Here is a 72,089-nt window from a genome sequence, read left to right on the forward strand (position 1 = left end):
TATGCAGGAGATGCTAGGTTTCGACAATGCATTCCTTATTTGTTTCATCTCCTGTTTGAAAGCGATCTGTCTGGACTGTCATATGCAGTGAACCACATCTTGAAAAGTGGTATACACATGCAAAACATCTCGGCAAGTGACTTTATGGATAAAGTCAATGTCCAAGACAGTATTTTGGATTCTCACCTGATTAATCTCATGGCGTGTCAGCGTGGTACTAATGAGTACTGGTACCGTCGTCATGGTGATTTAAAATGTATGCTGAGGAACTTAGGAACTCCCACATGGTTCCTCACTCTGAGCTGTGCCGAGTATGGCTGGGAAGACTTACTTGAATTTCTACGAGAGGCAAATGCTAACGTAGAAAACATCGAATTCAAGACACCCGGAGAACTGTGCTCTTTGGATCCAGTCAATGTATGTAGGTACTTCAATCATAGATTTGAAGCTATGATGTCTTTCATCATGAATAAGAAGAATCCACCTCTTGGAGAGGTGTTGGATTTCTTCTGGAGAAAGGAGTACCAAGCAAGAGGTGCTCCTCATATACATATGTTGCTGTGGATCAAGGATGCACCTAAATTTGGAACGGATCCAGAAGACTCAGTGATGAGTTTCATCCAACAGTATTCTAGGTGTGCTGTTCCAAACGCAAAGGACAAGAAAAGCCTAAGAGAAAAAGTTCTACGTTTCCAAAGCCATCGATGTGGAAAGTACTGTCGTCGTAAATTCCGAAACAAAGACAAGTTCTACACCAAATGTCGTTTCGGCTTTCCGCGACCGGTGATTTCTAAAGGAAGAGTGAACAGTTTGATGTCTTCGCTGCGACATAATGTGATGAAGAAATCACCTAAAAACACATACAATTTGAAGAGGAACGAAGAGTCTAAGTACATCAACGACTACAACCCGGTGATTTTGTCCATGTGGAATGCTAACATGGATATACAGTTTGTGGCTGATAACTGTATGGCTGTGGCTCGGTATGTGACATCTTACATCACCAAAAAAGAGAAGACAGAATTGAAGGATATGTGGGAGGACATTTCCCATGAAAAGAGCCTCAGCAAGAAGTTGTACAGTTTCAGTCTGAAGATGTTGTCGCATCGAGAAATCGGAGCTTACGAATGTTCTGACCGGTTGTCTTCAGCAAGTCTCTATGCCAAGTCCAGGAGTATCGTTTGGGCGAGTCTTGGTCTTGCTGCAACGCGTAATCGAGTTCTCAAACCTGTGCAGGAAATTGAGTATTTGGCGGAAAAGGAGCCAAACAGTACCGACATTTTGAAGACAAACATGTTGGATACATATTATCCAAATCGAAGCAGTCACCTCGAGAATGTTTGTCTGTATGAGGTTCTTCAAAATTACATATTCAAGAGGAACATCAAAGAAGATACTGAGAAAGGAGTGTATGCTGTAATAGGAAGTGAGGGATGTCTGGTCAAGCAAAGAAAATGCCACTTGATAAACCATCGAAAATTGAGTGGCGAATCTCCTGAAAAAAAGGAGTTTTTCTATTTAGCACTTTTGCAACTTTTCAAGCCTTGGCGTGCAGAAGAGGAACTGCTTGGAGATTTCCTCTGTTACGAAGACTCTTTCAATGCCGCCAAGGAGACCATAGAATGTCCTGCTTTTCCCACATATGTAGAAATGTTGAATGTGGAAATTGAGCAGGAAGCAACGATTGCAGCCGAGATTGCCAGAGACAGTTCTCAGGACAGTCAGAGTTCTGCTTCATTGAGTCAGGATCCACTAGGAGGACCTGTTATCGAAAATGAAGCTGCCACTGCTATGAATGAAGTGGAAAGAGCCATGGCACATGCTCAGGAGGATGCGGTTAACTTAGAAGAGTTGGAAAGACAACTCAACGTTGAGCAGAGGAAAATATATGACGAAGTTACCATGCAAATTGATCATGGATTAAGTCATGACAAGAAAGAGTGCTCATGTACGTCGTTGAAGCCTGTCCGACTGTACGTGAGTGGAGAAGCGGGAACTGGAAAAAGTTTCCTTATTAAAGCAATTTCATGTTATTTGCAGGAAAGGACAGAGTCATCGCTGTCTTGTGTTGTCACCGCTCCAACTGGACTGGCAGCACATAACATTAAAGGGATTACTTTACATCGTTTACTGATGCTGCCAGTGGAGCATGACAACAAATTACAATATCACAAGCTATCTGGAGATGCTTGTTGTGAAGTTTCAAGAGTCTTGAGGAAAATGAAACTTCTTATCATTGACGAAGTAAGCATGGTTTCCAATGTCATGCTTGCTTTTGTGCATTTGAGAATGCAAGAAGTTCTCAAAACAGAGTATGATGTGTTATTTGGTGGCAAACACATCATTGTTTTCGGAGATCTTCTGCAGCTGACACCAGTGAAAGGGCAACCTGTGTTCAAAATGCTCACGCATGAAGATACCAGGAAGTGCCTAGGGAGCATTGGCAACGTCAATATTTGGTTAAACTTCAATTATGCTGAACTGCATGAAAATATGCGTCAGGCGAAGGATGAAGTTTACAAGACTATTCTACAAGATGTTAGAATTGGAAAAGTGACCGAGCATGGGAAAGAAGCTTTACATGCACGATTACTGTCAAATTTATATCCAGAACAAGATGTTGTGCCTGAGAATATTTTTCAGAAAATTACTGAGAACAAATCTGGAATATGTTTGATGCCAACTCTTGCAGAATGTGCCAAATTCAACAACAAAATGTTGCATTTAGAAAAGCAAGAGATTGTGAAACTGGAAGCTATTGACAGAGTAGAGCATATGGGATCAACAATTAGTTTGTCTGAGAATTTGAAAACAAAATTGGATGCTTTGTGATTTTGTACGGTCATTTAATAAGAAAAGTTTGAAGCAGAAAATGAAGTTGTTGCAAGAATTAGATCCTTGCAGAGTGAGAGAAGTGACAGGTTTGCATGGTCATTCACTGGCTTGTCTTTCCAGGAGAGTATGCCAGAGTGTTTTTCATCATTTCAGGATGCTAGCAGTGCATCATAATAAAGTGAGGAAATTAGTTAGAATGTTGTATTATGCTAAGAGTCCAGCAATTATGCTTAAACAATTATGCACTGCTCTTTTGCATGGTTCTGAAATAGATGTGAAGAATATATGTGAAGAAATTGAGTTTTGTTACTTTGGAAGTAAAGAGGAGAATGTTGAAATTGACCAAGAAGAAGCGGGTAATGTGGAAGATAGTGTACAGGTTTCCAGTACAGATAATTTCCAGAGGGAAATTGCGACGTTTCAGGTCAAATCAAGTGAGAGGCCAAATTTCACTTGTGTGTGTTGTCGACGCACTTATTATAAGAATCAGACTAAGTTAGTGGATTTATATGCAAAAAGTGAAAGGGAAAATAATAGTGAATGGAAGGATTTCGCAACATACTTGATGGTAGAAAATTGTTTTGATTTGGGATTGGATCAACGTGTGTGTACTTATTGTTGTAATAAATTAAATCAAAACCAGATGCCTGCTAGAGCAGTTCATAATAATCTGGAATTGGTTGAGATTCCTTCTGAATTGAAGGATTTAAATACTTATGAATCTATTTTGATTCAAAGTATCCATCCCTTTCAGGCTATTGTAAGAATGGAGCCAAAGACAGGGAAATTGCCTCCATCAGATTTACAGAGAGGATTAAAGGGAAGAGTTGTTTATTTGCCTCTAGATTTGAAGAAAAACATTAACACAATTGGAGTAGAAAAAGTGGAAGAGGAACCTCTGGTTATCTTAGTTAATGGGGTTCCGACAAAGAATAAGAAAATATGGCAAGATTTAGTGGATGTTAGGAAAGTTAAAAAGGCAACATTGTATTTGAAAAAAAATAATAAATACTATAAGAATGTATATGTTGCAGAAGAGGAAGTAAGTGAGGAAGAGGATAGTGATCTGTGTGCTGGTCAAATTGAGAAAGTAGAACCCTCTACTAGTGAAGAAATATATGAACATTATAGTGTTCATCCTTTGCATTCCAAGGAAGTCATGGGGAATGCTATTGAGTTGTTTCAAATGAAACAAGCCAAAGGGAGTCCCATTAGTGTTTGGGAGGAAAGTTTGGAAGCTCGGTGTTTCCCACAGCTTTTTCCAACAGGTCAGGGAGGAAGATATGATGAGCGACCTCATCAAATTCCTGCTTCTGAATACCGGACTTTGCGATTGTATGCAGGAGATGCTAGGTTTCGACAATGCATTCCTTATTTGTTTCATCTCCTGTTTGAAAGCGATCTGTCTGGACTGTCATATGCAGTGAACCACATCTTGAAAAGTGGTATACACATGCAAAACATCTCGGCAAGTGACTTTATGGATAAAGTCAATGTCCAAGACAGTATTTTGGATTCTCACCTGATTAATCTCATGGCGTGTCAGCGTGGTACTAATGAGTACTGGTACCGTCGTCATGGTGATTTAAAATGTATGCTGAGGAACTTAGGAACTCCCACATGGTTCCTCACTCTGAGCTGTGCCGAGTATGGCTGGGAAGACTTACTTGAATTTCTACGAGAGGCAAATGCTAACGTAGAAAACATCGAATTCAAGACACCCGGAGAACTGTGCTCTTTGGATCCAGTCAATGTATGTAGGTACTTCAATCATAGATTTGAAGCTATGATGTCTTTCATCATGAATAAGAAGAATCCACCTCTTGGAGAGGTGTTGGATTTCTTCTGGAGAAAGGAGTACCAAGCAAGAGGTGCTCCTCATATACATATGTTGCTGTGGATCAAGGATGCACCTAAATTTGGAACGGATCCAGAAGACTCAGTGATGAGTTTCATCCAACAGTATTCTAGGTGTGCTGTTCCAAACGCAAAGGACAAGAAAAGCCTAAGAGAAAAAGTTCTACGTTTCCAAAGCCATCGATGTGGAAAGTACTGTCGTCGTAAATTCCGAAACAAAGACAAGTTCTACACCAAATGTCGTTTCGGCTTTCCGCGACCGGTGATTTCTAAAGGAAGAGTGAACAGTTTGATGTCTTCGCTGCGACATAATGTGATGAAGAAATCACCTAAAAACACATACAATTTGAAGAGGAACGAAGAGTCTAAGTACATCAACGACTACAACCCGGTGATTTTGTCCATGTGGAATGCTAACATGGATATACAGTTTGTGGCTGATAACTGTATGGCTGTGGCTCGGTATGTGACATCTTACATCACCAAAAAAGAGAAGACAGAATTGAAGGATATGTGGGAGGACATTTCCCATGAAAAGAGCCTCAGCAAGAAGTTGTACAGTTTCAGTCTGAAGATGTTGTCGCATCGAGAAATCGGAGCTTACGAATGTTCTGACCGGTTGTCTTCAGCAAGTCTCTATGCCAAGTCCAGGAGTATCGTTTGGGCGAGTCTTGGTCTTGCTGCAACGCGTAATCGAGTTCTCAAACCTGTGCAGGAAATTGAGTATTTGGCGGAAAAGGAGCCAAACAGTACCGACATTTTGAAGACAAACATGTTGGATACATATTATCCAAATCGAAGCAGTCACCTCGAGAATGTTTGTCTGTATGAGGTTCTTCAAAATTACATATTCAAGAGGAACATCAAAGAAGATACTGAGAAAGGAGTGTATGCTGTAATAGGAAGTGAGGGATGTCTGGTCAAGCAAAGAAAATGCCACTTGATAAACCATCGAAAATTGAGTGGCGAATCTCCTGAAAAAAAGGAGTTTTTCTATTTAGCACTTTTGCAACTTTTCAAGCCTTGGCGTGCAGAAGAGGAACTGCTTGGAGATTTCCTCTGTTACGAAGACTCTTTCAATGCCGCCAAGGAGACCATAGAATGTCCTGCTTTTCCCACATATGTAGAAATGTTGAATGTGGAAATTGAGCAGGAAGCAACGATTGCAGCCGAGATTGCCAGAGACAGTTCTCAGGACAGTCAGAGTTCTGCTTCATTGAGTCAGGATCCACTAGGAGGACCTGTTATCGAAAATGAAGCTGCCACTGCTATGAATGAAGTGGAAAGAGCCATGGCACATGCTCAGGAGGATGCGGTTAACTTAGAAGAGTTGGAAAGACAACTCAACGTTGAGCAGAGGAAAATATATGACGAAGTTACCATGCAAATTGATCATGGATTAAGTCATGACAAGAAAGAGTGCTCATGTACGTCGTTGAAGCCTGTCCGACTGTACGTGAGTGGAGAAGCGGGAACTGGAAAAAGTTTCCTTATTAAAGCAATTTCATGTTATTTGCAGGAAAGGACAGAGTCATCGCTGTCTTGTGTTGTCACCGCTCCAACTGGACTGGCAGCACATAACATTAAAGGGATTACTTTACATCGTTTACTGATGCTGCCAGTGGAGCATGACAACAAATTACAATATCACAAGCTATCTGGAGATGCTTGTTGTGAAGTTTCAAGAGTCTTGAGGAAAATGAAACTTCTTATCATTGACGAAGTAAGCATGGTTTCCAATGTCATGCTTGCTTTTGTGCATTTGAGAATGCAAGAAGTTCTCAAAACAGAGTATGATGTGTTATTTGGTGGCAAACACATCATTGTTTTCGGAGATCTTCTGCAGCTGACACCAGTGAAAGGGCAACCTGTGTTCAAAATGCTCACGCATGAAGATACCAGGAAGTGCCTAGGGAGCATTGGCAACGTCAATATTTGGTTAAACTTCAATTATGCTGAACTGCATGAAAATATGCGTCAGGCGAAGGATGAAGTTTACAAGACTATTCTACAAGATGTTAGAATTGGAAAAGTGACCGAGCATGGGAAAGAAGCTTTACATGCACGATTACTGTCAAATTTATATCCAGAACAAGATGTTGTGCCTGAGAATATTTTTCAGAAAATTACTGAGAACAAATCTGGAATATGTTTGATGCCAACTCTTGCAGAATGTGCCAAATTCAACAACAAAATGTTGCATTTAGAAAAGCAAGAGATTGTGAAACTGGAAGCTATTGACAGAGTAGAGCATATGGGATCAACAATTATTTTGTCTGAGAATTTGAAAACAAAATTGGATTCATTAGAGAAGAGTATATCTAAAACTGCAGGTTTTGAAAAGACTCTGAATGCGTGCTTGAACTGCCGTATAATTTTAAGAAGGAATTTACATGTTGAAAGAGGTCTGGTAAATGGATCAATGGGTAATGTTGTTGATTTTGTAAAATACAGAAATAGAGATGGAATTGAATTTTTAAAAATTAAATTTGATGGCATTGAGGAAGTACAGCTAATTGGTCGTTGTTCTGCTAGATTTTTGCTTGTAAAAGACTTATATGTTCGCCGTAAGCAGTTTCCTGTTTGCTTGGCATATGCGGTGACAATCCATAAATCGCAAGGTTTATGTGTAGACAGTGCATTGGTGAATATTGGCAGTTCTGTGTTCAAGGAGGGTATGGCATATGTGGCATTGTCACGAGTTAGAACTTTATTGGGATTGTACTTGATTGAGTGTGATGTCACAAACATTTGTGCGGATCTAGATTGTGTTAAGGAATACAATAGGTTAAGAAGAGAGTATGCGCCACATTTGCCTCAATATCCTTTGTTTGAGAAACATGTGGTAGGCCGGAAACGAAGAAATGTGACCAATACTGGGGAGGTTGTAGCAAAAAGACGAAAAGTCGATGAACCTGAAATTATAAGCAGAAACAAAAATGATTCTGTTGAAGATGTTGTTGGTTTTCAATTTGAAAACAGTTCTGGTGTCAACTGCTATGCTAATGTAGTGGTTAATGTTTTGTTTTCTCTAGAAAATGTAAAAGAAGAGATTGTGGTCAATTCTGATCAAAGATTTTGCAGTTTGTTAAATTCTGTCTTAGAAAAATGTAGCACTGATAGAACAAACATAGAAAGTGTGTCTGAAATTCGAAATCTGTTAGACAGATGTTCAGGCCAAACACAATTCTCTCAAAATATTCAGCAAGATTGTCAGGAGTTTTTAATGTATATGCTTGATGTATTGCATGCTGAAGGTGTAGATGTAGATCAGCTGTTTGGGCTTTCTTATCAATGGCAGCATGACTGCGAGAACTGTAGGGTATCAAGTACTACTAGTGTAGACTCAGAAAGATTTATATATTTAACTTTGCCAGACAGTAAATCAGTCTCCTTTAATAAGCTAGTAAAAGCAGCTGATCACAACATGGAGTGTAGCCAATGTAAATCTGAAATGATGTCCACATTATTTATACGAACATATGGCCAGTATGTCATTTTAATGTTCCAACGATGTAGGCCTGATGGAACAAAATTGACAACTTTAATTAAAAAGTTTGTGGCTTCACAGTTGTCAATATCAGGAAGGACTTTTGTAACTGCAGCAATTATATATCATGATGGTCCTTCAATAACATCAGGACATTACACAGCTTATTTAAAGTCTAGAAATGGCTGGTCATTCTGCAATGATTCTGTTTTAATTTTCAAAAAAAAATTGCCGTATGACCTTAAAAACTCTTACCTGGTGTTTTTAAAACCAAAATTTTAGGGAAAGAATCTCGGGATGTGCTCTGAGGAATTTCAAGAAGTTCTAATGGCTCCTACACGATTTGGCCTTGAGGATAAGTGTAGTTCAGAGACATAACTTCTAACCATAAGACTGGACGTCATGGAGAAATAAGTGCACTTTGAATGAGTTCAGAAAAACTGTTTCTTTTTATAAGCTAATTGAAGCAGCCAATCAAAACATAGAGTAGAGGGAATGTAAGTCTGCAATGCTGTCTACTGTTTTACATTGCTTTGTGATTAAAAGTGATGTAGAGAATTAAATAATTGTAGTAGTCATAGAGGTAGTGTAAGTCTGCTTCATAGTAAGCAGTATCAGTGTCATAGGAAATGTAGAACATGACTGAGCAAGAAGGGGAAGATATTACTAGTCCAGGATTGTGAAAATGATCTTCAACATTTTAATTGTGAAAGTTGCGGAAATACAACATGACGGGATTGGCTTACAAGAATTCCAAGAGTTATAAATGGCTCTGACACGATTTGGCCTTGTGGAAACGTGTGGTAGAGAGCGAGAAGTCATTTATTGTATGTAACATGTTTTTCAAAACGATGGAGGTTTTCTTTCAGAAAGTGGCGGTCTGAAAGTAATAACAGCACAACAGAGTGTAAGCTGTTCATAGGACATCCTTCGACGTCATGGAAAGTAAGTTAACTTTAAGGAGTTCTGAATTCTGATTTGTTATGTTGTATGGGTTTTTTAAACACAATCATTTTGATTGTGTTTTTTTTTCCCCGCTGTCATATGATGAATACCTTCAAGTCACTGTTTTTAGTGAAATTTGATACATTCTGAGAACAGCAAAAATAAACCATTTAACATGTATAATTAATTCTGTACTGTTTGCATTTATGATGTACATGTAGAACTGTGTAGGAGGCATGGAGAAGGTGAGGCTTCTGTAAGTGTCAAAGTTGTTGCATACAGTGTTCATATTCTACGTAGTCTTTCATATGATAGACTACATTTCCACAATGAGATACCTAAGCAAAGGAAACACAGGTGATATGATTGTGGAATGAGCAAAATAAATTGCACGTTTTTCAATTATATTACCTGTGTTTCCTAACATTACACATCACATTGTGTAGGTGAGGTTTAGGCCTGTTCCTGGAGACAGAGGAGGTCTGACATTTGTTCAAGAGTGCAGTGGACATGACTCACTTCGTTGGTAGGCCTCCACATGTATTATCTCCTCTGTATTCTTCAACAAACCTAAATTCCATCTGCAACCCTGAGTAGGACTTACCTGAAACAAATCTGTGCATAGGTTACACCTTATTGGCATCTTGAAACAATCATTTAAAATGTTAGGGTCAGATTTATGGTGGCCGTGCGCCTCTTTTGCTCCATTGTGGGTCACTTTTGTGTAAAAGATGCACCATGTTGCAAGATAGGTTTCAGTTCATCTCCAGCAAGATACCATCAGTTTAAAATGTATATAATTAGCAGTGTGTAGGGGGCATGCAGAAGCTGAAGCTTTTGTAAGTGTCAAAGTTGTTGCATGCAGTGGTGGACTTCTGGGTACTGTTTAATATGCTGCACTACATCTGCACTATGAGATACCTAAGCAAAGGCAACACAGGTGATGTGATTGTGAAATGAGGAAAAGAAACTCCACATTTTTCAATTACATCACCTGTGTTTCCTAAGTTTACGAATGACATTGTGCAGATGAAGTTTAGGTCTGTCCACTGACACAGAAGAGGTCTGGCCTTTGTTCAAGAGTGAAGTGGACATGACTTACTTCATTGGTAGGCCTTCACATGTATTATCTCTTCTGTATTCTTCAACAACTCGAAATTTCATTTGGAACCCTGAGTAGGCCTCACCTCAAACAAACCTCTGGATAGGACACATCTTATTGGCATCCTGAAACAAACATTTAAAATGATAGTGTCTTGCGACACTTTTGTGAAACAACAGCAGTGCAAAAGATGCACCATTTTTTAAGATAGGTCTCACTTCATCTGCATCAAGATACTGTTAGTTTAACATGTATATCTTTAGGACTGTGTACGGGGCCTGGAGAAGCAGAAGCTTCTGTAAGTGTCAAAGTTGTTGAAAAACTGTTTGTCCTTCAATCTTTTCCCTTGTCTTTTCTAATTTTTAAATACATGTTTTAATATTTTTCAAATGTTTGTTCTCTCTTTCACAGATTGAAAGTATAAAAACAAAAAGTGAGTAAGTTAATGACAATTATAAGGTAAATGTTTTGTACTCTTTTCGTTACATTTCTATCACATTCACCTACTAGTAGTTTGACAGCTTCATTTCTTTAACCCTCAGTTTCCTGCCTTTGCTACTTCCCTCATTCCTTTCTCTATTACCTACTTACTCTACTCCTTCCACTCCTTTTCTCAGTCCCTCTCTTCTCATAGTTCCTCACTCTTGTTCACTCACTCCGTCTCTATTACTCTTAGTGTCTTTGACTGATCACTCTTTCACTACTTGTTCATTATGCTTCTTCTGTGTAGTTGAAGCACACTAAGGGGCATATTATCAACACAGCCAATAAAATTATTGCTGTTTTTATCGGCAGAAAAGTGTTGCAAAAGTTGTTTTAGCGGCAGTTTTCCGCCGCAAAAGCGGCTTTAGCGACACATTTCTGCCGATAAAAGCTGCAAAACTTTTATTGCCTATGTTGATGATATGGCTTTATGTTATTTACATTTCTTTGCTGTTTCAATTAATCTTTTTCTGTTATTTTTTCTTTTTTGTTTTCTGTTTTTTCTCTCTGTTATTCCACATGTTTTAATCTTATTTTGAACATTCACTCATATTCTCTAAGAAACTCTTCTTTGTTATTCTTCTACTGTCCTTTTTTTCTTTCACTTCCTTATCTATTTTGTTTTTCACAATTATACCCTCTTAAATCTTTTCTTCGGTAAATAGATCTATTAAACAGTATCTCTGGTTTACTCCCTATAGCTGTCTTTCTTTTAACATCACTCTCTGTTTACTTTCCTTATACTTACTCTTCTTTTTTTTTTTTTTTGAAATTTTTGGTTCGCTCCCGGTTCGCGAACCGGGAAGCGAACTGGGAAGCGAACTAAAAGAAATAGAGCTTGCCAGAGTGCTAAACATTCTAGCAATTTTTTTTGAAAGGGGAGGTAGTTCTGAAAAGAACTTTTTTTTAATGTTTTTGTTGTTTTATATATATTTTTTTTTTTGGAACATTTTTTGTTTTTTTTGTATTTTTTGAACAATTTTATATATTTTTTGTTTTTTTTGGGGGGGAAACAACAAAAAACAGGCATTGAAAAGGGCTCAACAGGAGCAAAAAAAAAATTATTTTTTGGGGCGTTTAGGGCAATTATGATTTTCATAAGCTACATTTATTAATGTTATGCTCATGTTTCCACAGGAAATCAATGCTCCACAATACAAACAGGTGAACTTGAAGTGTGCAAAGTTCTCTTGAATGTTTGGCACGGTTTCCCGTGCCTCTGCTCCTGACAACGATATTTGAGAAGTTGACCTGGCCACAGGAGTTGTTGTTGGGTTCTCCTGCTGGTCACGTATCTCTGCCCGGCTGTAATTCAATGGATGCCACCTGTTCATGTGCCGATGCATGGTATAGTTCCCATAGCTATACTTTTTATCAGTCCCTCTTGATAATTTCTCTTTGCAAATGAGGCAGGTGACATACCTCGCATTTACTTTCTTCTGCCCTGGAGGGATTGAAAAAAACTGCCAAATGAAACTGGCTTTCCTATGGGCAACCCGGGGCACCTCTTCCAAGAACTGTGGTCCTTCTCTCTCCTCTTCCTCTAGTTCTTCCTCTTCCTCCTCTGTGTTGGTGATGACCTGGGGAGGTGGTCCTCTCTTCCCATGAGGAGGTGGAGGTGGTGGTGGGGGTGCACCAGCTGAAGCAACTACTGAAGCCATTGCTCAAGTATGAAATAAGGTCTTCCTCTCACAAAGATGAAAGTCAGAGTGAGGAAAGAAGGAGGGGTTTTCATCATTTGGGAAAAACAATAGTTCTAAACCAATGAAAAGTGTTATTTTTAGATCACCTGACCTAGCCTTACATCATTATGAAATCAAAAGTGAAATGAACCAATGAAAAGTTTTATTAACAAGTCACATGACCTGTTACGCTTATGTTACGCGCTGCGGAACGCGCCCCGGATCGCTTCCGGGTCGCTGCGCTTCGCGCCTCGGTTCGCGCTCCGGAGCACTTCCGGGTGCGCTAACGCGGCGCGTCATAAGACGCATTACGCGGCAACGCGATACGTCGCGCTTTCGCGACGCGCCCCGGATCGCTTCCGGGGAGCTGCGCTTCGCGTCTCAGTTCGCGTACCGGAGCACTTCCGGGTGCGCTAACGCGGCGCGTCATAAGACGCATTACGCGACAACGTGATATGTCGCGCTTCCGTGACGCATCACGATGTTCATTTCTAACGCGGCAGTTCCACAAACGGAACGTTTACCGGTTCGCGGACTGGGTCGCGGCATCAAGGTGAGCTAACGGGAAGCTTCCCGGTTCGCGAACCGGGAGCGAAGAAAAAAAAATATTAATTTTTTTTTTATTAATAAACATATAAAATATATTTTTGGATTTAAAGAAGAATACATTTTACAGCTACAGATATTAGCTTTTAAAAAACCAATGAAATTCACTGAAAAAACCATAGGTTATAGACCATATATAGTTAGGAATTTGCATTTACAAAACCTTGAAACTTCTAAGAAAAAAACCATAGGTTATAGACCATATATAGTTAGGAATTAGCATTTAAAAAACCTTATTTTACTCACACAAAACCATTGAAATTCCATATATAGTTAGTTGTACTAACTATATATCGCGCACCCGCAATCCACTGCTGATCATGTCACATATTACATCATTCATGACATGGTCAGTGACATCACTGATGACATCACTGATGACATCTCAAATGACATCACTGATGACATCACTGATGACATCTCAAATGACATCACTGATGACATCACTGATGACATCTCAAATGACATCACTGATAACATCTCAAATGACATCACTGATGACATCTCATTTGACATTACTGATCACATCACTGATGACATCATTCATGTGATAATACAATTAACCTCTTCAGACTCTAATATAACCTTAGATACACTCAGTGTAAACAGACACTCACAGACTGTCACTCATCCATGGAGTTACTCACACACCTAGTCAGTCATGCAAAAATCAATCATACCTCCATTTTCTCAACTATACAGTTATACACACCTTACTTATTCAAACATATACTAAAACATATTTACTCTCTTATACAATCCCTGATACAAGTTCACAATGATCCATACAGCCACTCACACATTCACTGGCTCTTATGCACAGTTATTTATATATGTCAACTCTCACATGTACTGTGTTTTACATATGTACTTACTTTGACATGTAACACTGAGATATCCATTCACTCACCAATACACTCATGCACACAGTCAACCGCCCATACAGCTGTTTCCACATGCACTTTTGAACCCATACATCTAGTGAATCAACTGCTCACACATCTATGCACAGAGTCATACACCTCCCAGCCACCCACACACACACTCAGTCGCCCATACAAATACGTGGGCAACCAATCAATAACCCATATAGTTACTCATATAGCTACTGATCAACACATGCAGCAGTTTACAGAACAACAGACATAATGATGCACAAATTAAGACAGTTTAGTCACTAACCCATGCACTCAGTGAGACACATTTAATCACTCACTCATACAGTCAGTCATGCACCTACTAAATCCTTCATCCAGACACTTATACATCCAATCAAGACATATTTTAACTTTACAGAAAAATACAGTCACTGGATGTTGTCATCAGTGATGTCATCAGTGATGTCATTTGAGATGTCATCAGTGATGTCATCAGTGATGTCACTGACCATGTCATGAATGATGTAATATGTGACATGATCAGCAGTGGATTGCGGGTGCGCGATATATAGTTAGTACAACTAACTATATATGGAATTTCAATGGTTTTGTGTGAGTAAAATAAGGTTTTTTAAATGCTAATTCCTAACTATATATGGTCTATAACCTATGGTTTTTTCATTGAATTTTCAAGGTTTTGTAAATGCAAATTCCTAACTATATATGGTCTATAACCTATGGTTTTTTCAGTGAATATATATATATATATATATATATATATATATATATATATATATATATATATATATACATATATATATACATATATATATATATATATATATATATATATATATTCACTGAAAAAACCATAGGTTATAGACCATATATAGTTAGGGCTTAGCATTTAAAAAACCTTATTTTACTCACACAAAACCATTGAAATTCCATATATAGTTAGTTGCACTAACTATATATCGTGCACCCGCAATCCACTGCTGATCATGTCACATATTACATCATTCATGACATGGTCAGTGACATCACAGATGACATCACTGATGACATCTCAAATGACATCACTGATGACATCACTGATGACAACATCCAGTGTCTGTATGTTTCTGTAAACTTTAAATATGTCTTACATATTGAAGAATGAGTGGATGAATAAGTGTCTGGATGAAGGATTCAGTAGGTGCATGACTGACTGTATGAGTGAGTGATTAAATGTGTCTCACTGAGTGCATGGGTTAGTGACTAAACTGTCTTAATTTGTGCATCATTATTTGTATTGTTCTGTAAACTGCTGCATGTGTTGATCAGTAGCTATATGAGTAACTATATGGGTTATTGATTGGTTGCCCAATTATTTGTATGGGAGACTGAGTGTGTGTGTGGCTGGCTGGGAGGTGTGTGACTCTGTGCAGATCAATGTGTACTTGTATCAATGATTGTATAAGAGAGTAAGTATGTGTTAGTATATGTTTGAAAATGTTATGTGCTCTATGTTTAACTGTATAGATTAGAAAATGGAAGTGTGATTGATTCTTTACAGGACTGACTAGGTGTGTAAGTAACTCCATGGGTGAGTGGCAGAGTGTGATTGTCTGTATAGGTGTATGAGTGCATATGATAGTGTTGTAAAGATGAGTCATTGTATGTATGAATGATTGTATGGGTGAATGAGTGAATGTGTGTGTAGAAGTAGGAATCAGTGAGTGCGTATGTAGTAACTAGTATTGGTGTGTCAATGGTTTCAAAAATTATACTCATATTTAACACTGGGTGTAACAGAGGTTATATTAAAGTGTGAGGAGATGCATTTTATTGTCACATGAATGATATCATAAGTGATGTGATCATTGATGTCAAATGAGATGTCATCAGTGATGTCATCAGTGATGTCATTTGAGATGTCATCAGTGATGTCATCAGTGATGTCACTGACCATGTCATGAATGATGTAATATGTGACATCATCAGCAGTGGATTGCGGGTGCGCGATATATAGTTAGTGCAACTAACTATATATGGAATTTCAATGGTTTTGTGTGAGTAAAATAAGGTTTTTTAAATGCTAAGCCCTAACTATATATGGTCTATAACCTATGTTTTTTTCAGTGAATTTTCAAGGTTTTTTAAATGCTAATTCCTAACTATATATGGTCTCTAACCTATGGTTTTTTCAGTGAATTTTCAAGGTTTTTTAAATGCTAATTCCTAACTATATATGGTCTCTAACCTATGGTTTTTTCAGTGAATTTCAATGGTTTTTTAATAGCAAATATCATAAGCTGTCGAATGTCAAGTACGTGGTAAGTAAAAACATTTTCGTGTTTATGCACACTGATCTGCTTTGAATGCTGCCCCCCCTCCCCCTCATTTCTATTAGGAGTACTCTCTCTTTGCAGATAGTGAAGGGTAGTTAACGCAGGCCTTTGCCCCCGTTGTAATCCGTCGTGCCTGCTTCTCTCTCCATTTGATTGATTGTTATCCAAGCATTTACTGTTTTAGAATTGGTTCTCTTTGGTTCATTCTCTATTTACAAACAAGCACAGAGTCGCAATACTCTGTTTAGTCTTTGCAGATAGCGAAAAATCGTGTAAAAAAACAAAAGGAATCGAGCAAAATCAGTAGGCCACTAATGGGATCTCTTTTTGACCTCGCTAAAATAGAAACATTAGGAACAACCCCTCATGACAAACACGAAACTATTGAGATGAACTGAACTCCACACCATGATGGCTGCAATACAGCTCGGCTCCGCCACCCACCCCGCCCAAAATAACGATAAACTCTATGCAAATATTACAAATATATACAACACACCAGCAAAGTAACAGGGTAAAACATTTTATTAAACAACTATTTACATAACTATTTTATACTTTTTGATGCCCGATCCGGCTAGCTCAATCGATCGAGCATGAAACTCATGCACTCTGATGGTTCAAAGTTTTGAGGAGTGCTTGTAACACTGTCTGAAGCCTATTTGCACTTGCTTCAGCTTCACTATTGTCAAAGTAAAGTGGGGACTGTTTGAGGACGTGACTGCATTTGTGAACAATGTAATGCGGTGCCACCCTGAACCGCTTGACGGAGGCCCCCGAGGGACGGTGTGATGGCGCGGACTCGGAGGGGGCGCTTGGCTCCGGCTCCCTCCCCAAGTCGTGTTCTCCTGGTGTAGCCTGAGATCGCCCCCGACATAGGTGGCCGGCTCCCGGGATCAAGCGGAACTTTTTGCCTTTTGGTAACTCTTCCATTCTTGACCTTGTCCCACAATCCGTTTCACCTAAAGACACGCTGTAGTGGGGCGCCCCTTTACCATTTCAGTTACCATTCCGCCCGCTTTTGCTACACTGTGCCTCTTCCGCTATTCAGCTGTTTACCGCCCGCTCTTTCGACTACAGCGTCTCGCTCACCATGTAGTTGAGTTGCTCCCGCTCTTGCGGTGCAGCGATAGCCGGCTGCCACAGTACTCTCAAAATGGCGGCCGGCTCTTCAGATTTGGGCGTGGTCCACTAAAATTGCCCTGCGACACCTTGGAACTCGGACGCTTGTCTGCTAGAGATTGGGCTCCATTCTCGAAAGCGTCCCCTCAGCCTTGAAGATTCTACAAAAGTCTTGGGGGCCCCCGACTCCCGCAGGCTTCTGGTGGAGAGCGGCTAGCATTATTGCTCGTCGAATGGCCACGACGGAGCTACGAAATGGTGGTGCTCTCATGCTAACGCCAGCTTCAGTCTGAAACATCCAGAAACACTGTAGACTACCAATTCGATCAGTTCCGGTAGCGCCCCAACGTGACCCGGTAGAGAAGAACTAGCCCTCCCCTCTTTCACTGATGGTTCTTGTTGCCTGTCCCTTCTGTTGTCATTTAACAGAACTATTTAGCCTGCTGAAAGGGGTTGTGTTCCGACCGCTGGTTGGTGGAGACATTTTGACTATATTCTAGACCTGCGTTGTCGCGTAATGCATCATATGACGCGCCGCGTTAGCGCATCCGGAAGTGATCCGGGGCGCGACGCGCAGCGCGTAACGTAAGCATAACAGGTCATATGACTTGTTAATAAAACTTTTCATTGGTTCATTTTACTTTTCTTATTCTAATGATGCTTTCGAACATTATTTTTTCTTAAATATATGTTATAATGTTCCAGGCTAATGTACTTTCCCGGAAAATTTACAACTGTCCTGCAAGTAAAATATATTCCTTTTTCGAGAAAAAGGGCGTTTCTTCGTCCCATGACGGAGCCGTTGAGCAAAAGAGGGTCGGCCTGCTGTCTTAGTCGCCGATACGCCTGAATATCAGATTCTTATCGATCACTTTATGTTGCAGGAGTAGAAAACACAACAGCCCTTGACCATTTATCTTTACTGCGTTCCTGCGTATTATACCTTTTACCCTTCATGTAATTGGACTGCTTTATTTCACTTGCCTTTTACTGATTCGAAAACAGTGACTATTATTAAAAACTTTACCAATGTATATACTACTACCATGTTTTCTTTTAAAAACCTTTATTGTGAAAATGTCATTATACAAATACGGGCCTATAACCACGTGGGCCGGCCACGGAGCAAACTGTAATCGTATATGATGAGTAGACATTTACACTGTAGAGGAACGTAACGGGCGGGCCATTAGGTTGCAAGAACTAAAGTGTCTAACAGTTGCGGAATCGGTGGACGTACATTTTATAATTAAAATACGACAGGGCCACTTACAATAAAATTATCTAGATATACATTTGCGGGCAAGTACCATGGGTGACGTTAATTCGAACTTTCAATAGTACAGTAATCAATAACACATCAGAACTTAATATCAATAGGGATATCGAAATATTCAATCTATTCTCGTCCCCGCCCGCCATGTGCTTCAAAACTGCATACGTATCTCGTGATATCAAGGTTGTGCAACCAGTACACAACAAGGAGTTACGAGTCCCATTTATTCCGGCGCCATTTTGGGCGAGGACGGGCAGGTCCAGGATATAGTCAAAATGTCTCTACCAACCATCGACTATGATGATGTTCATATGCTGTATTTATTAGAGTAACACTCATCTGTCCACATGAAATTAATTTGCCACAATCTAAACATGTCATTTTAATCTTTCCAAAGTTCTTCTAAATATTTGGGACCGTTTCCCTTGCCTCTGATGCTGTCAGTGCCACTTCTTTGATGAATGTACTGGCAGGTCGGGGGTTCTCCTCCAAATCTCTCTTTTATGCAGCACTATAATTAATCGGTGCCACCTCTCCATATGACGATGCATGGTATAGTTACCATAACTATATTTTTTTTTCGGTTCCTCTGGAGAGTACATCGTGGCAGATGAAGCGTGTAACGTACCGGGCATTTACCTTTTTTTGCATGTAGAGGAAAGGAAAAAAAATTCGAGCGTCCGAGTTCTAAGGTGTCCCAGGGCCATTTTAGTGGACCAGGCCCAAATCCAAAGAACAGGCCGCCATTTTGAGAGTCCTCTTGCAGCCGCCTGTCGCTGTAGCATCAAGAGCGGCCGAAACTCAGCTGAATGGCAACTGAAACGGTAAAGGGGCGCCCCACTACAGCAGACGAGCCTCCACCTAGGAAGGCCCGTTCACGCCGCCTTCCCCTCCCCCCTTCGGGCACCCCACGCCGTTATTCGGAGCAGGATTGTAGGATGGCCACACCAGTACGGCAACTTGCTAGACACCACCTCGGTGCCTACCGAATCTCAGCGCCTTGTGGTGTCTTCTATTCAGAAAACATTGTTGTGCTGCCTTCGACCTATTCGCCGCAAGTGCGCACGCAACTCAGCTGCATAGCTTGCTAGACACCACCGAGGTGCTAACCGAATCTCAGCGCCTTGTGGTGTCTTCTATTCCAAAAATATTGTTGTGCTGCCTTTGGTCCCATTCGCACATCGGTCCGCTACTGACGCCATCTCACAGGCCAACGGGGCGCCCCACGCCGACTTTCAGCATTGTAGGATGGCCACACCAGTGTGACAACTTACTAGACACCACCTCGGTGCCATCCGGATCTTGGCATCTCAGCGCCTTGTGGTGTCTTCTATTCAGAAAATATTGTTGCGCTGCCTTTGGCCCCATTCGCACATCGGTCCGCTACTGACGCCATCTCACAGGCCAACGGGGCACCCCACGCCGACTTTCAGCATTGTAGGATGGCCACACCAGTGCAACTTACTAGACACCACCTCGGTGCCATCCGGATCTTGGCATCTCAGCGCCTTGTGGTGTCTTCTATTCAGAAAATATTGTTGCGCTGCCTTTGGCCCCATTCGCACATCGGTCCGCTACTGCCGCCATCTCACAGGCCAACGGGGCGCCCCACGCCGACTTTCAGCATTGTAGGATGGCCACACCAGTGCGACAACTTGCTGGACACCACCTCGGTGCCATCCGGATCTTGGCGCGTTGTGCTGCCTTCGGCCTATTCGCACATCGGTCCGCTACTGACGCCATCTCACAGGCCAACGGGGCGCCCCACGCCGACTTTCAGCATTGTAGGATGGCCACACCAGTGCAACTTACTAGACACCACCTCGGTGCCATCCGGATCTTGGCGCGTTGTGCTGCCTTCGGCCTATTCGCACATCGGTCCGCTACTGACGCCATCTCACAGGCCAACGGGGCGCCCCACGCCGACTTTCAGCATTGTAGGATGGCCACACCAGTGCGACAACTTGCTGGACACCACCTCGGTGCCATCCGGATCTTGGCGCGTTGTGCTGCCTTCGGCCTATTCGCACATCGGTCCGCTACTGACGCCGCCTCACGTGCCAACGGATTTTCTACGCTTTTTATACCCTATGCCGCATAACAGGTCATGTGACTTGTTTATAAAACTTTTCATTGGTTCATTTTACTTTTGGTTTCCTAATGATGGAAGGCTTGATCATATGACCTAAAAAGAACACTTTTCATTGGATGAAAACTATTTTTTTTTCCCAAACGATGAAAGCCCCACCTTGTTTCTGGATGTTTCAGATTGAAGCTGGCGTCAGCATGAAAGCACCACCATCTCGTGGCTCCGTCGTGGTCATTCCGCGAGCAATCATGGCAGCCGCTCCCCACCTGAAGCCTACAGGAGTCGGGGGCCCCCAAGACTTTTGTAGAATCCTCAAGGCGGAGGGGACGCTTTCGAGAATGGGGTCCAAGACCTAGCAGACAAGCGTCCGATTTCCAAGGTGTCCCAGGGCCATTTCAGTGGACCAGGCCCAAAAAGGAAAGAGCCTGCCGCCATTTTGAGAGTCCTGTGACAGCCGCCTATCGCTGTACCGCAAGAGTGGGCGCAACTCAGCTGAATTGCGGATTTTGACACAGTGGACCAAAAGCGGACGGAATGGCAACTGAAACGGTAAAGGGGCGCCCCACTACAGCAGACGAGGCTCCACCTGGGGAGGCCCGTTCACGCCGCCCCCCCCCCCCCGGGGCGCCCCACGCCGTTATTCGGAGGGCGGCAACTCAGCTGAATTGTGGATTTTGACACAGTGGACCAAAAGCGGACGAAATGGCAACTGAAACGGTAAAGGGGCGCCCCACTACAGCAGACGAGGCTCCACCTGGGGAGGCCCGTTCACGCCGCCTCCCCCCCCCCCCGGGGCGCCCCACGCCGTTATTCGGAGGGCGGCAACTTACTGGACATCACCTTGGTGCCATCGTTCTGCTGCCTTGGAACTATTCGCACAACAGACCGCTACTGATGACCCACCCCCCGCGACGCCCCACGCCGGATACCGAAATCAGTGCGGCACCCAGGCAACATCACCTGGGTGCCGTCCAGAAATCTGGACGTTGTGCTGCCTTGGGACTATTCGCACAACCGACCGCTACTTCCTTCTTTTTCCCTAAAATTTTTTAAATGTTTTTACTGTTTTTGTTTTGTTGTATATATTTATAAGTTATTAAAGTTTTATAATCCTACTACTTTGTTGGAGTGCTATTTATTTTTAATGTGACACATAATTGTAAAAACTTTGATGTACAAAGAGTCATCCCTGGAATCTTCCGCTTCAGGCTCGGTCCCCTCCCCAATCACAATACAGGATGGTTTTCAGATAGTAGGAACGCGTGTGGTGTGACGGATCTCATCGGGTGTGGGCCTTGATCTACTATAACTCCTTTGAAGAGGGGTAATTCTTTACAGCTGGGGCCATAAACTACATCTGCAGGGCTAGCTGATAGCCTGGGACCGGCCTGGACAATCGGACACAGAGGAAGAGGAGTGTCAGAGGGTGCGGTAGTGAATAGGGCGAAAGGGAGGTGTCGGGCGGGCACAGGGTGTGATTCTCAGGGAAGAGCAGCGCAGATGGGGGGAGGTTTATTGCCCATGCATAAGACAGAGAGCGGGGGTGACCAGTGCGTGGGGGAGATGCTTGCGAGGGTGGGGAGCCATGCTAAGGATCGACAGCGTGCAGAGAGTGGGTCTGGTCAAGTCATCTAAAATGGCTGCCGTGCACGACAAAAGTGTGGCATTTGAAAAAAGGCAAGATGGCGCAGACAATGTTTTTCAACACTTCCTGATTTCCTTCGAATCGAACGTTAACAGACGTTGGGGCCTATTACCAAAGTTAAGCGATATTTATCCCTAACGATGCTTAGCAACAAATTTTTTACCGCTAAGCATCGTCAGAAATTATCGCAGATAAACCTTGCTATTATCAAGATTTATCGCAAATGCGATAAAAAACGGCCGCAATGCATTAATATCGCTGAAAAGTCAGCGATATTCATGCATTACCGAGCTAATGCTCTTAGCCATGTTATCCACCTCCCATTGGATAACATGGCTAAGAACTGCTCAGGGCAGGTGTTACTTTTTGGAGATATTCGCGCTTAGCGCGAATATCTCCAAAAGTTGGTAATAGGAGATAGCGATGTTAGCGACTGTTTCCAGTCGCTAACATCTTGGCATGCCCACTTTGCATGTCATTAGTGATAAATATCACTGACATGCAAAGTGGGGCCCAAGATGGTCGCTATCTCCTACTAGCGGTCGCTAACTGGTGTTAGCGACAGCTAGGTAATACGGAGATAATTTTATCTCCGCTTTCTTGGCTTTTAAAGCCAAAAAAGCGGAGATAAACCCCCTTGATAATATGCCCCGTTATCTCTCCCACACTACTGGTCCCCCTGGGCTTAAACGCCGAGATGGTAGGGACTGCATCCCGTGAAGATAGGCCGAGACGTCACTCAGCAGAAAAAAAAGTTAAAAAAAAGTCTATAAACATACAATAAGTTAAAAGTCAATCATTCTTCATTCCTTGTAGTACGCTCCCCAGTCCGCTTCCCGTTACGCTAACCGGGCGCACCCCACCAAAAAAACGATTTTTTTTGCCCCGCGAAGCCCTTTTAAAGCCTCCACATCAAACCTATGGGGTCAGGGAGGATCTACTATGCCCCCTTATGGTCATTTGCCCCTTTGATTTGGCCTCCTCTTGTCTCTCGATCCTACCGAGAGACAAGATGGCGGCCGCTACGGACTGTTTGGAATGTTTACAGACGCCAGAGAACCAATCAGCTTCGCTTCACAAAGCTCCGTAACGCGAAAAGTACGCGAACTGCCCGTTCCGCTGTTACAGATATATATCTTTTTTTGAACGTTAATTTCTCAAAATCCACTGGAGCACATATATTGAGACCTAGCAAAGGCACATCGGGCTACCAGTCCCTACAATTTTGCCAAGTTTCGTGCAAATCCATTCAGCCGTTTGATTATTATTATTATTTTTTTTTTTTGCCCCGCGGGGCCCTTTTAAAACCTCCACATCAAACCTAGGGGGTCAGGGAGGATCTACTATGCCCCCTTATGGTCATTTTCCCCTTCGCTTTGGCCTCCTCTTGTCTCTCGATCCTACCGAGAGACAAGATGGCGGCCGCTACGGACTGTTTGGAATGTTTACAGACGCCGGAGAACCAATCAGCTTCGCTTCACAAAGCTCCGTAACGCGAAAAGTACGCGAACTGGAGCGCTGCCCGGTCCGCTGTTACAGATATATATCTTTTTTGAACGTTAATTTCTCAAAATCCACTGGAGCACATATATTGAGACCTAGCAAAGGCACATCGGGCTACCAGACCCTACAATTTTGCCAAGTTTCGTGCAAATCCATTCAGCCGTTCGGGCTAAAAGTGAGGCCAACCGCCCTATGGAAAACTCAATGTTAAAAACACGTTTTGGGACCCCCTTTTTTCTCGGCCCCCCCTTGACGAAACCCCCCCAAATTTTCAGGGGCTACTCAGAAACAAAATGTTCCATTTTCCTGAAAATTTCAGCCAATTCCGTCCACAAACGCCAAAGTTATTAGACATAGAATTTTCAAAAATCCCATAGAGAAAAAATCCTAACTATATATACCTACTGGCGACCGCCAGTAGGTAATATATATATATATATATATATATATATATATATATATGATATATATATATATATATATATATATATATATATATATATATATATGTATGTATCTCAGCAGTAGGTAGTTATAGTTAGGATGTAGTTTCCGTGGAAGAGCTTTATTCATTTGCCAATAACTTTGGCGTAGTTTGAGGAATACTCACACACTGTTCAACACTAGTTTGTCCCTCAGCTGCTGTCATGAACATTTCAGGGTGATCCAACAAGCAGGGGCTGAGAAAAAGAGGGGTCTCAAAAAGCAATTTCCCCACAGCTTGAACTGCTGACCAGAATTACACAGAATTTGGCAGAATGGTAGCTGTTGGTCTAGAAAGTGACCTTTTTGTTAATTGGTGTAAATCCATTCAGTAGTTTTTGAAATATTAAAGAAAATTCAAATTTGTATATTGAGGAATGCAAAGGATCCGCAATCCCTCCCAATCTTGTGGTGAGATCTGAATGGCTGCCAACACTTCAAACCAGGAAGTGTTGGCGGCCATCTTGGGGCTCCACTTGATGTGAGTCCTGAAGAAAATATTTTAAAAAAATAAAATGGGGCAGGGTAGAAATATCCTAACCCCTAGGCCTCTTGGGGAGGGGTCAAACAGGGATCCCGCAGGGCCCAAAAAAGCATAAAAAAAAAAATTCAGTGGGTCCGGCGAATCTGGCTGATTTTTTATTTCTTTCAAAAAACAAAGCGTGGCCTCCCGCTCTTTTTTTCAAAGCGGCCCCTGAGTGGACCAGATCCAGGGGGCATTTTAATAAAGATGGGGGGTGCACGATCCCCCCTTCCAGGGCCTCTTGATGTCCCGGGGACTCTCACCTCTCTGGGGCTTGTTTAATGATCAATGGGGGGCCTCTTGTAACCCCCAGCTCTGAGGTTGGCCACCTACCTGAGGCTTTATGTTTAAAGAAAGCGGAGGCCATTTGGACCTCCCACAGCCCCAGCAACCGCCACCTTCCTGGAGCTTTGTTCATTTGAATGCAGGGGGGCACACAGCCCTCCACAAACCCAGGGGCCACCTCCTCCCCGTGGCAAATTATAAGAAAGGAGAGGGCCTCGCTGCCTCCCTCCTGAACCCAATATTGGCCTTGGAGACCACCACCCCCAGGGCCGGCTCCTACTATGTCCAAAGGTGCCTAGTCCAGAGGATAGAGACCCCAAGGCCCTAATTGGCTCAGGGAAGGGGGGCCACATGACCCCCGTCCTATAATACATTTCTTTTTAAATGTAGTACTGGCAAATCACCAGAGCGTCTGCCCCTTTCTCCACCACTCGGCAAACACGCCTCATGGTACACTGGGATGAAATCCCCTTGGTTGCAGAGTATCCTGGGGAGCGAATAAACCCTCATTTTACTTCCAGTAAGTTCCACACAGCCAGATGGCTGAGAGATCTTCGGATGTCATGCCCCCATTCTTCACTACTCTGCAAACGCACCCCCTGGCACACTGCTGGCTGGGGATAAAGACCCCTTGGATGCTGACGGTCCTTGGGGGCCAATAAGTCCTCCAGTAAGTTGCATACAGCAGAATTGCTGAGAGGTCTTTGGAGAGCACTTCCCCTTTCTCCACCACTATGCCCCTCCTGGTGCGTTGCTGCTTGGGGGATGAAGTCCTCTTGGATGCTGAAGATTCTTGAGGGCCCAGAAGCCCTCCTGTTGCCTAATGTAAGTCAGACACAGCAGGATTCCTGAGAGCTTGCCGGAAGCTCCGTCCCCTTTCTTCACCACTCTGCAAACGCAACTACTATTTAAAAAAATGTAGGAATTCACTTAGGCGACTGAAGGTTACAAGGATGTTATAGTTAGGAAATAGAATTTGAAAAACCTCAGAAATTCACTTAGAAAACCAAAGGTTACAAGATTGTTATTTTTAGGAAATAGAATTAAAAAAAAACCTTAGAGAGTCACTGAAAAAAACAAAGCTTACAGGGACATTATAGTATGCCTCAGATTTCACTCTTACAAAATAAGTGAAATACAGCAGTTATAGTTACCTGGGCTGTAACTATAACTTATACCCCTGCAATGCACTGCTTAGGACCTCACATATTACATCACTCATGATATGGTCAGTGACATCACTGATGACATCACCCACAAAACCACTCACATACCCATACCAGCACACACACATCCACTCACTCTTCCATAGAGGCACTCACAAAACCATTCATTCACTCATATAACCACTCAAACACTCACTTATTTACCTACACATTCACTCACACACCACTCACTCACCCATACAGCCTCTCAACACAGTCACTGACATCCATACAAGCAATCACACCTTCACTCACACACCTACACTACCACCTACATACCTATTCACACATCCATAAAAGTACTCACACATTCATTCACTCACCCGTACAGCCATTCACACAAACACTTACTCTCCAATACAGTCACTCATAAACCAGCTCAGCTCTAGTTGCTGAGCAGCGACTCGGGAGTGTGGCCTCCCAAACAGGGCAACTTGTGTGTTTGAATAATTGAGCGGCTGGTCCGGTCGCTGGGAAGCCCCGCCGCTGGCAAGGCGGATCGTCGCTGCTCAGCAACTAGAGCAGCGATACGAACGAGAGGGGCCTGAGCTGCCTGTACATATTGGACTTGTGCCAGCGCCTCTTCATGCCACTCCAACCCACTGGGGCAAACATTTCTACAAATTGGATTCCTTAGACTCCCACTGGGGCTACACCCGCAATGGTCTTTGGGCAGGCACTACATCAACCAGAATGCCTTGCATCAGCCCACTTGGGCGGGACTCATCAAACGTGAATAAATGCAGGTGTGCAAACAGAAGTCTTGTTTTCCATTTGTGCAGCCATTGAGAAAGGGCGGCAGTCACGCCCGAAACGCGTCTGGCAAGCGAAAGGGGTTGGCGTGGAGCAGACTGTCACACAGCCACGGGCAGCATTTGTGTTTTAACCCTCCCGAGTATGGCCTCCCAAACAGGGCAACTTGTGTGTTTGAATAATTGAGCGGCTGGTCCGGTCGCTGGGAAGCCCCGCCGCTGGCAAGGCGGATCGTCGCTGCTCAGCAACTAGAGCAGCGATACGAACGAGAGGGGCCTGAGCTGCCTGTACATATTGGACTTGTGCCAGCGCCTCTTCATGCCACTCCAACCCACTGGGGCAAACATTTCTACAAATTGGATTCCTTAGACTCCCACTGGGGCTACACCCGCAATGGTCTTTGGGCAGGCACTACATCAACCAGAATGCCTTGCATCAGCCCACTTGGGCAGGACTCATCAAACGTGAATAAATGCAGGTGTGCAAACAGAAGTCTTGTTTTCCATTTGTGCAGCCATTGAGAAAGGGCGGCAGTCACGCCCGAAACGCGTCTGGCAAGCGAAAGGGGTTGGCGTGGAGCAGACTGTCACACAGCCACGGGTAGCATTTGTGTTTTAACCCTCCCGAGTGTGGCCTCCCAAACAGGGCAAATTGTGTGTTTGAATAATTGAGCGGCTGGTCCGGTCGCTGGGAAGCCCCGCCGCTGGCAAGGCGGATCGTCGCTGCTCAGCAACTAGAGCAGCGATACGAACAAGAGGGGCCTGAGCTGCCTGTACATATTGGACTTGTGCCAGCGCCTCTTCATGCCACTCCAACCCACTGGGGCAAACATTTCTACAAATTGGATTCCTTAGACTCCCACTGGGGCTACACCCGCAATGGTCTTTGGGCAGGCACTACATCAACCAGAATGCCTTGCATCAGCCCACTTGGGCGGGACTCATCAAACGTGAATAAATGCAGGTGTGCAAACAGAAGTCTTGTTTTCCATTTGTGCAGCCATTGAGAAAGGGCGGCAGTCACGCCCGAAACGCGTCTGGCAAGCGAAAGGGGTTGGCGTGGAGCAGACTGTCACACAGCCACGGGCAGCATTTGTGTTTTAACCCTCCCGAGTGTGGCCTCCCAAACAGGGCAACTTGTGTGTTTGAATAATTGAGCGGCTGGTCCGGTCGCTGGGAAGCCCCGCCGCTGGCAAGGCGGATCGTCGCTGCTCAGCAACTAGAGCAGCGATACGAACGAGAGGGGCCTGAGCTGCCTGTACATATTGGACTTGTGCCAGCGCCTCTTCATGCCACTCCAAACCACTGGGGCAAACATTTCTACAAATTGGATTCCTTAGACTCCCACTGGGGCTACACCCGCAATGGTCTTTGGGCAGGCACTACATCAACCAGAATGCCTTGCATCAGCCCACTTGGGCGGGACTCATCAAACGTGAATAAATGCAGGTGTGCAAACAGAAGTCTTGTTTTCCATTTGTGCAGCCATTGAGAAAGGGCGGCAGTCACGCCCGAAACGCGTCTGGCAAGCGAAAGGGGTTGGCGTGGAGCAGACTGTCACACAGCCACGGGCAGCATTTGTTTTTTAACCCTCCCGAGTGTGGCCTCCCAAACAGGGCAACTTGTGTGTTTGAATATATATATATATATATAAATATAAATATATATATATAATATATATATATATATATATAAATATATATATATATATATATATATATATATATATATACAGGTCAGTGTTACACGTAACACACGCTCTCAGTGGCAGCCAAGTACTTTCTTTCGTTTTTACTCATAGCATTAGGCCTTCTAATCGGCCCGCATCCACCTGGGTTCTGTCTCTTTCAGGCACCTTGGCACTTGCCTTTGACCTGCATGCTTTCACCATGTCCTTCATTACAGGACATGCCCTTAGCACCACTGCAATTCGGCGCTGTCTCTTTAATGACAGAGACAGCACAAGTCAATTTTCTGTCCGGATGGACGACCGTGATAGACTGTTTATTTTGTACAACGTGATATGTTAAGATTATCTCAAGTTGCATAACATTGAGGAACACATCGCGTTTCCCTAATTGTCATTTATGACTTTTTACGCCGCTAATTGCACCACATGTTCGTGAACAGTTTCAATTTTTAATTTGTGATATGGTATGACTTAATATCAATTCCGAAAACTGTGGCTTTGAGCTATGTAATTTACTTTACCAAGGTTCTCCCAGGTTATTGTCTTGAGTTGCATTAACAATCCCTCACAAGATGTCTGCCATCAGTGCGTTGTGAAGTCCCATTTCTATTACTATGATTTGTTTTATTTAAACTTTGTGCACAATGTATTGTTTGCGTGATCAAGGCTTGTGAGAAGCCGAAACATGTAGCAGATGATTAAACACCCTTGGACCGATTCTGTTTAGCGTATTTTTGTCTGCCACTGAGAGCGTGTGTTACGTGTAACACTGACCTGCATTGGATTTCCGGCGTGCTCGACCGGAGTACACGCCACCTCCCGAGGGGCCTCCCGCAACCTGCAGAGCAACCCGTGGCATTTATATATATATATTTCCAACAAACCCACTCTTCTCGAAAGAATTGCAGCGGAGGCCAGAGGGGGTTCCAAAGAATCTCTTTATTACTCAGGTGCACAGAGATATTTGAGGCGGATGCATTTCGGCGATTTGAGCCTTCTTCAGCGCCATTCCCCATGAGTTCCTGAGCATAATGTTACCCACAGTCCTGCAAGCTCTGTATTTGGGCTAGCGACACAAGACTCCTCCCCCAGCTCATTCAGCTCACCTGTCGGAGTCCTGCTGTACTGTAGGCAGACTCCAACTCCCAGCATGCATCATGTTTATGCTGCCGGGCCGGTGGTGTGGGGTGCGGTTCTGGATAGTAGGTACCGGCTTTAATGTCTTTTGTATATATATATGCACACTGAAAAAACCATGTTTCAGGCCCGTTATAGTTAGTTGGACATTTCACTCGTACAAAACTATAGAAATTCCCCCGTTATAGTTAGTAGAACTAACTATAACTCACACCCCCGCCATGCACAGCTGATGACATCACATATTACATTATTCATAACATGGTCAGTGACATCACTGATGATACCTCAAATGACATCACTGATGACATCATCCAGTGAATGTGTGTTTGTATAAAGTTTAAATATGTATTATATATATATATATATATATATATATATATATATATATATATATATATATATATATATACTTACACCAAGGTGTATTGAAGAATGAGTGGGTGTGTAAGTGTCTGGATGGAGGATTTAGTAGGTATGTGACTGACTGTTTAAGTGAGTGATTACATGTGTCTTACTGAATGCACAGGTTAGTGACGGATACAGTCATTCACACAGTTTAGTTTGACAGTTGGTGTGTACGCGGTTTCCTGGGTTGGTGAGTAGCTAAATGAGGATATATATGGGTTATTGATTGGCTGTATGAGTATCTGTATGGGTGCCTCTGTGTGCGTGTGTGAGTGCTTGGGAGGTGTGTGAGTTTGTGCATAGATGTTTGAGTGGTTGATTCACTGTGTGTACTCGTTCAAGAGTGCATGTGGAAACAGCTGTATGAGTGTGAGTTTGTGTATGGTGTGTTGGTGAGAGAATGGATGTCTGAATGTTACATGTCCAAGTAACTACATATATAAAAGGCTGTGCATGTGAATGTTGAAGTATACAAATGTCTATACACGAGAATCAGTAATTGTGAGAGTGTGTATTTGTATCAGTGATTGTAGAAAAGAGTAAGTTTGGATTTGTTTCTGTTTGAATAACTGATGTTGTGTGTGTATAACTGTATAGGTCATTAAATGGAATTGTGATTGATTCTTTGCATGACAGAGTAGGTGTGTGAGTAAGTCTGTCTGAGTGGTGGTGTGTGAGTCTCTGTATACATGTATGAGTGCAGTGAGGTAGCTGGCATTGCTTTTACACCCAAGGAGCTGCTGAACATGCAGCTCCCTGTGTGTGAAAGCAATCAGTCTATTTCCCTGTTCACTTGCAAGGGGCCATGGAAACAGACAAATGCTCTGCTTCCAGCAAGCAAGAGCATTTTCACTGCTTTCACTTGCTGAAAGCGGAACGTTTGCTGTGGCTTGGTGTGTGGTTCTGAAATTCTCAAACCTGTCTGCATTTTAATCTTGCCCTTACGTAGGCCAGTGCTGTGGGCCCAACGAACAAGTGGCTTTTCGTGCATATATTAATTTGGGTTTCTCTGTCTCAAAATGAACTGCAGAGAGTAACCCTTTTTTTTCACCTGGAACTGACCTTTTGTAAAACTAAGTTTCACTAGCTGATGGTTGACTGAGTTTTCCAATTACTGATTGGGACCTTCAATTCAATTCAAATTCAAATGATCTTTATTCGGATTTAGTGCATCCATAAAAGTACATACAGAAGGAAAATACATTTAAAAGCATTATAAAAACACACATAAACAAGTTAAAAACAAGTTATCCAATTAGGTTAAAGCAGCATATGTGGCTTAAAGTGCATAATATATGAAGTGCAAAATGCATAGTACAGGAGAGACATTAGTCCATTGATGTCCCTAATTGCAAAATAAAGTTATGTTCCTCCTCGAGAATTGGAACAAAGCACATGTACAATGGAATCACTATTTTGTAGCTGGTACAATGGCTAAATACACAAAAACATAGGATGGCATGGTACAGCTGTCCATTTAGCCGTGTTCCATGCTTGCCCTCGATTTCACACAGGCTTTAATGAAACAACTAACAGAATAAATGACTTCATCAGTGTGCAACATTTGCAAAAATTGCAGTGCAGAAATGGAGTCTCGTAAATGCCCGTTTAATGCTATTCTTGTGAGCGGGTACAATGGAATCAGGGGAGGTAAATAAAGATCCATGTCCCACACACTGCAGGCTGTTTCTAACTGCATTTAGCCAAGGTATAAGATAAGATCTGTCACTAGACAAGCAGTCGGATATAATACTGCGCGTTAGTGTAGCTGCTGGATTTAGCCATATTTTAATCCAAAATAGCGCAGGCCTTGACTTAATAAAATCGACAATATATGGCAGCCTTAGTTCATTGTGACAGATCAAAGTGGGAGCACAAGGAACTCCCCCCAGTATCCTCCTGCAAAATCTATTTTCCTCCACCTGAAGGGCCGAGCTGTTACAATAGCCCATACTTCAGCTCCATAAGTCCCAGTAGGTCGGCATTGGGTGCGATAGATGGTAAGAAGGGGGGTAACAACATCAGCCAATTTAGGTTGACGAAGAGACAAGATCGAATTAATCGACTTGCCAATTTTGTTACTCGCATAGACGACATGTTGCTGCCAAGAGCCTGAGTTAGAAAATAACAACCCTAGATAGGGGAAAGTACTAGTGCATGTTAGAGTATTGTTACCAGATTTAATAGAGGTGATGTTATACTTCTTTGGTCCGCAATTCATTATAAAAGATTTTTTAAAATTGGTATTTAAACCAAGGTCGGACATAAAGGCAACAAACCCAGAAATTAAAATGCGTAAAGCATTAGGTGTACGCCCCATTAATACAGCGTCATCCGCATAGAGTAGGGTAGTAATGGGGGAACCGTTTATTATAGGGACATCCTTAATGGTCTCACTCAGAGTACTACTTAACCTGTTAATATATAGAATAAAAAGCAGTGGGGCGAGTACGCAGCCCTGTCTAACTCCTCTGCTAATAGGGATATCATCAGATAAATCGCCATCGTTATTAATTCGTACTCGCGCTTTTAAATCCCTATGTAAATAAGAAAGAAAATACACCAGTGAGTCGTCTAAACCATAATCAAGTAAAAGTGACCACAGCCTAGAACGGTTAACAAAATCAAACGCAGAACTCAAATCCATAAAACCTAAATAAAGAGTGGATTTTTTGACAATGATATATTTGGCCATAATCAGATTTAAATTTAAACATTGTTCAATAGTGCCTATTTTACTTCTAAATCCCAGTTGGCTACAATGGAGAACGTTGTTATCTTCAGCCCAATCCCTAATCCGTTTAAAAATTACCCTTCCCAGGATTTTTAACGTATTATCGATCAGTGAGATCGGGCGGTAACAGGCGGGATCAGACCTGTCACCTTTCTTAAATATAGGAACGATGACACTGTTCGCCCAGGAATCGGGATATGAGCTATCGCTCAAGTTATTAAATAGGTTGCATAATAGGGGGGCCCAGAAGTTAATTTCTGATTTTATTTGATCAATAGAAAGGCCATCAGGGCCTGGGGCTTTGTTACTAGCACTATCAGTGATAGCATCTTCAACCTCGAGTAATGAAAAAGTCAGAGATTCAACGCTATGGGGTAGAGAGACAGTATCTAGAGGGGTTGCTGATATGGCGTAGATTTGGGAGAAATGCACTACCCACGCCTCGCCTGTTATATTGCTATTAATTGGATTGATGTTAGAACCAAAAGATCTTAAGGACTTAACTTCTTTCCAGAAACCTGTAGTGTCCTTCAATGTGGCGGTACGCGTGAGGGATTCCCAGTGATTAATTACTAGGGCCTCAGATCTAATTCGTAAGGCACTTTTATAGTTTGATCTTAATACTCTCACGAGTTGAGGGTCCCTTGGGTTGGTATTAAGGGCTGCCCTCAAGTCCCTATTGGCCTTGGAGCAAGAAGAATCAAACCAACGGGGACCCTGAGAGAAGCTCTGCCTAGCGGGTTTGGAGGATTCAGTTTTAATGGCCCCGCATAAGTCTCCAAAAGCGCCAACCACCTCATTACTAGGACTTGTGTGAGACAGGCAAATCTCGACTGTCTCCGGGTGTTTTTTAATTACTCTGGAGAGAATTCCTTTATTATCAGCTCCCTTCCATACTAGTCTCAATCTATCCGTTGATAATGCTAAATTTTGGGGCCCTAACTCTTGCTTCACTGCCATCCTTGAGTTCTGGGTATTGTGTAAGTTGATTCTAAGCGGGTAGTGGTCGCTATAAGCGGAACAGACGACTTCTGCATTTAAAATTATATCACTTAAAGTCGGGCATATGAAAATATAATCTATCGTGGAAGGACAGCCCCGACCTATGAAAGTTGGGGTTGTTATATTGTTTGCACTTGTACCTACTATTTCCATAACATTAAATAAATCACGGGAAGCTATATGATTTTTCAGTTCTTCCCCATTTTTACATATTGGGCTATGGCGATACATATGTGCATTAAAATCCCCTCCGATGCAAATACCATCAAAGGGTCCGTACTTTTGTCCCCCCATAATTTCATCTATAAAATTAAACAATAATATAAAATTACCATTTGGACGGCTGACAAAATCATTATTATAAAAATTAATAATACATAGTTTCAATCTGTTAATGTACATCATAGCCATAAAACAACAATTGCCCGGTGTGGGGATCAATTTAGTTTGCACCCCGCATTTTATTTTGGACCAAATACTTAATCCCCCACTGGGTCGACCCATATGAGACGGGGAAGCCCTGAGATTATAACAGCAGAAACCCTCAATTGTAGGTGACGTTGTACTCCACGTTTCTTGTAGGAGCAGTATATCACAATTATTATCAACCCATTTATGCCATTCTATGATTTTCAGTTTAGATTTTAAACCTGCTATGTTCCAACTAACAAGAAATAGTTCCGAATCCAAAAGCAAATGAGTAAGGGTCTTGGGAGATTTACTCAGGGTACATTGAGGCAGGGATTCAGAAACAACCAGGGGATCGGATATCGGAGTCATAGATAATTCGACGTAAGTGGTCGGAGATGGTCAATCTTGCATATCCAGATCCGAAAGAGGTGCAAATCTATTATACGTTTGGAATGGGAAATAAGGTTGTTGAAATTGCATAGGTGGTGGCCGCAAATGCATAGATGGTGGTTGGAGATGCATAGATGGTGGTTGGAAATGCATTAACGACGATGGAAATTGCATAAAAGGTGGGCGGGGTTGTGTGGCCATTTGCCTGTAAAAATGACTCAAGGGTAACATGATAACAACAGTAGAAATCGTTGAATAATTGCTATTTCTGTTAAGGAGGCTTCTTACGGTCCCAGGATTTTTAAAATTAAGAACTACACAGTCACCTTCCTTATCCTTGAGTAAAGGGCCTACCCACGATACCCTCCTGGCCGATATGATCTCTCTTGAAATGTCAAATCCAACGCCTTTGTGCTTGGTCAGCCAATCTATGCTCCTATTTCGCAATTGCACCCATGATTCCCCCTGGTCCTCCCTCAGTGGCGGAACACCCGCTAAAACCAAGACAAAAGGACAAGCATCCGGCGGCAAATGTAGGGCTGGTCCTTGATGTTTAAAAGGTTTAATAGACCCTTGAGAGCCAGTACCCACGTTGTTAATGGCAGCAGTCGGTCTTGGAACTGCAGTTGGTTTAATTAGGCCATTATTGCTGTTTGGAACAGGGATATTAGAAGTAGATGGAATAACAGATTTTCTGGGAGCAGGTATAGGAATTGCTTTTGCGGGTAAGTTAACTGTATTCATAGTTGGCCCTCTATTATTTGGTGTGGGTTTAGTTGTTAATTGCACAGTAGATGGAGGTAAAGATGCAGACTTGCTCAATACCCCACCCAAAGTGTTGGTGATATCCTGTTTCTTTGATGACAGTATATTATTTGCAGTTTCCAACTCCTTCAAGAGGCGATCTGCTCTAACTTGGTCCAGAATGATTGCCCCCTTCCTTTTTGTTTCTCCAGTCTTGACCAGGTTATCTAATCTATCAAGTCTTTTAAAAACGTTATTAAACTGACTGATCATTTGCTTTTCAATCCGGTTAAAAATAGTGTCGACTATGGTTTCTATTATGTTCCCATTCTGCCTAGATAAATTATAGTTATCACCCATTAATGCTGTTTGGGTCCATATGGTTTTAGAATTCCCGCAAGGATGAGTGGTAGTTAGATCGGAAATACTGTCGGTATCAGATAGGTCTTTTTCTTCTATAAGGACAGTTTGTGCCCCCGAGGATTTATTTTTATTCCATAGACTTTGCGGTGTAGGCTGGTTTTTATGGAATACAGGCCGTTTCCTTTTGTTGGCACTTTGCTTAGTTGTGCCTCTTTTACGTTTTTCCCTTCCCGGTTTTTTACTGATAGAATCAGTGATGTCCAGAGTAATAACATCATCCTGCGAGGCAGTTGTAATTGTAGAGACGCTCTCTGTCTGGAGGGAAACTGGGGATGTCACTAACAGTATTGGCTTAGAGATTGCTGCTACAGGTGTTGTAGAGGCAGAATCTTGTGCTATATAAGTGACAGTATTGTCATCATCCAAAATAGTAGGCACGTCGACATAAGAATGTGACGGTTTTACCACAATTATTTCCGGGTTTATATGTACGTCTCCATTGGCACAGCTTGTACTACATGAAGAAGTCATTTTATTGTTAATGGGAAAGGAACCCATCGAAAACCTTCTCTCAGTCTCCACTATTTCATTAAAAGCAGAGTCTATTAATGACTCAAAAGAAGTGATGAGGGAGACAGAAGTGTCAGCACCCTTGTTTCCAACAACAGTGTTGTTACTATCGGCCATTTTATTAACCACAGTAGGGGCTCACCTTGACAAAGATGTTAAAGGGGTGGCCCGCCCGTCCTCTGCAGTCCACTGATGGCCACAGACGCCCCCCCTTTGCCCGGGCTTCTCCCGCGCGCTCGACTCGCGTGTGCGAGGGGCGTTCCGTTCTTTATTGCGCCTCCGGGCGCTCGTGTAGCGTCACTCCCCGCGCCTGCCTCCGCCGGGGCACCTGGGAAATGCAGTCCCAGCCCTCGCGGCGTCCTCGCTGTGGCGGCGGTGTCAGCCGTTTCCCTCACGGCGTTCTGTGGATGTTAGGGCGTGCTGGTCTGCCCAAATGTCGCTGGCCGTTCACCTCACGGCGTCTGGTAAGTTGGGACCTTGTTAACCATTAAGTTTCCTTGATCTTAAACAACATCTAAATGTTTTCTTTTCTCAAAGACTTTCCTTTCTGAAACTTGGGTTTTTGCTGTGTCGTGACTGCCATCTAGTGTTACTTTTATGTAGGCTTCAGAAGTTAGTTTGTGAGCCAAACAGTCGAATCATATATACATATTAACCAGGGATTTCTTCGTGCACTGGAGTTAATTTTAGAAGCTGGCCTTTCCTTGCCAAACCAGTTCCTGCCCTTTAGTTGATCAGGATTATAGATCAGAGCATAGGACATTGTAAAGATTTATTACACACAAACGTGCCTATATTACTTTCATCTGTTCTTGTTCCTGCCTCCACGAGCTATTTATGACATGGGCTGTGACCTTACTGTTCTGGGTTTATCCGGCCTTGTCAGCTAGAGAATGTACGCATTATGTGGACATTGTTTATGGCCTGGACTTATCTTGAAAGTGGGTTTTGCATCTGTGTGCACGTTCTGGGAATGTACTTCAAATGTGTGCCTAGGGCACAATGCATGGTATAAAGGATCTGTGCTCCTCAGACCATTCAGCAGACTGCCTCATTCAATTGCTAAGGCAGTTGGGTGACGTAGCCTCACAATTAATTGTAATAAAGATGTCTTTTCATATTTCAGATTCTCTGTTGATTTCTTTGCTACATTTGAATGGATTACTTATTGGTAAGACCCCTGAGAAGGAGTTTGTGGATTTTTGGAACCACAGGTGGGTGGTCATAAGCAGTGACTTTTGGGTTTTGTTTTATAACCATCACTCCAACTGTATTTTTTCAATAAAACACACACACACGCATCTATATTTATATGTAATTTTAGGAAACTCTTTTCATTTTCTTTATACATATTCTATTCATGACAATCATACTGTATTCTATATATACTCAAAGGACCTTTGAGTTAGCTTCCTTCAGCTGAGAGTCAGAACTAGTCATCAATCATGCCTCCCCTTCTCTGTGAAGTGAATAAAAAGGCAACACCTGTGGTTCACTAAGAAATGCAGGTTTAAAGGGCGAGCTCTAGCTGTAGCGATCAGGACAAAGAATTGTAATTTGGTTATATCAGTAAGAAAGGAATAGAAGGTTGCCCTCCACCACGCCATAATTGAGTGGGATGAATCATACTGGCAGGGTTTGAAAGCTACTATTCTGAAGAAAAATAAGAATCAGGTTTGGTCCTTAGTAAGCAAGGGCAACACTTCACTCTATCTAACCACATTACCAGTCAAGAGTGGTACGACCATTTCAGGAAACTATATTCCTCTCCCACTGACGGATGTCTGGAGGCTGGAGGAGTTAAGCGACTCCACAGACACCCCTCTGGTAGGGAATATTAGAGAACCATTTTCTATGGACGAAATTGAATTGGCAACAACAAAAGTAGTTCCTGAAAAGGCTCCTGGAGCAGATGGTCTTCCTGACGACCTCTTTCTGGCTGATCTAAAAAACTTGTCGCGCTACATCCAACTTTTGATGAACACCATAGCCAATGGGTGCACAATCCCGGATTCCTGGAAAGGTGCAACAGTGGTCCCGATATTCAAGAAGGGGGACAGGGAAGGCCCATCAAACTACAGACCAATAAGCTTAATCGACGCCATTCAAAAACTGGTAGGTATGGCCCTCCTCCATAAAATACAGACTTGGGCTGAAGAAGAAGATGTCCTTTCCCAATACCAGGCCGGGTTCAGGTCTAAGACAGGAACGATCAGCCAAGTTTTTTGATTATTACTCATATATTGGAAGGTCATTGTCATTGACAAGGGTAGCCTTTACCTTGCATTTATCGACTTGAAAACTGCTTTTGACCTTGTACCCATGATGAGACTATGGCAGACGTTGAGGGAACTGGGTATTCCTCCCCTAGTACTTAATTTTTTTACCTGCTTACATGAAGGAAATTATGCCCAAGTGAGATGGGGGCACCAAGGGGAAGTCACCAAGAAGATCCCAGTTGGCAGAGGAGTCCGCCAGGGCTGCATCTAGCCCCCACCCTGTTCTTTTTATATGTCAATGGGGTGGTGAGATTTCTTCAGCAGGTCTCGGCCGATGCGCCAATTCTCACCTGTTGGTGTCAAAAGCTCCATCTAGCTTACAAAAATTGCTAAGCAGATACCAATTATTTTGTGACTCTCGAGATTTAGTTATAAACACCACTAAAACAAAATGTATGGCTTTTAATCCTCACTAGTCTTTGAAAAACAACCTAATCCTAAATGATACCTTACTGGAGAGAGTAAATATGTTTGATTATTTGGGCATAAGGCTTTCTGACAAAATGCATTGAAAGCCCCACTTAGCAGAGGAGGATACAGAACATACTGTTCTACCAACAAAGGGGAGTAAATCCTCGAGCTTAAGAAAAAGGGGGAAGGCAAAAACTAAAGCAAAGAAAGGAGGGAAAAATATGGATCCTTCAGTTTTACTCACCACATTAATACCCACCCTCATTGCAGGGAAACAAATTAAAGACCAGAACACGCTGCGCAAATGGATTCAAGTTAAAAGAGGTGCTAAGAATTTGTCGCAGAGCTTAACGGGGATCACTCTAAAAATGTGCAAACTTTACAGAACCTTCAGAACCCTCAGAATATAACGTTGAGCAATGGGGGGCTAGTTATTCCTGAATCAGACTCGATGGTGGCATCCTCCAATGCTATTACTCATGCCACCCCCCCTGCTCTTATATTTTCTACTGCTGAAAATACACCTCGCCAGAAAGAGAAATCTTCTTTACCTACCCTTTCCCAAAGTGAGGCTATACCTATGACACCGGTGGTAACTGACGTGCCCACTACACCTCTTAACCCTCTTACTGCTTCCACCAATGACTCTGCTAACGGGTCGACCTTGGATGTAATTTTAAGAACTTTAATGGTACATCGTCAAGAGGTTCAAGAACATTTTTTGAAGTTAAGGGAGGATAACAGCAAAATACATAGCTGCTTACATGAAGTAACAAATAAACTCAATGGTGTAACAAAAGATATAGAAGAGCTACAACAAAGGGTTGTTGAAGTAGAGGAAATGTTGGCGACCACTATGGTCTCAACAGGTCAACACAATGAAGACATTGGGGTCCTACAGAACAAAGTGGAAGACCTTGAAAATAGGCGAAGACTGCAGAACCTGAGACTTTTTGGGATACCCAAAGGCACAGAGGGTTCAGATGCGAGGGCTTATCTGGTTAAATTACTCCAAAGGGCATTCCCGGACTTATCTGACTGGGACTGGGACTCTCAACTCCAGCGGGTACACAGATTGCCCATGATCTCTAGAAATAAGGAGAGTAAATACCCAAGGCCTTTGCTGATTAATTTTGGCAACTATCTGCTAAGACAAGCAGTTTCAATTAAAGCCAGACCGAACAACCCTGTGACAATTGATAATTTAACCTTCTTTGTAAAATCTGACCTGAGTAAGGTTACTATGGATAAGAGATGGGGGTTACGTAAATTGATCGACCCCTTTAAGGCTCTGGGAGCAACTGCTTATCTTCAGGAACCTGCTCGCCTCAAAGTTATAAAATCCGGGCATACATATTTTTTTAATGACCTCAAAGAAGCTGAGCAATGTCTTGTAAAAATGGGCTCAAAAACGTAAGAAATTAAGTTTCATTTAATAAGGCTCCTAATAATCAATTATGGCACTTCCTTGTTTTCTTTTTCCTTTCTCTTTTTTTCTTTTTTCCTCTCTTTTTGTGGGTATTGATTTTCGCGTATGAGTATAATACGTAGGATTGGGGTTCCTGGGGAATCCTCTCTGGATGGCTGCCCCTCCAGCTGCAGCAGAAAATAGAGGGAGGCTTCCGGGTAGGTAGTACTATGGGTGGGGCGGGTTGGGGTTGGGGGGGTAGGGGTGCCTGGGGGGGGGTTGTTTAGAAAAGATGACACAAGCATAGAATGTGTAAAGTATTTAAAGGGAACGTTTCTTTTTAGACTAAAACAAGAACCTGAGACATCTTTAGAATATAGAAATGCATCAAATTAGTTGTTTGGCCTGGAACGTTGCAGGCCTCAATAATAAAAGTAAAAGGCAATTGGTTTTCGAAGAGCTTAAAATGTACAATCCTCATTTAGCACGGTTAACTGAAACTCATTTATGCTATAAAGATAGGAAATTACTTGCGCAAGGAGGGTATGAGCTATTGACATGTACAACCCTAAATGCTTCTATTCGAGGGGTAGCCATACTTAAGAAAAAACAATTTAAAGTAGAAATTCTTAAAGCAAATGCCGATAAAGCGGGACGATGGGCCATTGTGCAAATTAGTTTATCAAATGTTATATATGTTTTCTGTGCTATATATGGCTCTCATACTGATGATGCTTATGTTATTGATAACTAAATATGGAGCTGTTAGATTGGGAAGGGGAGTTAATACTTATGGGCGACTTTAATTGTGTTATGAATTATGTTCAAGACACCACGAGGCAAGGTATATCTACACGTATGCGTAAGACACGAGCTACTATTCTTGAACTTTCACGTATACACAATATTAAGGATGTTTGTAGGAATCTTTATCCTAATATATCAGGTTTTACTTAATATTCAGCGCCCCACAAGATGTGCTCACGTATTGATATGGCATGGGCCTCTGATAATATAATAGAAACATGTAAAATGGAGATTTGCCCCAGGGTAACTTCAGATCATAACCCTATCTTACTACGATTTAATATTACACCTAAAATAATAGAACCAAGGCTGTTTTCTTTTCCTAGATACTTATTGTCAGATTCAACATTCATTTCCCAGTTGAAAGACCATATTAAAGAATTTATGGAGTTTAATATTGATTCCTCTGCATTGGTTTATATTTGGGACGCTTGTAAGGCGAGCATACGAGGGTTTGCCCAACAGTTTATCCTTAGACAAAATGCTAAACGCAAGGAAGAGATGAGGGTAATGACTTCGGATATTTTTATACTAGAGAAACATCTCGCAGAAACTCTCAGACAGGGGGCTGTAAGAGCGCCTACTCTATTAACCGCAAATCTACTGAATCTCAAATTAATTACTTTAAGATCCAACACTAAAAAACTTTTTAGAGAGGGTATTAGCTCTAAACTACACAAATATAAGCTGATGCAATATGAAAGCGGTGATAGAATTGGTAAAACTCTAGCCTATAAAATAGCTGATGATAGAGCTAACTCCTTAATCAAAGGCATAAAAGGAGAGGATGGTATTATATATAACCAATCTGGACAGATCCTGCAACAATTTGCTTCATAATATAGCAAACTTTATGAACCGTAACAATACCTTAGGGAGGAAGATTTACGGAGATACATTCAGAAGAACTGGCTACTAGAGAGGGAGGCAGATATGATTGAACAGCTGGAAAAAGAGATTTCGCTTGCAGAACTCAAACTTGCCATCTCTTCTCTCCCCTCTGGGAAAGCAGCTGGAGATGATATGCTCCCAATTGAATTATATAAATTATGCGGTGAGGAATTGCTCCCCCTTATGTGTTCTGTCATTAATCAAATAGGTGATACTGGCAAGGCCCCTAATTCTTGGAGAGCGGCAAAAATAATATATATATATTTTTTTTAAACAAGGTACCTACAGAATGTGGCTCTTACAGGCGTATTTCTCTGATTAATGCGGACGCCAAGGCCTACGCTAAACTGCTTGCAATGCGTCTTGCCCCGCATATGCATAAATTGGTCAATGTACAGCAGCACGGTTTTGTCGTTGGCAGGGACACAACCGCGCATGTTAATACGGCGATCACTGCATTTGACGTAGCAGCTACTAATCCCTCCCCACTCGGCATGGTGCTCTTGGATGCTGAAAAAGGATTTGACCGAGTGGGGTGGGATTATCTCTGGGCAGTCTTAGCTGAGATTGGCTTCAAAACACAATTTTTAAGGAAAATACAGGCTTTGTATGATAGCCCAAATGCTAAAATAGGCTACGCCAATATGCTGTCTTCCAGTTTCCCTATATTGAGAGGCACTCGTCAAGGGTGCCCCTTATCTCCGCTTTTATTTGCTCTTTCTATGGAGCCATTTATCAATGCTCTACAGTCTCAAGCACACATTAAGCCTTTTTGCCATGGAAATAATACGCTCAAAATTACTGCCTATGCCGATGATTTGGCAATTTTTACAACAGATGTTGTTGAAGCAATGGGTGGAATTACGAAAGAAGCCAAAGACTTCGGTGCTATCTCTGGATACAAACTAAACTTGAATAAGTCGCAAATTATTTTAAACTAACAGCCCTCTACTCCTGTTTTAGGTATTTATCAGACAGCTACCTATCTAGGTATTAAAATATCAACAACTGTTAGGGATATTAATTCACTTAACTATGATACGTTATTGAAAGATACGGCGGCTCTTCTTAAAAAATGGCATAAGGTTCCTCTCAATTTATTTGGACGGATAAATCTCATTAAAATGAATATTCTTCCCAAATTTCTTTATTTATTTAGGTCTATCCACCTGCTTGTGAATATTTCCTTTTTCAGAAAGCTCGACGGAATTTGGGCAGCAATATATATGGGGGTATAAAAAAAATCGCAGAGCATTATCTATTTTGAAGCTATCCTTTATCAAAGGTGGGCTTAATTTTCCTGATTTTAGAATTTATTTTCATGCCACTTTTTTGGGTCGATTGCGTAGCCTTTTCAACTCTAGTAACCCACTTTTTTTTCATCAGTTCATGCTAGGACCAGATTCCAAACGATTTCTTGCAAGAACTAACGATCCAAATTATTTTAGGAGAGTAAAATTTAAGACCGCCAGGGATGCTGTTCGCATCTGGAACGCAATTTTGGCTTTTCATGCAGCCTCCTTCTTTCATCCTAATCTGGCGCTTTGGGATAACCCGGGATTGCCGGGCATTTTTAGCGATAAAGTAGGGAGATCATGGGCCAAATTTGGGGTGACTAAGCTGGGGGATTTATATGGCACAACAGGCTTGTTTGAGTTTGAGACACTTAAATTACTCTATAAATTACCGGAACAAATGCGATTTAAATATATACAAATCCGAGACTTTCTCTCAGGCAAAATGAAATTAAAACAACTATTAGATTCTGAGGTTTGGTCCTGTATTTATAGAGAGAAAAACACAACCCTAATTAGTGTAGGTTACAAATGTCTCAGCCAGTTCAAGACTGATGATTGCCTGCACCTCGCTGAGAAATGGACTTCTAGAATGGGGAGGCGTGTACTCTCTAACAACATCTCAACATTCCTTCAACGTATTAATAGTTTAGTTCATTCTTCTAGCCTTCAATTACAAGCCTATAAAACGGTTTGTCAGTTATACTACACCCCCTTAAAAATATCTAAGTGGTCTGGAAACACTAACACCAGCGACCGTACTAAATGCCCCAAATGCGACCTTGTGGGTGCGGATCTGGTGCATATGCTCTATTCATGCCCATTGCGCCGTGTATTTTGGAACGCGGTAGAAACTATTTTGAGGCAGAAGCTACTACTCTCTATCTCTATTACAGCTGAGATTGTATTACTTGGAATCTCGTTCACCACTTGTTCACTTACGGATCTGCTCTTCATTTTGATATCATGTGCAAGATTGGTTATTGCAAGGGCATGGATTCTAGTTAAACCACCTCATGTTACTGAATGGTGGTTCTTGGTGAATGAAATTTATGACATGGAACTTTCTATAGCAAAAACAAAAGGGACACAATCGAGTGAGAAATGAGATAAAATCTGGGGAACTTTTCTCACGCTATGAATTTAATAGTTGTTCTTTTTTTTCTGATTCTGTGCATTTTTGGCTTCTTATTACATATTAGTTTCCGGGTGTAAGTTCTTGTTTTTTGTGCAAAAATGATGAGTTTATATCAAATTATGATTTTTGGTTTATTTATGTTTTTGTGTACGTAACTGATTCTTTGTTATTTTCTATTGCTTGTGTCATTAATAAAAAAAAATTTTTTTTAAAAAAGGAAGCCCCACTTAGCAAAGATGCTCATGAACCATAAGCGTGTAGTCGGGGCTTTAAGTAAAGAACATTGGTCCTCAAACAGTTGGCTGGTTGCACCAGCCCTCGTAATTTACGATGATGCCAAAGCAGTCAGCTCCACCCTCTATGGTGCGTAGCTCTGGGGCTTTGAAAACATTGAGGATATCTCCAGATCTGAGCACAAGTTCCTGAGGGACTTGGTGATGCTTCCTCACAACACACCTCTAACTCCCCTAATGTTTGACATGGGTAGACGGCTGCTCAGGGATATCGCTAAGTTGCGCCCATTGCTCTTTTGTGCTCGCATAATGGGCACCCCTGAGCTGGAAAATTATGCTGCTGCCCTGATTGAGGTGACTAATCTAGATGTGGGGCACAGGTTCAAGTGGATATCCAATGTTAGAAAGACACTGACTAATCTGGGTCTTTTGTACTCATGGGAAACACGAGCCCCCCCAAACAAGCTAGCGCTGAAGCATATTTATTGGAACTGGGTTGGTTCCAATGAACTAAGCAAAACAAATTTGGGGAAATTGACCGATGAGTTTTTAGTCAAAAACAGTGCAGAGCCCTTACCTGGATATTATCCAGGTTCCATGCGACAGGCTGCTATACACCCAATTTAGGCTAGGCACACTCCCAGTACATGCAATAACATTTAAATGGAGCACTCATGAGCATCGAATCAAGGCTTGCCCTTGTTGTAGAGCCCCGTCGGAAGGTGTGTCCCACGTTATATTTGCTTGCCCAACTTATTCCACCGCTAGGTCAAACTGGATAAAACCAATTTGTAAATCTATCAGCACACGTGACCACAAGGTCGCCCTGGATATTCTTAAAACCGACTCAAGCACGTTTTTTACTTGCGGGGTGGCCAAGTTTTTGAGTTGTGCCTGGAACATCAGACACAAAGCTTTGAAGGGCTCTCACAAGCCGAGCAAAAAGTGAAAATGGCAGCTCCTCTCTCATTCCAGATCTATCATAATATGTTGAGGAGCCCACAAATTTCGAACCCTTCGTGAAATGTAGATGTTTTAAAAAAAAACAGTGTCTCCGATTTTGAGATAAATCCCCCTTGTTTGTGAGAGTTCATCTATAGTTTGTACATATTTACGTTTTACATATTACTGTTTGATGGTGTTTTAACGCCTCTCCCCCTGCTACTGTTTTTATAATTTTAACAAAAGGAAAAATCATTACTCAGGGCCCCTTTTTCCTTACCAGTATTCTCTCTTATTCAATCAGTCATGGCATTTGTAAAGCACGCTACCTACCCGTCAGGGTCTCAAGGCGCTAGGGGTGGGGGGAAGGCTGCTACTGTTCGAAGAGCCAGATCTTGAGGAGTCTTCTGAAGGTCAGCATGTCTTGGGTCTGCTGTAGGTGGATGGGGAGGGTGTTCCATGTCGTGGCGGCGAGGTGGGAGAATGATCTGCTCTTCAGATGCAGGGGACAGCGGCGAGGGTGAGGGCGCGGTCGGCGGAGCGGAGGTGGCTGGTGGGGTTGTAAAAGTTGAGTCGGCTGTTGAGGTACGCTGGTCTGGTGTTGTAGAGTGCCTTGTGTGCATGGGTGAGGAGCTTAAAGGTCATCCTCTTGTCAACAGGGAGCCAGTGCAGGTCTTTCAGGTGGGGTGTGAAGTGGTTGCGGCGGGGGATGTCGAGGATCAGGCGTGCGGAGGCATTCTGGATTCGTTGGAGCCGTTTCAGGAGTTTGGCCGAGGCTCCTGCGTAGAGGGCGTTTCCGTAGTCCAGTCTGCTGCTGACGAGGGCCTGGGTGACCGTCCTTTTCGTTTCACTGGGGATCCACTTGTGGTAAACATCACTTACAATGAAATTTTTACAACGCACTAGCATTACAACGCGGTCATTACAACGCAAACCATTACAACTCATTGCGCTGGGGGGGCGCTCTAGGATAGGGAATAGGTTAATTTACTATCCAATAACCTTCCCTAGTGTCCACGGGGACTGGAGTTGGAATAGTAAATTAAACTATTCACTATCCAGCACCCAAAAGCGCTATGCGTTGTAATGGTATGCGATGTAAAAACCGCGTTGTAAAGGCAGGCGTTGTAATAGCCTGCGTTGTAACATCATACATCCTCCACTTGTAGATCCTGCGGAGCATGCGGAGGGTTTTGAAGCAGGAGGATGTGACGGCGTTGACCTGTTTAGTCATGAGAAGGAGGAGTCGAGGATGACCCCTAGGTTGCGTGCATGGTTGGAGGGTGTTGGGGCTGTTCCTAGTGCAGCCGGCCACCAGGAGTCGTCCCAGGCCGAGGGGTTGCATCTGAGGATGAGGACCTTCGACTTGTCCGAGTTCAGTTTCAGTCGGCTGTTCTTCATCCAATCGGCGACAGCCTTCATTCCTTCGGGGAGGTTGGTTTTGGCGATGTGGGGGGTCTTTGGTGAGGGAGAGAATCAGCTGTGTGTCATTGGCATGGGAGATGATGTTGAGGTCGTGCAGTCAGGCGACGTGGGCGAGTGGTGCCATGTAGATGTTGAACAGCGTTGGGCTGAGGGATGAGTCCCGGGGCATGCCGCAGATGATCTCGGTGGCTTCGGAGTGGAAGGGGGGGAGGCGGACGCTCTGTGTTCTGCCGGAGAGGAAGGAGGTGGTCCAGTCCAGTGCCTTCTTTTGGATTCTGGCATTGTGGAGGTGTGTGCGTAGTGTGCGGTGGCAGACCATGTCGAAGGCGGCTGACAGGTCCAGGAGGATGAGAGCCGCGGTTTATCTGTTGTCTAGCAGGGTTCTGATGTCGTCGGTGGTGGCGATGAGGGCAGTTCCGGTGCTGTGGTTGCTGCGGAACCCGGACTGGGACGGGTCTAGGATGCTGTTCTCTTCAAGGAAGCTGGTCAGTTGTTTGTTGACTATCTTCTCGATGACCTTTGCCGGGAAACCGAGTAGGAAGATGGGTCGGAAGTTCTTGAGGTCCTTAGGGTCGGCCTTGGGTTTCTTGAGTAAGGTGTTGTTTTCGGCATGCCTCCAGCTTTCCAGGAAGGTCGCTGTCTCGAAAGAGATGATGAAGTCTTTCCTGATATGGGGTGCGATGGTGGTGCTGGCTTTGTTGAAGATGTGGTGTTGGCAGGGGTCTGACGGGATCTGGAGTGGACGGTGTTCATGATCTTGATGGTGTCATCATCATTGATGTTGGTCCAGGAGAGCAGGCGGTTGGTGCGGATGTTGGTCTGGGGGTGGAGGTCTCAGTAGTTGCTGGGGCGGTCGCGGTGTTGAAGCTGTCGTGGATGTCTGTGATCTTGCGGTTGAAGAAGGTGGCCAGCGTGTTGCACAGGTCTTGCAATGGTGGGATGTCGTTGGAGAGTTCCTTCACGATGTTGAAGAGCTCTTTGCTGTTGTGTGCGTTGTTGTTCAGGCGGTCTTTGAAGGAGGCCCTTTTGGCGGATCTAATGAGGTGCTGGTGTCTGTGGGCGGCGTTCTTGTGGGCTGCGTAACTTTCCAGAGTTTGTTCACGGATCCAGTTCTTTTCTAGCTTTTGGCATGTTTACTTGGAGGCCTGGAGGTCCTCAGTGAACCAGCTGGCTTTCTAGCTGTTGTGGCTGTTGGTGGGTTTCTTGTGCGGTGCGAGGGTGTTGGCGCAGTCGTTAATCCACTGTCTGAGGTTGCAGGCGTCGGCGTTGGGGTCCTTCGGGTTTGCGGGTGGGTTTCGGGCGAGGGTGGTGGATAGCTCGTCTTCGGTAATTCTGCTCCAGCAGCGGCGAGGCATCTGTTGGGTGAGGTGGTGCGTGGTGGGTTTCGGGAAGCTGAAGTGGATGCACCGGTGGTCGGTCCAGTGGAGCTCGGTGGTGTGGCTGAAGAAGACGTGGAAGCCTGCGCAGAAGATGGAGTCAAGTGTGTGGCCGGCGGAGTGTGTGGGCGTAGTGACAAGTTGTGGGAGTCTGAGGTTGGCGAGGTTGTCAGTCAAGGTGGAGGAGATGGCGTTGTTGTTGTTCTCGAGGTGGAAGTTCAGGTCCCTGAGGAGGATGTAATCCGTGGAGGAGAGGGCGTGTGAGCTGATGAAGTCTGCGATGGAGTCGCTGAACTGTGGTCGGGGTCCAGGGGGTCTGTAGACGAGGGTTCCTCTGAGGGTGGTGTTGGGGTCGATGTTGATCTGGAAGTGCAGGTGCTCGGCGGTGCTGAGGGTGTCGTCGGTGTTTGTCGAGACTTTGAGAGTGTTCCTGTGACGATGGCGATTCCTCCTCCTACTCCGTTGGTACGGTCCCTGCGGGTGATTTTGTAGCCTTCTGGGATGGCTATGGCGATGTCGGGTGCCGAGGAGGGGTTCAGCCAGGTCTCTGTCAGGAAGGCGACGTCTGGGGTGTTGGAGTCGAGTAGGTCCCAGAGTTCAATGGCGTGTTTGCGGGTGGAGCGGGTGTTGAGAAGGATGCAACTGAGGGTTCTTTCCTGGTCGGTGGTTTGGTGGGCTGGAGGCTGGTGAAGCTGCAGTTCCGGCAGCAGAAGGGTCCTTGGGTGCGCTTCGGGACGGCCAGGCAGCAGGTGCGTGATAGTCCGATGTTGAGAGCGTGGAGGGTGTTGGAGTCGTAGTTGAGTCGTGTGTCACGACGTTCGGGGGGCCAGGGGTTCTGGTCCTGGGCGCAGACGGGCTTGCCTTAGGTGCACCCACTGCGCGCGGCCGTGCAGCCGCCGCCATATGAGGGGAGGTGGGAGGGAGGAGCAGCTGGGAAGCGGGAGCGGGGATGCGAATGGGCGGCGAGGGGGGCAGGCTGCAGGGACGCATCGGTGGGAAAGCGGGAGGGGGAAAAACAGCGTTGAAAAAAACCCAGAAGGCAACAGAGGGGGACATGCATTTTGAACCAATGAGCAACAAACAAAAAACAAAACCAGGCCCAGTACAATTACAATTCACGCAGCGCAGCACAAAATACAATTATGTAGGAGAGAAATGAGCAGAGCCCACGGCGGGGCTAGAACCCAGTCACAGCGGCAGCAGCTGGGAAGGGGACACAGGCACGGTCAGGTGGAGCTGCCATATGAGGGGAGGTGGGAGGGAGGAGCATCTGGGAGGCGGGAGCGGGGAGATGAATGGGCGGTGAGGGGGCGGGGCCGCAGGCACGCAGCGGCAGGAAAGCGGGAGGGGGAAAAACGGCAGTGAAAAAAAACAGAAGGCAACAGAGGGGGACAGGTGTTTAAAACAAATGAGCAATGAGATTATTACATAAACTTTTATAAATTTAGCAGCTTGAAAACTCAGTTTCATCATGTTTTAACGTGATGTGAACCTCCACCAATTTTTAAATGTTTTTGTATGTTTGTTGCATGTTGCTTTTATGATACAAAGTGATCAAATAAAGCATTATTTGATTTGAATACATTTTTTTCCACTGAAAAGTTGTCAACTCCTCAGCCTAAATGGCTAAGTAATCCGCTCAGCAGTTTCACCTATGGCGGAGAACTACATTTCCTATGGGAGCTGAAATGGAAAATGCAATTTTGTTGATACCACCCCGTAACATTTTTCCCATGCATGAATCAGCATGCCAAACCTTAATCACATTTGCTAGGGCTGCACAAAGTTTTGCAGCCCTACGGTCTATGTTTGTGCACAGCAGGAGCTGAATGTCTGCAGTGGATTGGCCACATCCCTCGCTGCACATGCATGTGACCATGTGGTGAGATTTTGATGTCTGCAGTGGGTTGGCTGTCTACCTTGGGTGCATGACTGGAACTGAGGGTGACTGCTCACACTGGGTCAGACACCACTTTGTGTTGATTGTAGTGCATGACTGGAGGCCAGGCCTTGTGTCAACCCCTGCTGCACACATCCAAAGGCGATGCACGTCAGAAGTTGGCTGCCTGAAGTTGGATTAAGTGTATCATAAAAAAAACAGAAACACACTGAACAAAGTTAAGCATTTGTGTTTGCTCAAACTTATTTAACTTTAAAAAAAAGTTTTTTCATGATATTCCTTGATATTTTATTTAAAAAAAACATACACTTATGTGCAATCTAATGACTCTTGCAAAGAGAAATAAATAACATAAAAAATGTAACATTACTTACAGGCCACTGCCACCTCAATACTGAATAGGTAGAGCATTTCCTTTTCCCGGTCAAGGATGTCTGCCCAGCAGTGCATCATTTGCTGCTAGGAGCATGCAGTGCTGGTGCGATGACGCATGCTGCTCTGAATTAGCCATCAATGGAGTTGGCACCCTTGTTGGGCCCGCCACCTCATGAGGGGAAAGTGGAGCAGCACTCAGAAAATTAGTGACGCCACCTCCTTCTTAGAAAACGTGTTGTAGATGTTCATGCATGTATGGCACTGACGGGAAGGCGACTCAGAGCCTTTGTCTACCATGACTATGGGGCAAGGGGTGAGAAAAAACCCCAGAGAAAATGAAAAATAATAACACACCAGCAAGGGAACAGGGCAGAAAAAAAACTAAAGTGAAACAAGCACTGGAAAAACCATGTCTTAAAACACATGAATCAAACACATGCACAAGTGTGGCCAGCAATGTTGAAATACATTTTCTATTAAAGGGAACCCATTAAAAAATGGCTACCAACCCACACACATGCATTGTGATGCATGCACATGTTTTTGTGTTGTGACGCACGCATCATATGCAAGTGCGCATGTACATCTTGAGCACGCATGTGTATGCGCGATGACTGACATTTTTTATTTACCATTCTAACATGGCAGATAACATGCACTCCTGTAGACTGCTCAGTAATAATTTAAAAAAAGAGTTATTTCAACTATGCCTTGGAAGGATACAACTCATCCAATTAGAACACCATGAGACTGAAATGATCTTGAGGGAGTCAAATGCAGGAATAGTGAGTCATTAAATGCAGTTCAAACGACTGATATACACAGCAAAACCATCCAGTCATGAGCAATGGGCTGGGTCAAATCCCCGTATATGATCTGTAATAGAAACAAATGGGTCTGTCTACAGAGAGCTAAAGCTGAAGCTGTCTGTAGCCAAAACCTAACCGTAGGAGCGATATTGAGAAACAGGGAAAACTGGAGTGGAACAGTTGGAAAAACAGGCAGGAGCATGCTGGAGTCATGACTGCCACACACTTGTCCAAAATGGCTGTTGTGTGTATTGCAAAACATAGGACCTAGTGCTATTTCCTAAAGCGAAGTGCGTTTTTGCGTCTCTTTTAAGGGACAAGGAGGCGATAACGCTTTTTAGAAATTTTCCATCATTTTGAATAATTATTTGTAAATTTTGTGAGATTGCTTAAAAAATTTACACATATTCTTAGTTAATACTGCTTACAAGGCCCCAAAAATCATAACACTGTGTTCAATCAATCAATCAATCATTTGTAAAGCGCACTACATACCCGCAAGGGTCTCAAGGTGCTGGGGGGGGGGGGGGGGCGCTACTGATCGAACAGCCAGATCTTGAGTATCCTCTTGAAAGTCAGCAGGTCTTGGGTCTGTCGTAGGCTCAGTGGGAGGGTGTTCCATGTCTTGGCAGTGTGGTGGGAGAAGGATCTCCCACCGGTGGTTGTTCTTTGGATGCGCAGGATGATGGTGAGTGAGAGGTCGGCCGAGCATAGCTGGCGGTCGGGGATGGAGAGCCATCTGTTGAGGTAGGCTGGGCCGGTCTTGTGGAGTGCCTTGTGTGTGTGGGTGAGGAGCTTGAAGGATATCCTCTTGTTGACGGGGAGCCAGTGCAGGTTTCTAAGGTGGGGGGTGATGTGGCCGTGGCATGGTACATCGAGGATCAGTTGTGCTGAGGCGTTTTGGATGCGTTGTAGTCGTTTGACGAGCTTGGTCGGGGCTCCCGTGTATAGGGCGTTTCGTAGTCGAGTCTACTGTTGACGAGGGCCTGGGTGACTGTCTTTCTTGTATCTGTCGGGATCCATCTGTAGATCTTGGGGAGAATGCAGAGGGTGTTGAAGCAGTAGGAGGAGATGGCGTTGACTTGCTTGGTCATTAAGAGCGTTGATTCGAGGATGATTCCCAGATTGCGTGCGTGGTCGGTGGATGTCGGGACTGCCCCCAGTGCCTTCGGCCACCAGGAGTCGTCCCAGGCTAAAGGGTTGGGGCCGAGGATGAGGACCTCCGTCTTGTCTGATTCAGCTTCAGATGGCTGGTCTTCATCCAGTCGGCGGCCTTCATTCCTTCATTGAGGTTGGCCTTGGCGGTGATGGGGTTCTTGGTGAGGGAGAGGATCAGCTGAGTGTTGTCGGCGTAGGAGATTATGTTGAGGTCGTGCTGTTGGGCCTCGTGTGCGAGCAGGGCCATGTAAATGTTGAACAGCGTCGAGCTGAGGGAGGATTCCTGGGGTACGCCGCAGATGATCTCGGAGGCTTTGAATGGAATGGGGGGTGGCGGATGCTCTGTGTTCTGCCGGAGAGGAAGAAGGTGGTCCAATCCAGATCCTTGTCTCGGATCCCTGCGGTGTGGAGGCATACGCGTAGTGTGCGGTGGCAGACGGTGTCGAAGGTGGCAGAGCGGTCTAGGAGGATGAGTCCTGTGGTCTCGCCGTTGTCCAACAGGGTCCTGATGTCGTCGGTGGCGGCGATGAGGGCTGTCTCGGTGCTATGGTTGCTGCGGAACCCTGACTGGGAAGGGTCCAGGATTCTGTTTTCTCCGAGGTATCGGGTTAGCTGTCTGTTGACGGTTTTCTCGATGATCTTGGCCGTGAAGGGGAGCAGAGAGATGGGCCGGAAGCTCTTGAGGTCTCGTGGGTCTGCCTTAGGTGTTTTGAGTAAGGCGTTGATCTCGGCGTGTTTCCAGATCTCTGAGAAGGTCACGGTATCAAGGGAGAGATTGATGATGTTGCGCAGGTGGGGTGCGATGGAGCTGCTTGCTCTGTTGAAGACGTGGTGCGGAAATGGATCTGACGGAGAGCCAGAGTGGATTGTGCGCATGGTCTTGATGGTGACATCGATGCTCAAGCTGGCCCAGGCTAGCAGGGGGTCGTGATCGATGGTGTGCGGAGGGTCTGTTGTGTTGCTGTCTGTTGGGGCTGTCTGGGTGTTGAAACTGTTGTGGATGTCTGCTATCTTGCAGTGGAAGAAGCTGGCGAGGGAGTCGCACAGGGCTTGTGACAGCGGGATGTCATTGGTGTTGGAGCTGGGGTTGGAGAGTTCCTTCACGATGTTGAAGAGCTCCTTGCTATTGTGTCTGTTGTTGTCGAGGCAGTCTTTGAAGTAGGTCTTATTGGCCTCCCTGATGAGGTGGTGGTGGTTGCGGATGGCGTCCTTGTGTGCTGCGTGGCTGTTTGTTCACTGTGCCATTTCTTCTCTAGTTTCCGGCAGGCTTGCTTGGAGGCTAGTAGTTCTGGGGTGCACCAGCTGGCCCTCTTGCTGGTGTTTCTGTGGGTGGGTTTCTTCAGCGGGGCGAGGGTGTTGGCGCAGTCCTCGATCCAGCATCTGAGGCTGAGGGCAGCGACATTGGTGTTGGAGGGTTCCATGGGTGGGCTGCGAGCGAGGTTTGCGTGTAATTGGTCTTCGGTGATTTTGCTCCAGCAGCGGCGGGGGATCTGTTGGGTGTGGTGGTGTGTGGTAGGTTTCTGGAAGGCGAAGTGGATGCCAGAGATGTGCAGGCTTGAGGAGAAGGCGGAGTCGAGCTTGTGGCCGGCGGAGTGGGTGGGCGTTGTGATGAGCTTCTTCAGTCCGAGGTTGGTGAGGTTATCGATCAGGGTTGTGGAGTTGTTGTTCTCAAGGTGAAAGTTCAGGTCTCCGAGGAGGATGTAGTCGGTGGAGGTCAGGGCGTGCGTGCTGATCAAGTCAGCGATGGAGTCGCTGAACGGGGGCGGGGTCTGGGGAGGTCGGTAGACGAGGGTGCCTCTGAGGGTGGAGTTAGGGTCTGTGTGGATCTGGAAATGCATGTGTTCGGCGGTGCTGAGCGCGTCGTTGGTGCTAGTCGAGACCCTGATGCTGTTCTTGTGGACGATGGCGATTCCTTCTCCGACTCCGTTGGTGCGGTCTCTGCGGGTGATCTTGTAGCCGTCTGGGATGGCTATGGCGATGTCGGGTGCGGAGGAGTCATTAAACCAGGTCTCTGTCAGGAAGGCGATGTCCGGGGATGTTGTGTCGAGCAGGTCCCAGAGCTCGACGGCATGCTTGCGTGCAGAGCGGGTGTTCAGTAGTATGCATCGGAGGTGGTTGGGGTCTTTCTTGGCAGAACAGAGGGAAGAAAAAGGGGCACGGACCACGTACAGGCAGCGGGGGAAGACAGACAACAGCAGTCACAGACACAACAATGAAAATACAGGCAATACAATAAAAGCAATAAAGCGGAGGATGAACAAACCTACCTACGGCCTACCACTGGCCACCAGGGATGAGGCGCAGGTGGTAGACTGCTGGTGGTGGAGGGCCTCGAATGTCCTCAGCAGCGGCAGCTGGGGCAGGGAGACACAGGCGGTGCTGTGCGTAGGGGGAGCGACCTACCTGTGTTGCCGTGCAAATTAAAATATACTGTGACAGCTAAGGCATAAAAACACAGTTTTAAGGTTTTCAGTCACTATATCTGCAACATTATTAAGCTTACTACCAAATACAAAAATATTTTATTGTTTTTATGAATCACAATCATATAACTGAAGAAATTTATGAGATCAGTTATCTTCATCATCCTTAAATGAATTTTGAATTGAATACATGTGATAGTGAGCAAGCATTGTCACCTGACTGCCTTCAATGAATGCAAAATATATGTGTATATTAAATTTCTGATGGGGGCCCTACTAATTGAAACATCTCAAATCAATTTATCCCAGGGTATTGTCCCAACCAGTTGTTACTGCAGGTGCTAATAGCTTATAAATTGAAGTGTCCCTTGTGTTTTACAAATAGACGCATTCCAGACGAATGGAGGAGGTCCCTGTTGGTACCAATACTCCAACAAGCATTTGCAATGCTATTGGTCTCGCCTTTGGGACCTTATATGTATTTAGCTATGCAGCACATTAGCCTGGGTGCTGAAATACCTATTGTTCTTTAACATGGAGGGAAAGTAAGCACCAAACTGCGTGATACGCCAGGTATGGGAACACATGGAAAGAAATATTGCCTATCAGCTGGAAATGGTATAGTCCAAAGCTTTGTTTTTAATATAAAATCATGGCCTTCTGTGGTCATATCACTGAAAATACAAGATTTGAAAAAAATATTATTGTCTATGGGTACTCGTGGAAGACAATTTCTATGGACTGGAATCTAGAGAATGCTAAGGTAATTCTGGTATTTTACTGACCTCTGCTGGTCGTTTTCTATCAAGAAAGTTAAATAGAGGCAGTTGCCAGAAAAATACAAAAAAGAAAGTCCCTCAGCAGAAAGCAATTCTAGTATTTTACTGACCTCTACTGCTCGTTTTCTATCAAGACAGTTAAATAGAGACAGTTGAACAGAACAAAAGGTCCTTAAGTGGAAGGAGACAAGCCCTAGGGCTGATCTCCAGAGACCATAAAGTACATACAGATATAAGTATATACTAAAGTATATACAAGAGGTCTCGAATGCTCGACCTAAAAATGGTCAAATAGAGTACCACAAAATGTCCACCTTTTTGCTCTACTAGACATCAAAGGAAAGTTCTACGCAAAATTGCTGTTAAAGGAACTGGAGAGCTGGGCAACAGAGAAGAATCTTATTCCCTTTTTTAAACAGAATTTGAGAAAGGCTTCAGCGCCGTTGAAAATTTGCTGACTTTGTCCTTGCTTGTGAAAAATACGCTGGCAACCAAAAGTAGACTACTCTATGCATCTTTTATAGATTTCACCACAGATTTTCACAATGCTAATAGAGGCAAGCTGCAGGCAAAGCTTACTAAATGGGGAATTCCGCAGTCTTTGTTAAATGCAATCATAAGTTTGTACTCAAAGACGTGGGTGCGGATCAGATTAACATCTAGGCGGATTACCACATGAAAAATTGCCGCAAATAAGGAGTTTAAGCAGGGCTATTTATTAGCGCCACCGTTTTTTAACTTATATCTGGACTACATCAGCAATGCTATCCCAACCCCAAGAGTCTGTCTGCCCAAGCTCTTTTATCAGAAAATCAACATCCTCCAGTATGCTAACGACACTATTTAGTTAGTTCGATCAAATTGGAAATGGGCTTAGACTGGATGACCTAGGGAGATACTTTATGATCAATTATATAAAAATTAATACCTCAAAAACGAAGGTCATAATTTTTTGAAGAAGGTTAAATGCGATGTACCCCAGGTCAATTGACAATGAGCTCATCAAGAGAGTTACAAACAGCAAATATTTGGGAGCATGGTTTGATGAGAGAGGGCAAGCAATGCCGCAAATTAAAAATTCAGCAATTTTCCTAGGGACGATCTTCCTGTGTCTATTGAGGAATGTCACATGCCCTGACACATGCCTAGTTTGAAAAGCTATGGATTACCCACTTCTGCCAACTTTACTGTAGGACATGGTCGTTTTTAAAGACACTTTAGGGGACTGGTTAGAGACACTGCAATGCAACATCTATCATTATGCACTTTGAGTGCTGAATGTTGTCTCTCAATCACAGCTTAGACTTGAGTTATACTGTGTTCAATGCAAATGACTTCTTTGTGCTAGATTCCTCTCATTCTGCAATAAGCTAAGAACGACAGCGGCCAACACCCTGAAGTGCTATCTATAGGCAGCGCTGGCTAAAAAAGGCTCTAGTTGGCTGGTGTACGTTGAAAGATCCTTAATGCAGTTAGAAGTCAATGATCACTGGAACAAGGCCCTTCCATTTAAACATTTTTCCCAAAACCTTGAAAAACCAGACAAAATTGCTATCAGCCAAATTGGACCTTGAGGATCTGAGAAAAAAAATCCCATGCCAAGAATGCTCTCGCATCTTATGGTCTGATGGTAACCCCGTATTATTTGACGAGACTCTGTTTGGGCTTATGTCACTAAAACAGTTTTAGTGTGGCAGACTTAGCACTGGTCCACATCGCTAATGTCGACTCTGCAGGGCAGCCCCGCAATCATTAATTCATGTTATTTGTATATGCCCTAATCTATTAACCTCTTGAATATTTTAGCTAATACTGATGTTTAGTACAATAGTAATGGAAGCCTGCCTAGAGGGGGACTCTGGACTGCTGACGTCTCTAGTTAAGGCTGGCATGTATTTAGACTGGTGGGAGGGCAAAATAAGGGTGACATTAAAATAATTTAAAAAAATGCCACTTACCTTTGTGACTTGCCTCACAACGTCCTCCTCACTCGGGTGTCTCCTCAAAGCTCTGGATTCAGGAAACTGCACTACTCAACCCTGGGGCTGCTCTCGCTGTTAAACAGCATGAGAGAGGTGTCAGGACTGGAGGAAGCAGCCTTTGTCAGCACTCTTAAGAGCGTTGGAGGCCTGTGCTTTCTCTAACCCAGCTGTCTAAGATAACTAGCTTAGAGAAGTTCAAAATGCGCATGTCTGGCTGGCCACTGCAAGGCGGCTGGCCAAAGGGACATGCCCACTTTAAACATAAGTGCACAGCTCTCTGCTGCCACTCAGCAGCAGTTGCCCCACCCCATCCTGATCTTGTATCAAGAGGGGACGGGCTGCTGAAAAACAAAATGGTAATAAATAAATGTTATAACTATTTTATTTTTCAGCTGATCTGGGGCATTTGTTTAGGGAGGCGGCGCTCCTCTGCTTCAAATATATGAAATCGGTAGTGGAAATGAATTGCCTTGAGCAACAACTACTCTTAATCTAAACAGGGGTTGTGCTGACAGTCTGTGCTAGTTAAATATAATGTTCAAATGTCCATAGTTGGGCCCCCCAGCATTTTTATTTTTCTCAAGACTTGCTAAGACTCTCAATGACTATGTTAAGATGAATTTTATTTAGCAGTTTGTGCTGGCCGGTATTTTACCAGCCTATGACAATTTCTGATTCTCACTTTGTGGTGCCAGTATTTTATCATCCTATGAAACATTTTGTCTCACACTTTGTAAGATATATTTTATCAATCATTTGAGCAAAGAAGATTGTTTTATGTACATCTGTAATTCCTTCCTCGTTAAGGCGAATTGCTGCTGAAGGCACACAAGCTCTTCACAAGTATCTGTGCCATCTCTTTTTATCTTTTCCTGCACGCAGCATTTTGAGTTGCACGTTAAGCTGAGATGATGTTTCTGTGCATGTCTTTTGTCGGCAGTATGATTTTATGAATTGGTTCTAAGCTTTTGCAATGATTTTAATGTATCTTGCAGTAAAGATTTACCTTACCTCACCTGCTACTTACTATGACTGTGGAAGATAAGCAACATGGTGGGTCTTCTACACTCTTGTGTTACTACACAAAGAGCTTTTGTGTATGGTGTTGCCACTGTTTCCACGAGAATATTCTGTATTTACAATTAAAAGATGTTGTGAATTGGGCTCTTTGTCTTTCACACATTTAAACTCACTTACAATGCGTCTCCCTAGGCAAGCAACACTGTCTCATAAGACTTTGGCTCAAAATAAGCTTTGGCAAGCCAATAGTTCTGTCGTATAACTAACCCATCCATGATACCACACAAAGTCACCAGTTATTGAAAAGCCACTTTCAGTTATAAGCCTAATCTATTGACTTTAATGCTAGTTTCTAGAAGGCAGGAAATTGCTTCTGGTACTATGTGACTGCTAGTCTGTGAGGGATATGAGAGTGATCATGGCATTTTGGCTGTTGTGCTTTTACACAATTAAGGTATTAATAATTCTCCTCATGTTTTCGTTGAAGAAATGCTGCATGCTTATTCAATGATGGTCAAATCTTACTCTTGAAACAAGAGTACAGATATCATTCCATAGTGGAGTCCTCTTTGTACACTTGTGAACCATGACATTATTTCTTGCATAGTAAGGCTGTCCAAGGATTGGGAGTGGGACATTAATGAACCAGGCTGTTCATTTATTTATTTTTGGGAAACCCCAACAACCACCTTATAGGGATCAGCGAGCCCCTCATCATGTGCACATCTTTTTTTGTTCAGTGATTTCTTCAAGCATCGGTTACAGCAGTGGAAAGAGTCTCCCACTGAACCCCTTAGTGATAGAAGACACTCACCATCTGCGTCTGGACTTTGCCTCTGACCTTATTTGAACAGCTGTATAACAATTTCTACCATCTGCTCCTTTTGACTTATACCGGTTCAAGTGCACCAACCCCGAAGCCACCTCAACTCCTCTGCGTGCACATGTGCTTAGTTTGCGCGTGTTATAAAACATCCTTGATGTTCAGTCACTTATGAATTTATTTCTCACTCCCATTTTTTTTATTCAAATTGTCCTGCCATTTGCGCCATATCACATTTTTTTGCAATGGCCACTTTTTTGATCACTGTGCTGTCTTGCTCCCCTTATTATATAATGCATCCCTTTTAATATCTGATGCTATTTGTGTACTGTTTCATGTGTTCTCTGACTCCATTCTTGCAAACAATTGTTATGTTATGTTATGTTATGTTAAAATCAATTTGTAGAGCGCTCGTACGCCCATGGGCTTCATGGCGCTATAGGAAAGGTGAAGAATCCGTCTAACATAACACTGAGCTGACAATAGCTAATGGTAGGCTTGGGCGAACAACCAGGTCTTTAATCCCTTACGAAAGGTGAGTAAATCCTCACTCTGCCTAATCGATAAGGGAATGGAGTTCCAAAGTGAGGCTGCTAGATGGTGAAAACAGCAGCCTCCCTGTCGCTTCCTTTTGAAGCGAGACACCTGCAGTAGGGATTTTTGCGCAGAGCGCAAGCTTCTGGTGGGTATATATTTAGAGATCAGGCAACGAATAAAGGCAGGGCCTTTATCTTGTATGGCCTTGAAGGTGATACACCCTGCTTTAAAGGCTATGCGCTGGGAGATCGGAAGCCAGTGTAGCTTTTCTAGTCCAGGTTTAATAGAAGACCATTTTGGCTGTTGTAGGATGAGTCTCGCCGCCTGATTCTGGACAAGTTGAAGTCCATCCAGATTGAGTAGTATTTGGATGCATATCAAAAGTGTGATGGTAAAATATAAAGGGTAACCATTGTTCTCATATATGACTTCATGTGCAAGTAGCATATGAAGTACAATGACCCTGTTGGGAGCAGCTTATGGCCATGGAGCACATATTCATGCATGCATCAAACACCACCATCCTCGTGCCCTACAATAAAACAGCAGAGCACAGTGCAGACTTGGGGTTTCTGCTTGGGTCTAACCTCTGTCATCTCCCACTGGGCAGCTTTTGGAGATGTCCTGCACTGGTTAAAACAATGCATAACACAGACAAAACAATACATGAGACAGTTTTCAATTGGGGAGATGAAGAGTGCACATCACAGCGATTCACACTTTTGTTTGTTTACTGCAATGCACACTGGCCACCAGCTAACTCCATATGCATCTCTAGCATTATATTTGAATACAGTTGCCATTTAGGAGTAGGGAATCTACAGTACATCATGCCACGGTTTATAACCCACTCTGCTGCAGACACATGCTTCGTGACGTGCTACTGCTGTTGTTTTTCAGCAGTGACTGTCACTGCATCTGTTGAAGCCTGTGGTACCACAACCGAGGGTATTGGGGAGATGGATTGTAGAAGAAATGCTTTATTTGGAGCAAAGGCAATGAAGGATGCAGCTACAGTGGAGTTCATGTGGGGACTGGTTCAGGGGATGGTCCCAGGACAATCAAGGGTTACTTGGCACGAATTGTGAAAACTAGAGTTATATATTTCTTGTGTCATGAGGCCTCATTTCTATTGGACCCAAACTTAACACCTTCTTAGCACTCCCGGTAATGAACCAGAACATTCCTAAGCTTACATAAGGAAATGGCGTAAATTAAAAATTCAGAAATACTAAAAGTACCTCATGAATGCATGCTTCGGCACTGCTTTGTACATTTATAAAAAATATTATTTCAATTCAGACATAACTAAACTCTAAGAGGCCTATTGATAAAGTGCACTTTGCTGTACGTGAATTAGTGATACTGTAGTGCCTTTTACATACTACAAAATGCTATTCCTAAACATAGAGGTGGATACCTCTGGCTCCAACACTCCTGTCTTTCTGTCTGGAGGTCACGGCCGGTAGTATGGCGATCTTCACACATGTATGTATACAATTTTGTACAAAATGTGGGAAGGACAAGAGGGGGTAGGGTGGCAGGAAAATGAGGAATATTAACTCCTAAATGGAGGGGCTTAAGCGAGGGATATAAAGAGATTTAAGGAGGGACATGAAATACAAAGCACCTACCCACACAAGAGTATGACCACTGTTATTGACATTTATTCATTATATAGTGACAAACTACACTTTGAAAGTTACTATAGCTGGAAAGGGCACAAAACAGTAGCAGATGTACTCCAGCTCACTAAGTCCAGCACTACACATGGCCACGCACAGGTACTGCAACACACTCCCATTGAAAATAGAAATGGCATAAAATACATTGCCATCTTACTACCGCCACCAAAAATGTGTCCTTCAATAATGGAATGAATTGGGAGTTGCGAAAGCTAACAAACTGTAGCACAGCAGGAGTAGTATATCTCATCACTAGCTCCTGCAACCTACGTTATGTGGGTATGATCACGAGAGAAGTAAGCACCAGAGTGTGCGAACACCGCTGTAACGTCTGGTATCAGCGCATCACAACAAAAATGTCCTCACATTACAAGGAAAAGAAACGCTCACCCAATTATTTGAAGCGGGTTGTCCTTGAACACTTATGTTATAGTGATAATCTGGAACACAGACTTCTGGAAAAAGAGAAGTGCTGGGTGTACAAACTCCACACTGACAGCTTGACAATATCCAGTGGGGCCTCTTACGTTGAAAATGTACAACATTGAGACTAGTGGTGACATCTTTAGGAGTCTTTATAACTAAGTATAACACCCTGGTTTTTTAGAGTACACAATCACACAAGGACATAACAGTTCGAGACCCATCTAACAATAACCATGAAAAAGTCCCACACCAAAATATTGTGTTATAAAGACTAGACACTTTAAAACAATGACCACCTGCTTGCACATGATTAGTAATACGGGACAACACCGGGAATGTATCATTGAGATATTCTTACATTTGTCTAACAATGGTACATCTGTCTAACAATGGTACATCTTAGCGTGACAAGGGTGTGTTACTATTCACCTGGAATGCATCATTGAGAGATCCTTCAGATAAATATCTGCCAGATTATGGGACATCTCAGCAGTTGAAAAGATCCCACGAAGCAGCCATTAGTTGAAATGTGTATAGTAAAATACTGGCCGCTGTGTTCACTGGTACATTCATGCAGAAATAAGAATAAAACTATCATACATGGGAAGCATCCGCTCTACATTATAAGCGAGTAGCTTGGTTAAAATAATATTACACTTTGGATGTATCCATTACATCCAACCACCCCCGAGTATGACTTGCTTTCTGGGCAAGGAATCGGCGAAATACTATACCTGTATATTTTCCAATGTATTTATATGCATATCGCTTGATTCCATCCTGCATTACGTGAACATTTTTATTATCAACTCCTTTCCTCATACATTTTCAGTAACTAAATGTTTTTCAGGATGGGAAGTCTCCCAAAATGGGGCTGCCAGTACTCCGGCAACGGCGGCCATTTTGAACAAACCGAACAGTCTAGTACTACTAAGCAAAATGAGAGTGCGTTTATTTTCCCACAGCATGAAATGGAAATGACCCATGCAGCAGTTAGTATGCGGTCTCCAGGGAGAGAAGTAGGTTACTGAACCAGAGGCGGCTTTGATGAAGTAAGTGGCGGGGGGCTTCTTTTTTCCTACAGATGGAGTACGCTATCCACCTGTAAAGCAACAACCGGAGTACATGTTAAATAGACTTTTCCCCACTTTTTTAGAATTTGACTACAAGCCCCATGACCCCTGGCTTTGATCATGATGCAATAACAGCATCTACAGAAGTCCGTCACATGGATTATCTCTTCTATGTTTTATATTGTACTGTCACGTGGTGTCTTGTTTCATGAGTGCTATTTTATGAGCGTTATCACCCATTATAGTGTGTGGCATGTTCATGACACACTATACAAGCACATAGGATGGACCATCTGAGCACCCACAATATACGGGTGCAATATTTTGGTAGTTCCATGCACAATCATGCTCATGCAACCTGTCAGCACTGCTCACAGGTCACTGTTTTTAATATATCTTTTTGCTTGCTAAATATAGACACAGATTAATCACTAGAACCGTATATATGCAATGTGCATTAGTTGTGCACGGTTTGTGTCCTTAATACAGGATTTACTAGGAGTGGTACACATGGTGCTGGACCACGTGGAGTCCTGATGAAGAGCTATTAGGGGAACAGCTTGAAACATGTTGACAGAAACACATTACTAAGACAACCAGACTCATTAAGGTCAGATTTCTTCTCAGTAAATGACCCCTGATTTTTAAGCATACCAACTAGGGGCTGGAAGAAAAGAGTGGCCAACTAGTTAGGTATTTTTTTATTTTCTTTCCCTTTCCACTCCACATCACTGCACTTCACATAGTCTACAATAAAAAGTATTCCTACGTAATTCGCAAGTCGCAGCACGGCTTAATCCATAGAGGATTGAGAGGAACCCCAATGAGGAAGCATGCCACCTAGGGGCAACCCTGGTGGTTGAGGGGTCTCCAGAAAAAAGGTATTTTTTCAAGACAAGGGATTACAACACATTCTTACTGTATCCTATCTAATTCCCTAAGTGCAGGTTTTGTTCAATATACTTGATTTTTGTCTCACTATTCCCAGGGAAGTAGACATTGCTAGATATCTCTTTTCACCTGAAGTGATCCTTAACATGATGGCAAACTAAGAGCAGGAGCTTAATTCACTACAGCTCACTCCCAGGCTATTTCTGCCTATGGACACTGGGTTCTGACAGGATGTCCCTTTAAGAGAGTCATACAAAAGAATAAGGCACACGAAGTCATACATGCTAATGTTTTGTTGATGGGTTTAAAAAGTATATGACACACAGATCCCTGTCAGATAACTCAAGGCCTAACATAAATGCTACGGTAATGGTACATGCAATTCACAAAAGTAATCATAATGAGAATTTTGTATTGTTAGACCTGTCAGCCTTAGGGTGGTGTTCCCCCATACATTTTGCATTCTTTCTCTAATTTTTTACTGATATAATTTTGCTGGCCTTAGGACTCTGCACTTTACCACTGCTAACCAGTGCTAAAGTGCTTGTGCTCTCGCTTCTAAACATGGTAGAATTGGGTTATCCCCAACTGGCATAGTTTGGTAAGGCTTACAGTAAACACGGGAAGGAGCTGAGTCATACCAGGGCCTCGTACATCCGTTCATTCTTTGACCTGCAGGAGCTTACCATGGACTCCTGGTACTCTATGCTTTTCTATTACTGTGAGTCTTCCAGACTTGTCGTTTTCACAAAACTAGCTTTTTTGCTACTCTCTGGAACTAGAGGTCAATATATTTGCGGGTTCCAAACTCACATGAATTCCTTTCAAATAACCTAGAGAGACTGAATTTATTGCCACTACTACTGGTTATCTCCCAAAGTATAGCTTTCTTGTGACCCTACTGAGGCCGCCCCACTAGTTTGAGGATTGTTCTACATTGTCCACATTGAATACGTTGCCTACCTGTGTTCCTATAAGCCTTAAAGAAGTCATAAAGTGACAAAACATGTGCTGGCTGATCTTCTACAACGGATGCAAAGTTGTTTGGAATCTGTTTGACAGGAACATCTGCTGGATCATATCTCACAATAAACAACAACAGTGTTTCTTACTAGTCCCTACTGGTTGGACTGTGTATTTTCCTCATTTAACTATGTTGGAGTGGTTTGGTTTATTTAGTAGTGTTTGATGTGACGACTGGATCTCTTCGGTCTGTCAACAGACACCTTTGTTAGTAAGGTGCCTTTACCATCATAGCACCATCTCTTCATTTTATACATTGCTATTTTACTATAGCTCACCTATATTACATGCCTCCAACGATATGCAATATTTAAAACCACTACTACCCACTGTAGTTTTTGTCTTGTATTGAATGTATATCAGGTATGTATGAATAAATTCAGGGGCAGGTATTTGCCTATTCCATTCCATTCATAGGTCTCCAACTAGATGGCACACAGAGACGTCCATAACTTTACAGTCATAATTTACAACGTGAAAAGCCACACCCCCTGAGTTGATGAGGTGGAGACATGTAAGTCTGCACGAAGAAGAAACTTTACACTTGGAAATGGAAAACAGCGAAAAAGTGCAACATAATAATAAGGTTGTACGACAGTAAAACACACGTAAAGACAACGTATGCCTTTACCACACATTTTTTACCATGCATGTTTTTATCACAAACATTCTTTTACAACGCATGCCATTACCACGCAGTTTTTATATATTTGTTGGGGGAAACCCCCCGACACCCCCAACTTATCCTAAATGCATGGTAAAGGCATGTGTTTTAAAGGCATGACGCGGTAAAAATAGGTGTGCTAAAAAATGGGTAGTAAAGGCACAACAAGGTAAAAACCTTGTTGAAAAGAATGTTTCCCTAATAATAATATTAATAATATTAGGTGTATTAGTAAACGTACATGTACATAAATCTTCATGTGTAAATTTACCTCTGTGAATAGGCCCCTAAACTTAAAGTTTAAATGTACTCAATGAAAACCACGACCTCGCTATCCCCTACTGGACTAGAGATTAGCATAAGAATGTCTCATAGTGTCTCACACTGTTCAACATCATAAAGATCCTTCATCTGCTGTTTGTCATGGGGTTTACAATACAAGAGCCCTACTTGTTGTGTTTGCCAAAGCATGCATGATGCAAAACCCTTCCTAATGTATTTATTTCGGAGTTCACAATGTAAATTTGTCAGAGAGATCACAATGTAGAACCAGTTCTCACGCAAGATCTTAAAGTATAGCACTATGCAAAGGCCATTCATTACTACTACTGTATTTGGGAAAGCTTGACAGGGTCTATCCAGTGTAGCAAAAACAATTCACTTCTCCTTGTCCTGAATTTCTAACAGATACCAATAATAGGCATTCTAATGACTGATTATGTCAGCTGGGGTTTTGAGGTCATTAGTGAGATCATTCACCTTTTGGCCACTTTACAGTGTCTTTATCAGCTTTGTGCAAAGGAACGGCCTTATTGGCATTTAACTTCAACTGCTCCCCAATCAACCATGTGTAAAGAAGTTCAACACAGGGGCAGAGGCACATTTCTGGGATGATGTTTCTATTGGTCTACAACTTGTACACCCCTTTAGCACTTGTTTCTGGGTAGCAAGACAGAGCACAGACCAAGCCTTACTCAGGGACAAGGTGTGGGATAGAAACTTGGAACTCCGCAAATCAGACCTTAACACTGATTACATCAATGTCAAGTAGGTGCTTTTACTTTTAAAAAGAAAACGTTGTTTAATCCACAAACAACTAAAGACTAAACATAAAATTACAAAATTAGCACCACGATAAACAGAACGGTGTAGCACCCTCCTGAATCAGATATCTATGTAAGAAGGTTCCTGTGTATTCAACAATTTATTTTCCTATGATATTTTCCATTGGATTCACAACGTAAATCTTATTTATATTATTTTATGTTGTCTCAAGGTTCACAATATAAAATTAATTGCCTTTTCCAGAAAATTCACAATGTAAAACTCTTTACTACTATATTCGACACAGGGCTCCTGTAAACAATGCCTTTATTACTTATAAGCAATGGAACTACTTCATAGGTGGCCTAACTCAAATGCTGCCCAATCAGATGTCCCTAAAGATGATCCACAAATGGGAGGAGCCAAAGTGCCTCTACTACTTTTTAGGTCTCGCCTACGCAGCACACATGCTCTGCATAGGAGAGAGACCTGTAGCCAACGGCACAGCTTTCCCTTGCATTGCTTGCAATGGCAACGCGCGCACGTCTGACGATTTCCTTGCGGGAGCGCGCGGCGCCATATGGTGGCGCCATATGGTCGCACTCTCCCGCAAGGGAATCTCGCAGGCCCCCTCCCCTGCTGCCGCGCAAGGCTCGTTTCCCACAGTGGTGAGAGGGAGGGGGGTAGGAGCTGGTGCGCGGATGCGAAGAGAGGAAGGAATTCACTGCCTCTTGATGGCAGAGAGCAAACAGCACCCAGGCAGCATATGTCTATGTGAGCACTGCATGCACTGCCCGCCCAATCCATCATCACCCCGCTTTTCTGATGTGTGATCTGCAGCCACCAACAGCAGAGCCCGATATGACGTGGAAGAGATCCTGGGGCGTCTTTGGCGCACCCGACGCCGTATCCCAACTCCTGTTTCATTCTGCAGCTGTGGGGCGCATCATTTTTCTTGCTGCTTAACTTCTAATTTTTCATGTGGCCACTCTTGGGGCTCGTGGCACACCTAATGCCACTCCTGGCCTTTCCTCAGGCGCACCGCTAAGCAATAGTTTGTAAGCACTTTAAAGTGAGAAAGCGTCTCGTTTTGTAACGGGTGACATAGCGTGGTAGGTTGTGTGCCTACTGCGGAGATCAGTGTACCCTGCGTGTCACCAATTAGGAGATCAATAATGAAAGTGCCATTTAGCAGTGCTGTTATTGAACCACCGGAACACAGTTCATTAACTAGGTAGTATGTTGATGTTCGTTATTATTGTTTAATACCCCACCTAGAATGACACCGCATCTATGATTCCGGAGAACCGTGCAATAGATGCAGTCCTGCTGTGTCATCTGGAAGGAACTGTCACCACCTGGGGCCAAGCGAATGATACCCCACCATCATTCTCTGGAAAGAAAACACCCACGCACATATGGACCCAGCAGGAAGCAGGGAGGAAAAGCTGGGGCTGGAGGTGATTGAGCTCTTGGTGGGCCCAATTTAAACAAAACAAATATACTTTAGGGGTGGAGGGGGCTGTGTGGACACTCTAGGAAGAGCCCTCTCCTTCGAGGTCTTCTGCAGGTTGGTTCCTTTAAGAGGCAACGAAAATCGTTGGAAGGCGTTTTTTGACAGTTTGGTTTACTTCCATGCATGCCCTCTATTGAGGTAGTTTTTGGTTGTTCATGTTCGCCTGTACAGTGCCGGGTCACAGATCGCAGACCCACAGAGATTGCCATTATAACAAATTTAAATAGCATGTTTCTTTTTTTATAATGCCTACGGAAGGGAATATCTAGTATGAAACGTGTTCAGTTGCATCATGAATGTAGTTTCTTAAATGTCCATGCTGCAAAAGAGTTTGAGAATTGGTCCAGAGAGGCAGGTTAAAGGTTATTGGGGAAAACTGAGCTGAAAATGCTGTCCTGTGGAACACGCTCGGTGTCTAATGTGGCTCTGCCGTTTTACACATGATTTATTTATTAGAGAGTATTGCAGTGTGCTGGCATTTCGCTTTCCTACCACTTCAGAGTGCTGTGTTGCAGTTGGGCTAGTCTCCGCTTGGTAAGACGTTTGTGATTTGGAGCCAGGGGCGCCACCCACTAGCGCCCCATCCTCTCTCCATCCCTTAGGCTATGGAGGTACACCTCTTTAGCACACCTGTGACGTTAGTCTGGTCCACATTAGGCTTGGGTGGACAATTCCGTTCTGCTCGCGGAATTTGCAAAATTTGCGTAATTTCGCATTCCGCGGAGAACGCGAAATTGCCCAAAATTCTGCGCTTCGCGGAATTCTTTGCTTGTTCGCGTTCTCAAAATGCGTGTTCCCGAGATTTTTCTCCCCGAGCACGCAAACAGCGATCGCGCATAGGAAAAAACATCGCAAACAAGCAATTCCGCATGTTCACAGAATTTATGCGTGTTCGCAAAGATTTTTACCGTTTCGCTGAACTTTGCGTAGCGCCACTATGCAAATTCCGCCCACCCCTAGTCTGAGGTGGAGTCTCTGCAATTTCTCCTGGTGTGCACATGTAATAAAATCTCGGTTCTTGCACTAGTGACAGATGCTGGACTTTGAAGCTGATGGGCCCATGTGCTTGCCAAGCCTGGATTTCCGTTGTTGGTACGGTCTTCATAAAGGATCAACGTAAACCACAGTTCGCCTTTTCTTGGCCCCATTGGAGATAAATATGTTTCTTCATCGCCTCGTTGTGTAATTCTGAACTGTAGCATGACCATTAAAAAATTGAAATGCTGCTACCTTGTAATGTAATTTTAATTGCATTTGTATAGAGCGTCATACCCTGTTGGCGAGACGCCGACTCTCACAAGCGGATAGCTAACTACGCTGTTGGGCGGTGCTTGGTTGGAAGGATGTTGTACTTGCAGTGAGGACTATGAGGCAAAGCTTTTGGTATTGTGCATAAGTGACTAGAGTGGTGCTGTTATCCTATCATGTGTGTCGTCGCTTAGCGGGGTGATGGAGGGCATTTGCTTCAAACAGCATGGCTGCCGTTTCTAAGCAACTCACTTAATGGGTGCTATTACTATTACCCATTTTAGAGCCCTATCACAAGTTGGTCAGTAATCCCATTTACGGGTAAACATTATTTACAAGTGGCACTATATTTACAAACATGCATTCACCTGCAAAAAGCAGGAGGAAATAAGTAGGGTGAATGGGCTAGAATTTTGGTCCAAAATGTGGAAATCTATATGATCCATATTGCATTAGGCATGTTATTCTCGTTTCTGATGCCAAAACTCATAATGGTATTATAGTACCATGTGCAGTGTAACCCTGCCTTTTTACCCAGAAATTGTAGTGTGCCCCGATTTAATGCTGCTCACTTTATTGGCCTCACCATGATGTAACTTTGAGTCAGGCATGTCAGTATTTCGAATTTGTGACCTGCAGATCGAGGCATGTTTCAGCGACGAACATTCAACTGATCGAGCCACCCTGTTGCCAAAGCAATATTTAGCTAATACTTAGCATTAAGCAGGGGGGTGGCTTCGGTGGGGGTGTCTGGTGTGAGACACTCACCAAATAAATGCATTCTTTGCTTGGTAGTTGGGACTTGGGGCCACGAGTCTGTCTGATATGTCTGTGTTGGTTTTTCTTGTCATTCCCATTTCACTAAGCAGTTTTAACTTATTTATTTGCTGGATTGGTCACAGAAATGTATCTAGTGACTGGTTTACCACAAAAGTAGTAAACCTGCTCCCATAGAAGTACTACTCGATTGTGTGCAAATTTACTGCTATTTGGATTTGAAAGCTGTGCCAATTTCAGGGCTCCAAGCATATGATTGGCATAGACTGAAAAGGTGACGGATGCTTGGAAGTGGTCTAACCACTGGCAATCTCTCAGGCATAGCATTCTAGCTAAGCATTTTTCACCCACTGCTACTGTAGACAGAGGACCAACTAATGCTATTTAGCGCTGACCCTGTTCCTCATGGAAACACTCAGTCTCACTCCTCCACCCTGCATTCCACCTCTTTTTTTAGGTCTCGCCTGACCCAGCGCATGCGCTAGCCTGGCGAGACTTTTAGTGAATGCCCAAAAGTCGAGGACTGCCCCATGTCCTGTGTGATGTAGACCACTCCGAAGGTAGTAGATATGTACATGTTGCAGGACTGCTCCAATCCACTCATATGCGCAGCTAGGTGTTTGCCCCGACACTCTTCAAAGTTGCTGCTGTTGACACACGACATTAGCTATATATTCAACAGTTCTCTCGTAGAGAGAATTTCACTCCGTGTTTTTGGTCCCTCCCTTGCCCTCTCCCCTTCCCTCCGGTCTGCCTTTCTCTTCTCCTCCCCGCTAAGCATGACTTCTTCACAACAAGCACTCTTTTCCAGGGATTGCATCACTCCAGGACTATGTGAACTCCATCCTGATACCACAGACCTCCTGCTGTATGGGAGAGCTGCCTTCTGTGCCTGGGCACCTGTGGAGTTATACAACGGACTGCAGACTGGAGCTGCGGCCCCCCATGGCTCGTGAGAGATGCGCGTGGGATATTTTGTGAGCTGCCCAGATGGCATGAGAACCTAAAGCAGTCTCACTGCAGGCCAGCAGAATTGCCTTGTATTGCACCCTTTAAGTGCAAGGAGCAAGCCCACCAAGGGGATTCCCTGAAAATAAATCGGAATTTCAGTTTCAACGTTTTTTTTATTTTAAGTTTTTATTTATTTAGTGCATTTTTATAAAGCGTGGACATTACCCGAAGGTATCA

This window comes from Lissotriton helveticus, chromosome 8, assembly GCF_964261635.1.
Source record: "Lissotriton helveticus chromosome 8, aLisHel1.1, whole genome shotgun sequence".
Lineage (NCBI taxonomy): Eukaryota > Metazoa > Chordata > Amphibia > Caudata > Salamandridae > Lissotriton > Lissotriton helveticus.